Raw genomic sequence first — 60948 nt, 5'->3', positions numbered from 1 at the left:
CCAGAGGTGCTAGAACTTCCTGAATACCCCATATACCCCGAAACTCCTTTAAAAGGTCATCTACTATAGGGGCCTCCACTTCCTCTCCTCTCACTCAACCCCTTATAATATGGCATTCAACCTTATCATTTCACCTAAAAATACACTCTCCAAAATGACCAGTGATCTCAGTGGCCAGATCTAAATGTGCAAGTGCAAGAATGATCCCCAAAAAGGATTACATCCATGAATTGTGAACTACACAGAGAAAGGAGAAAGCTGAGGACATGAGAAAGAAGCAAAGATACCAATCAGGCAGAAAGTCTAAGCGACCCAGCAACTTTGCTTCCTTACTCTTGAAGAGAGGCTTCTTTGGAGGCATGCCTACCTGGCTCTGGATTCTGGGACTTCCGTCTTCACTGTCCAGGTTGGAACGCTGTTTAGGGGCTTGCCAGTTGGCAAATTCTTCCACGTTGAGATCATGGCAAAGTCTGGGAAGGAGTTATGGAGAGACAGATGCATGTCTCTGGGCTCCAGGTCAGTGGAAAAAATGAGCAAAAGGTTTGGGTCACCATTGCTTCCTGCAGAGAAAGGCATCCATTAGATCTAAACATTGTTTTGTTTTTTTTAAGGCACACAAACATCCTCATTCTTTGAAAGAAAAAGACATCTCAGAGAGAAACATGGGCTAGGCAATGAAGATGGACAGCAATGCAGAGGGAGATTTACCAGAGGAGCACAGAGAGAGGAACATATGTAAAGACAAAGTAACAGCCAGACAAACGAGGAGGAAAGCATGGAGAGCGCGATCTAGACAAAGGAAAGGAAAGGAAGGAGGAGGCATGGGGGGGGGGGTGGTAAAAAGAGAGGAAGGAGGAGGGATGGGGTTGTAGCCAGAATGGCCTTTGTTTTCTTTGAATGACTCAGCTTACCTCATTGAGCCTCTGGACACTGTGGCTTGCTCTTCCGGGGCAGGAAGCCCAAAGAGCATTCCAGGAAGCAGACAACTTCCTGTGTGATGAGTCATGGGGCTGGCTGAGGGGAGGTGTTAACGGCTACGCTAGGGGGAGGGGCCAAGTCAAGAACCAATCGGCCCTGGTCGTTCAGGCGGTGCTTGATGATGTCAAAAACTCTATAAGAGGGGAGAGGACAGCTTGAAGATCCTCTTTTCCTTTTCCGGTTGGAGCCAGAGACAGTTACAGCGACAGTTACAGCGACAGTTACAGCTACAGTTACAGCCACAGCCACAGCTGAAGCAGGAGCTGCCAGTAGCAGAGCTGACCTACGGGAGGAAGCTGAACAAAGACTTCAGTCCAGTGGGTAATCTTATTACCATAGAGGGGGAAACATGATTTTGCTTTACGCAATCATGCTTCTCTGTAGCCTCCTGGTTACTCTTTCAAGGCGTACTTATTGGGCCTGGAAGCTTTTGATCAATATATCAAAATGGGGTTGCTGGTTCATGGGTTGGTTACTGTGGAGCCTAAATAAATGTTTTGATTCTTCTGCCTTCTACTTTGAGAGTTTCTTATATCCGGCGGTTCCGAACGTTTCAGACATGTTTATGATCCTCTTTGAGATTATAAACTCTGCCCTCCTAATACATTTGGCGACGAGGATGGGATTGCTAGGTATAAGATCTCTATTTAGAAGCAGAACAATTCCAGAGGAAGAGATGAATATCCCAGGATGGGAGGATCCATTTTATTCCTCCCTAGCAAAAGAATTGGCTAAAAAAGCTGGACCCTGTGAAAACTGGGAACCAAGGCTACGGAGAGGAGATCCTAGGGATTTGGAAAAGTGTTTACGAGAAGTTGGGATTCAGTCAGGGGCATCACTATCTAGGCAAAGCTGGATAGTGTTATCAGCCTACCGGCTAGTATACGAAAGATTGAGATTAAGTGAAAGACATGGGGGCACTCCTACCCCACAGGAAGAAGGGGAATCTCAGATAGCAGGAGACCAAACTGACTCAAATGAGAACTTTTCTATTAATGTGGCTAAGAGCAACAGGAGACCAAAAAAGCCCAGAGTGCATTTCAACCCAGCCCAGAAAGAGCCTGACTGCCTGCTTCGTCCTAGCCATGGTGGCAGAGGAAGTGAGTGGGGAGAGAATGAGACAATGTTAGGGGCTGAGGCACAAAACACTACTGGGGTTCAGGATGTGCCTCACACAGAGAATAGGAGATGGTTAAATGATCAGACAAGGGCTCGACCCATACAAAGGAGGAAGACAGAAACCCAAGGTGAAGATTCAGTTACAAGGGAAATTCAGGAAGATTTCTCACCGCAAGAGGTCACAGATATTTTGAGTAGATTCAGCCAAAGAATAGGAGAACCATTGATATCTTGGACGGTAAGACTCAGTGATCAAGGGGCCAGTGGAATATCAGTGGATAGGACAGACTGCATGAGATTCATAGGTATCAGCCATGATCCTCTAGTTCAACAAGCTTTTAGGGAACATCATCAGCAAGGAGATGGTGATAGCAGGACTACTCTGTTGGCATTAGCCGCTGTGGGATGCAATAAGAGATATGCTACTGATTCTATGTGGCCCACTGAGCACAGACCCTGGTATTCACTTAGAGATTGTATCATGAGACTAAAGGAGGAGGTAATGAAGACTGCCATTATGATAGGAACTGCAGACAAATATTACAATGATCCAATGGGACTGCCTCATAGGAATTTAATAATTAGGACAGCTCCCCCTGCTTATAAACAACTAATTTTGAATTTATTACTTGGAGAAGTAGGGAGCCGTCTTACAACAGTGATAAATAAGATTTTACAGTTACATGACTTAGGTGACTGGGGAAGGGATAGATCTCCTCGAGAGAGAAGGGTGAATAACCAGCAAACTTGGCGCCAAAGGAGAGTAACAAGGAAAGAAATGTTTACTGCTTTATTGAGAGCAGGGGTAGGTTTTGAAATGATAGATGGAATTCCAACCAATGAATTATATAGAATGTATAGAGATAAAGGACTTGATAACAGGAGAAATAGGGAAATAAGAACTGCTCCTGCAAATACTACAGATGTTGAACCTTCAAACCCAAGTGAATCACATGAAAGGGAATACTAGGGAACAGGCCGAGCCCCAGTCCAAATTAAGGAAATACACAGGCTGGATTGCAGACCTCACATTAACTTGACCATATATTGGAAAAATGGGTCAAGTACGGTAACTGAGGCATTAATAGATACTGGGGCCGAGGCCACCCTTATTTATGGAAATCCAGACAAGTTCAGCCATGGAACTCCTATTACCATTACAGGACTAGGAGGGACTGAAATATCAGCCAGGCAAGTTAAATTAATGATGAAAATTGGACAGTTGCCCAAGAAAGAATATAGTGTGGTTATTGTGCCTATTCCCGAATACATCATTGGAATAGACATATTGAAGGGTATGACCTTAAATTTACCCGAAGGGAAATACCAATTTGCTGTGAGGAAAATGGGCATTAATGCAGTCTTAGTGGGGAAAATCAAGATGGATCCAATCACTTTGCCCGAACCTTCTAAAATAATTACTTTGAGGCAATATCGTGTGCCAGGTGGGCAAGATGAAATTGCCAACACTATAAGAGAATGTGTTGAGGCAGGAGTGTTAGTCCCTACAACTACTCAATGGAACAACCCTGTCTGGCCAGTCCGAAAGTCAGATGGAACATGGAGGATGACAGTAGATTATAGACAGCTGAACAAAGTGACTCCTCCCTTGTATGCTGCTGTCCCAGACACGGTTACTTTAATAGAGAGAATACAAAAACGTGAAGGGACTTGGTATGCAGTTATTGATTTGGCCAATGCCTTCTTTACAATCCCAATAGACCCCAAGCAATGGAATCAGTTTGCTTTTACTTGGCAAGGCCGACAGTATACATTTACACGCCTGCCACAAGGATATATTCATAGCCCAACTATTTGCCACAGGATTGTAGCTGAACATTTGGATGAATTAAAGTTACCTGGTGTACAGCTTACACATTACATAGATGACATCATGATACAGGGAAAGAATATAAAGGAGGTGGAGGAGAGTTTAGCATTATTAATTGACCATATGAAAAGCAAAGGATGGGAAATCAACCCCGCAAAGGTTCAAGGTCCAGCTCAAACTGTAAAATTCTTGGGGATACAGTGGAATAGAGGACTGCGAGAAATTCTCCCACAAGCTCGACAAAAAATCCAGGATTTTCCCACCCCTACCAATAACAAAGAGGCCCAAAAGTTCATAGGGCTGTTTGGTTATTGGAGACACCACATCCCACATTTGGGACAGATTTTAAAACCCTTGTATAAAGTCACCAGAAAGAAATATGAATTTGACTGGGGACTTGAACAAAGTAGAGCTTTTGAGGAAGCAAAGGCTGCTATTCAATTAGCTCTAGACTTATGGCCTATGCAAAATGGGCCAGTGGAGTTACAAGTGACTGTACAAGATGACTATGCAAATTGGAGTCTGTGGCAAAAACAACAAAGCCGAAGTGTACCTTTAGGCTTTTGGTCAAGGAAACTGCCCTCATCTGGAGTGCAATATACACCTTTTGAGAAGCAGCTGTTAGCTGCATATTGGGCTTTAGTAGAAACTGAGCAACTAACTCTGGGTCATGAAGTGGTATTAAGGCCTGGAATTCCAATTATGACTTGGGTAATGAGTACCCCAGCTTCTCACAGAATTGGACATGCACAAGAGGCAAGCATAATCAAATGGAAGTGGTATATTCAGAATAGGTCCAGAGCAGGCAAAAATGGAGTTTCTGCTCTACATGAATCTGTGGCGAACATTGATACTGAGAGCAATGAAAAGCCCCTTGAATCTAGGCAACAGATGGTACCATCCTTAGTGAAATGGAATAATGGATATGACGGACTAAATGAAGAACAGAAGAAACATGCTTGGTTTACTGATGGGACAGCAAAATATTTAGGACAGAAGAGACATTGGAAAGCAGTAGCCTATAACCCCTGTACAAGGAGAACTCTGGAAAGTTCTGGGATAGGTGGAAGTAGCCAATATGCTGAACTGATGGCAGTGCATCAGGCCATCAGAGCAGAGAAAGGAGGACAGTGTCATATATTTACTGACTCGTGGGCGGTAGCTAATGGATTAGCTACGTGGATGCCTATATGGAGGAATCAGAATTGGGAGATTCATGGCAAACAAGTTTGGGGTAAAGAGTTATGGGAAAATATATGGGACATGTCTTTGGTTACAGATCTGTCAGTTTTTCATGTTGATGCTCATGCAACCCTGACCACACCAGAACGTGAGTACAATGCACATGCGGATCGACTAGCAAAGATTGCTACTGAATGTATTGTCCCTACTCCGACTCCAACTGATGACCCAGCCTTAGCAAGATGGGTCCACCAGACTGCTGGCCATTTAGGGGTCCAGGAGCCAATTCCACTTTGAAATAGCTCCTGAAGATTTCTCTCATGTTAAGTTTAAGTCCTGCTTTGGCCTCCTTGGCCAGGTTCCTACCTTGGCCTCATGGGGGCCAAACCGACCAAGGTTCTTCAGCCCTCTTTTATACTACCACCCTTTGAAGCAAATAAACACTCATACCTTTCTTGGAGTTCTTCAAGGAAATAAGTAAGGCTTGGAGTCATTCTGGTCACCCTTTGTTAGGCAGAAGCTGAGATTTTTCTGTTACTAGTTGTAAAAAACAAAACTTAGTGCAGGTAGTCAGATTGAAAGTACTTTTAATTGTATTCCTGTGATTGGCTTTGAAAGGAAAAAAACCTAATTATACAAGCATCCTGCTGTTCTACCCTCCTATTCAGTGTTGCTTTTCAGTAACCTACTTGACTGCTGAAGCCCTGGTTTCCAGGGACTTGCTAATACAGTTATTTACTCAAAGGGAGAGAAATAAGCTGCAGACTCATTGCAGACCCAACTCGCTCTGCCATACATATAGACAGAGTGCTGCCCAAGGATTCTCCCAACTTGCATTCTTTGAACAAAAAAACAAAATCCATTTATTGCAAGGACCAGGTAAGCAACTGCCTAAACCAGATTAATTCAAGGCTCAAGACAAAATGTTTCCTAACCCACTGTGGTGGCACCCGCCCTCCCCAAATGCTGGACTGAAAAATCCCAGTTTTAGTTTATCCCTGGAACTAGATCCCTTTGATCTCCTATGAAGCACTTTAATGGGAATGAGGAATAGAAGAACAAGTTTATTTCATTAAAAAAAGCCAAGAGTACAAGAAAATACTTGCCATCAAGCAGAGAAACAAGGGTAAAGTAAGACAGAGCTGTGTATTATGAAGGCAGAATTTATGATTTCAAAGAGAATCATATATATATGTCTGAATGGTTCAGAACCGCAGGATATAAGGAATTCTCTAGGTAGAAGGCAGAAGAATTAAAGCATTTATTCAAGCTCCAAAGTAGCAGACCCACAAACCAGTGTCCCCATTTTGATATCCTGGTCAAAAGCTTCCAGGCCCAATAAGTCTGCCTCACAAGAGTAACCAGGAGGCTACAGAAAAACATGATGGCATTAAACAAAATCATATTCGTGCTTCCCCCTTCCGGTAAGAAGATTACCCACTGGCCTCAAGCCCTTGCTCAGCACTGCCTGGTCCACACTCGGGTCATCCCTGCTACCAGCAGCTCCTGCTTCTTCAGCTCCTTTGGCTTGGGCTTTGTCTTCAGCTTCGGCTGTAGCTGTTGCTGGCTCCAACAAGTCTCAATCTCTAAGCGGTGTTCTCTCCTCTTATAGGGTTTTAGACGTCATCTGAATGATCAGAATTTAGGCTCCATGATTGGCTCTTGAGTTAGTCCCTCCCCTTAGGACCCTGGGAGGTTCACATCCAAGTAGATTAGGTTAACACCTAATAGGGGTTAGAGCCTGGGGTTTAGCACTTAGTAAGACTCAATGAAATACACTGAATGAAATACACTGAATGAAATACAATGAAATACACTCAAAGGAAACAAAAGCCAAACTATTCAAGGGCACTTGGTTGAACTAAGTGCTAAGGAGCCCATTTTGCTTACCGACACAAGCTGTCAGATTTTTTTCATCTATTGAACCATTGCTTTGATTTCTTAAAAGAGACTTACAAAAAAACAAATCTTCCAAAATTCCCCTTTTAAAACAAGACAAACTTGGGTAAGTTACATTTTGCCTTCAGTTTCTCTGTCTGAAAAGTTTGAATGCAGGATTTTTCCTCTCATTCCTATTGTTTCTTCTAGTGAAGAAATTTTGTTTTTGAGTTCAGCATTCTACACCACAACAAGCTACTTAAACTCCTTGGCCTCAGTTTACCTTCTAATAAAAAGGTTTCTTGCAGATTGAGGACTCCTTGTTCTGTAATGTAACCACACCTGTTTTCAGGTCCCTCCCAACTTGAAGTCTATAATCTTGGGATATGAAAATGACACTATAGACACTGCCATTCTCAGTCTAACCTTCACTTAACCCTAATGGCATCGAATGCTATTTCTTCTAACAAGTAGTGACTTCAGTCAGACATCTGTGTTCTTGAGTCATTTCATCACCCTCCAGAAAGCTACTGGGCACACACCACCCAGTCTAGTTCTAGTGTTCCTTGAAAAGGGGACCATCTGATGACTACATTGGGGAGCACTTTTCTTTCCCCCTCTCTCTAATCTAAACCCCTCATTTCACTTCCCTAAAAATGGGAGAGAGAAGAGAAGGGACTTCCCAGTATCCCTCAGGCAGCCAAAACAAGGGAGAACTCCCTCTCCCCCCAGCCCACTGAGCTGCCTAGCTTAGCTCCCCAGAGTTGGGCCCCAGGGGCATATAGTCCACACTGCAGCCACCAGACAGAGCCAAGCTCCCACCCTCTCTTTTTCAATTTTACTAAGAAACTGACCTTCAAGAGCCACTCATTTCTGAGAGAGCTTGAATTAACTTCTTCATTCAGTCATGTCCGACTCTTTGTGACCCCATGGACCACATCACCTTCTTCTGTTGTCATATCTTTTAGCATTTTAATAAGACTTTAATCGGGTTTCCTTGGCAAAGATAGAGTGGTCTGCCATTTCCTTCTCCAGTGGGTCACCTATTGGCAGAGCTCTTCACTATGACCTGTCTGTCTTGGGCAACTCTGGAGGGCAAAGCTCCTTGTTTCATTGACCTACCTGAGCCCCTGTACCACAATAACGTAGTGGTCCAGGAGGAATGAACTGATGACCCAGGCTCTACTTAGAGTGTGGAAGGAATTTTTAAAAACTAAAAACAATTTAGTTCCAGTATATCGTCCTCAGGTGATGCCCATTCCCTCCCCTCCTATCTCCACCCACCCAGCTCAGCCACTTCAGGTGGGGAAGGGAGAGGGGCTGACTGGGTTTAGGCTAAGAAGACTGTTTTTGCTGAGTCAGCAGATCCCAGTGAGCATGCTCCAAATCCCCTTCCTTACCATGTAAAAGGAAGCTGGATGAACTCCTTAGTTGTAGGACAGAAGTTAAGTTTATGCTCTATTTTCTGTGTGAAGAGTTAACCACGGAGAAAATATCTTTTTTTGTTGTTTTTTTCTTCTGTCTTTTCTTTCAGAAATGTTTCCTTAAGATTTTTCTCTTTCAAGATTAGAATCCTGTCAAGTGGTCTCTATTTTTTAAAAGATGTTTTATGGTTTTGCTTTCTCCTACGAAAATTTCCTTTTTTTACCCCAATAAATAATCATTTTATTTCGAGGGGACATAGTAGGGGTATGGGGGGAGTCCTGCTGTGAAATCAGGGCTGAGGTGGCTACTGAAGCATTGTTAGTGTGGAGCCTCACACACAGTAGGTGAGTAGAAAATACTCCTTTGCATTAGGTCATCTTTCTAGGTCTTGTGTTTTCTCTTTTTCAATTTAAAAATGATAAATGAAACCTTGACTTTTTCTTGGAGGTGTAAATCTTGAGAACCCAAGTGTTGCTATTTAAGATTATTTCTCAAATCTCCAATTGCTCATTTGTAAAGAATGTAACATAACTCAACACATTCTGCCCCTTGAGATAGCTGATGGAAGAGGTGCTATAAATCTGAAAACCTAAAGAAACATCTGGGTGGGGAGGAGTTCTCAGAATAACAGATGACTGATGCTTTCTGCACCTTAACTGTAGGTTTTCCCATCTTCCTGATAGTCATTGAGCATTTTTCTGGATCCATTACTTTATCAGTTTGAAACTGATGTGAAGCCTGTGTGGGAAGCCATATTTCTAGGAATCTAGTCACATTGTACAGTGCCCAGAAGCCTTAATCTGGATTGTTTCTGTGCCTGGCACTGACCAACTTTCAATTTGCAAGAGGGAGACATTATGTAGGCAAGCATCTAAACTAGAAGTTGTTGGAATTTTGGTTCAAAGTTCTTTTGCAATATTGTTGTTAAAAAGCTATTTTTGTGTCAATATACATAAAGGATATTAGTCTATAGGTTTCTTTCTCTCCTTCACCTCTCCCCATTTTAGGCCTCAAAACCATATTTTATCATAGTCTAGTAGGGTCCTTGTTAACAGGTTATCTGATTTTGGAATTTTTTTTTTCAATATTGGACAGAATTAACTTGTAAATCCACCTGGTTCTGGAATTCCTCTCTCTCCCTCATCCGTTTCAGATTTCTTTCTGAAATCAGGTTATTTAAATTCTAATGATCTGAGTAGTTTATATTTTGATGAAGTATTCAATTGTTTTCCTTAAATTGTTGGGTTTGTTGGCATATAATTGGTCAAACTAATTTCTGATAGTTTCTTCTATTTCTTCTTCACTTGTAGTAAATTTCCCTTTTTCAGTGTGGATGTGAGTAATTTGGTTTGCCTTGATTTTTCTTCAAACTTGCTAACTTTTTTTAAAAGCTCCTCATTTTAATTATCAAGTTCATTTGATTTAACTGCATTAATTATTTCTATGATTTTTGGAATGACTCCTTGGATAAGTTTTGGACATGCTGCTTTTCTACCTGCCCGGATGATATTCTCTTAACTCACTTTTCAATGGAAGACTTTAGAACAGTGGTGATTAACCTGAGGAATTAATTAATTAACCTGAGGTCCCTTAGGAATCTGTGGAGAGCTTTCAGGGTGAACTGGGGTGATGGAAGAAATTAGCACCTTTATTTTCACTAACCTCTATTGGAAATTTAGCCTTTGTTTCACATAAAAACGTGATTCTGACCTGTCCATAGGCTTCACTTGACCATATTGACCAGCTGTTAAATGTTAATGTGCTTTTTGTCACAGGCTGTTTAGACCTAGAATTTGAGTAATAACACTTAAAGATTAGCTAATATCATAGAAAAAAATCTTGGGAAGTGGGTTTGGTTGTGAGCTTTTTTGTAAAGTAGCTTAGAGATAAGGTTTAATTTAGAATTAATATGCTTATAAGTATCTTCAGCAAGAGGAGAGTACCAGCAACTGGGACAGTTGTTTTTCTTCTGCTTTTCTTCCCATGGTGAGGGAGGGAATCACTTGTGATGAGCTAACAATAACTTAAATTTACCCCCCTTTGAACAAGTCTTATCATCATAAGCATTCATTTCAATGCTTTTTGAAACAAGCCTTTTCTTGGTCCCCAATTTTTACAATCAATCTCATGATTTCCATAATGGAAATAACCTTTCCTTCAGGGAGCTCGGAATGAGAGGCTGCTGCTGACAAATGGAGATGCCAAGCACCGGGGGGCTTGTTCTTTTGAACAAGTTCATTATGATTTTCTTGTTAGTTTTCTGGGTCTTCTAGACTTGACTTTGCATTGTTTCTCTCTGAAGACCTCAGTGAGGTGAGCCAACTTGCAAACCCAAAATTCCTCAGCACTTTGACTCCTGCATTCATGACTCTTGAGTTTTTGTTGGAACTGGGAACCATCCAGTAATGGCTTCAGATGGAGTTGGCAGGTGCTGAGCTGCCTGAGATGGTACGCTGTATCCTACACTGGTTCCCTGAGACACTTGGTAAATGATGCAGGCTTTGCCAGGCTCAGCAGGATTGCCAGCAAGGATAGTGCTGCAAGTTTACCCGTCTCGTATCAGAGCAGAAACAGGAATATGAATCAGCCTTGTTACATTTAATAAGCTGAAGACAAGTTTTGCCCATATTCCTTATATCAACAAAACAAACAATTGTGTTTTAGGTTAGTGCATTTTGCAACAGAATCCAGAGTGGGAAATCTAGGCCAACATTCTTGAAAAGAAAGGAGAGAGAGAACCAGTGCCTTCTTCCCTCTTCACTGGTGTACATAAAAAACAAGATTGGCAAAGCCATTCAGTTCTTAGATTGAAGAAGAAGAAACCAAAACAGAGAGAAAGAAAGGATATGAAGCTAAAACCAGGAGAGAAATGTCCTTCTTGTTCCCTGTTGAGATCTTGGGCATTACTGTGCCTCACTCAAGAGGTTCTCGTACCAACCACATGGTCCTCTTTGAGAAAGAGGGACAAACAGCAGCAACAGAAACCCTTACTCAACTGATGAGAGGGCAGAGTTCTAAGTGTGTTACATTGGGGTCTGTTTTCAAGGATTAGACTACAAGTCCCAGTCTTTAAAATATTAGGATCAGGTTCCCTCAGAGAGCTTTATTTCTGACAAGATGGAAATTAGATGAGGAAATGACAATTAAATCAGTAACAATCTCCACTGCAGAAATCTAATTGATATTGGGCTGCTAGTTTCTGATAATCTAATACCTCAGTTGCTGGAAACTTTAGATGGAGGGTAGTAGCCTAGTAGCCACTGCTCTGTTGAGGGCTAGGTTCAGGCAGGCTAACACCCTAAACACTTCTTTAACAGTGGGCTGAGGTCTTAGGGATTTTCTCATGTAGTTAGTTTTCACAGGGCAGTGCTAATGGTATCTCCATATCAGGCAGTAGTAGGATGATAGTAGTTATCTAGTGGGAAAAAAGTAAAATCTATTCCTTAAAGATCTGGCTGTCAGGCACCAGGAAAACCCCCACACGTATGGCCTAATTATTACCACAAGGAGAATAGTCTTCTTTCTGGGAAATGTCTTCAGATTCCCAAGGGGTTTACTCTGAACAAGGTAGGTATCTGAAGCTATCTTTTAGAAGTTACAGTTGATGGGTATGGTGGTGCCACATAAACTAGGGTACCAAGAACTATACGGAAGTCAGGGAGATAGTTCTGTAAATTGTTTGGAGCTTAGATTTCTTTCATGTGCTCCAAGGTTCTATCCCATTCAGGGCCAGAGAAAAAGCTTTTATTTAGTGTCCATTGTGTTATTTATGTTAGTCGTGTGTGTCAGGCTCTATGGGAATAAGTACAAAAAAAGCAGTAGTCGCTCCCCTCAAGGAACTTCTTTTTTTTTTTTTAATTTAAATTTATTTATTTAACATATTTAGTTTTCAGCATTGATTTTCACAACAGTTTGGATTACAAATTTTCTCCCCATTTCTACCCTCCCCCCCACTTCAAGATGGCATATATTCTGGGTGCCCTGTTCCCCAGTCAGCCCTCCCCTCTATCACCCCCCCTCCCCTCTCATCCCCTTTACCCTTCCTTTCTTGTAGGGCAAGATAAATTTCTACGCCCCATTGCCTGTTTATCTTATTTTTTAGTTGCATGCAAAAACTTTTTTTTTTTGAACATCTGATTTTAAAACTTTGAGTTCCAAATTCTCTCCCCTCTTCCCTTCTCACCCACCCTCCCTAAGAAGTCGAGCAATTCAACCTAGGCCACACATGTATCATTATGTATAACCCTTCCACAATACTCGTGTTGTGAAAGACTAACTTCATTTTGCTCCTTCCCAACCCATCCCCCTTTATTGAATTTTCTCCCTTGACCCTGTCCCCTTTCCAAAGTGTTTGTTTTGATTACCTCCACCCCCATCTGCCCTCCCCTCCATCATCCCCCCCCTTTTATTTTTTTTTTTATCTTCCTCCCTCTTCTTTCCTGTGGGGTAAGATACCCAACTGAGTATGTATGGTATTCCCTCTCAGGCCAATTCTGATGAGAGCAAGGTTCACTCATTCCCCCCTCACCTGCCCTCTCCCCTCCTCCCACAGAACTGCTTCCTCTTGCCACCTTTATGCAAGATAATCCACCCCATTCTATCTCTCCCTATCTCCCTCTCTCAGTATGTTGCTCCTTCATCCCTTAATTTCATTTTATTTCTTTTAGATATCTTCCCTTCATCTTCAACTCACCCTGTGTCTGCTCTCTCTCTTTTACATATATATATACATATATATACATATATATAAACACATACATACATATACACATAGATACATACATACTTACACATTGACACATATATATATATATACACACATAAACATATATATATGCATATTCCCTTCAACTTCCCTAATACTGAGGTCTCATGAATCATACACATCATCTTTCCATGTAGGAATGTAAACAAAACAGTTCAACTTTAGTAAGTCCCTTGCAATTTCCGTTTCTTGATTACCTTTTCATGCTTCTCTTGATTCTTGTGTTTGAAAGTCAAATTTTCTATTCAGTTCTGGTCTTTTCACTGAGAAAGCTTGAAAGTCCTCTATTTTATTGAAACTCCATATTTTGCCTTGGAACATGATACTCAGTTTTGCTGGGTAGGTGATTCTAGGTTTTAATCCTAGCTCCATTGACCTCCGGAATATCGCATTCCAAGCCCTTCGATCTCTTAATGTAGAAGCTGCCAGATCTTGGGTTATTCTGATTGGGTTTCCACAATACTCAAATTGTTTCTTTCTGGCTGCTTGCAGTATTTTCTCCTTGATCTGGGAGCTCTGGAATTTGGCAATAATATTCCTAGGAGATTTCTTTTTGGGATCTATTTGAGGAGACGATCGATGGATTCTTTCAATTTCTATTTTGCCCTGTGGCTCTAGAATATCAGGGCAGTTCTCCTTGATAATTTCTTGAAAGATGATATCTAGGCTCTTTTTTTGATCATGGCTTTCAGGTAGTCCAATAATTTTTAAATTATCTCTCCTGGATCTATTTTCCAGGTCAGTGGTTTTTCCAAGGAGATATTTCACATTGTCTTCCATTTTTTCATTCCTCTGGTTCTGTTTTATAATATCCTGATTTCTCATAAAGTCACTAGCTTCCACTTGCTCCAATCTAATTTTTAAAGTAGTATTTTCTTCAGTGGTCTTTTGGACCTCCTTTTCCATTTGGCTAATTCTGCCTTTCAAGGCATTCTTCTGCTCATTGGCTTTTTGGAGCTCTTTTGCCATTTGAGTTAGTCTATTTTTTAAGGTGTTGTTTTCTTCAGTGTATTTTTCAGTATTTTTTTGGGTCTCCTTTAGCAAGTCATTGACTTGTTTTTCATGGTTTTCTCGCATCCTTCTCATTTCTCTTCCCAATTTTTCCTCTACTTCTCTAACTTGCTTTTCCAACTCCTTTTTGAGTTCTTCCATGGTCTGGGACCAGTTCATGTTTTTCTTGGAGGCTTTGGTTGTAGGCTCTATGACTTTGTTGTCTTCTTTAGGCTGTATGTTTTGGTCTTCTTTGTCAGCAAAGAAAGAATCCAAAGTCTGAGACTGAATCTGGGTGTGCTTTTGCTGCCTGGCCATATTCCCAACCAACTAACTTGACCCTTGAGTTTTTCAGTGGGGTATGACTGCTTGTAGACTAACGAGTTCTATGTTCCACGTTTGGGGGGGAGGTGCCAGCTCTGTCAGACCCACACTGCTCCTTCCCCAACAACCCCCAGTCCAGACTGGGCTTAGATCTTCGGCAGGCTGTGCACCCCTGCTCTGATCCGCCACTTAATTTCTCCCACCAGGTGGGCCTGGAGCCGGAAGTAACAACAGCTGTAGCTGCCCCACCTCCACTGCCCCCACTGGAAGCTGAACCAGGGACTCCTTCCACTCCCTCAGCTTTTCCCACTAACCTTCTCCACAGTCTTTGGTGTTTGTGGGTCGAGGGGTCTGGTAACTGCCGCACCTCACATATTCAGGGCGCTAGGGCCCCCTCTGCCCGGCTTCTGGTCTGGATGGTCCACGCCGCTCAGGCTGGGCTCTGCTCCACTCCGTTCCCAGCTCCCAGCTCCGTGTGGAATAGACCTCACCCAGCGACCATTCAGGCTGTCCTGAGCTGGAGCCCTGCTTCCCTCTGCTGTTCTGTGGGTTCTGCCGTTCTAGAATTGGTTCAGAGCCATTTTTTATAGGTTTTTGGAGGGACTCAGTACGGAGCTCACTCTAGTCCCTGCTTACCAGCCACCATCTTGGCTCCGCCCCCCCCTCAAGGAACTTCTAATGGGAGGTGATAGCATCCATAAAGGAGAGTTGGTGATGGGGGTGGGGCAGCAAACAGTCAGGAGATGGCCAGGATGGGCCAAGTAGGCAAAAGAAGGCCAAACCTGGCTTCTCAAAACATGGAAGTTGCAGGGTCAGAGTTCAATTACCCAGCAGGGATAAGGTGAGGAGAAAAGCCCGTATGGAGACAGATCAGATGCAAAGAGGCAAATCAGGAATCAACTTGGCTCAGTGTCAGTAAGAGGAACCAGGGTCATTTCCCATTACTAGATGATAAAGGTATTGTCCTTCATTGCATAGTGCCTACTAATGTGATTCCATGGGCATTAGAGATATTGAGACAGGCATTTGGGGACGATTTCAGGAAGGCTGTTGACTCCTGAGTCCCTTAAACTGTCCCTGACAAACGACCTGCAACCTTTTTGAGGACGATTTTGTTCCTTCACTTTGCTCTGGAGCCTGGAGAGGTAACTGTTCAATCTCATATCTCTTTTGTCGTATTTCTTTTATTGTCTTTTGTTTGTCACGTGTTGTCACATATCTTTCGTCATACGTCTTTTGTCACATTTCTTTTGTCCTATTTCTTTTAGATGAAATGTCAGTGACCAAGCTCTGTTGCCCTACAAGACCAATCATCTCTCTGTCAATGACCCTTTGGGTCTTGCACAATTTTTGTTCTCTTAGAGGTTATGGTCATGTATGGTTCCAAGCTATACTGTTCCAATTAAAGGAAACTGATGGGAAAAAACAGCTTGATGTATCAGAAAACAAAGTGCTGTCCTTGAAAACGATATACCATTTTTCAGCATAATCCAGCTTCTGCTCTGATTAGGCTTTTCCATTTGGTCCCCAGGACTTGTCTAAGACATAGGTGCCATTATTAGAATCAGCTACCTGATCTGGAGTCCAGAAAACTCAAGTTAAAATCCTATTCCAGCCACTTGCCAGTTCTCTGACCCTGGGCAAGTCTGTCTAAATATCCTGATGAATAAATGAATAAGCATATCTTAAGCACTTACTAAGGGCAGACAGAGCACCCAGCCTGGAGTCAGGAATACTTGAGTTCAAATCCAACCTCATGCACTAGCTGTGTGACCTTGGGCAAGTCATTTCACCCTGTTTGATTCAGTTTCCTCATCTGTAAAATGAACTGGAGAAGGAAATGGCCAACCGCCCCAGTATCTTTGCCAAGAAAACCCCAAATGGGGTCACGAAGAGTCAGACATGACTGAAAAACAGCAGCAAAGCACTCACTATGCGCAACGTTGTGCTAAATGCTGGGGCTGATAGAAAAGTAAGACAGTCCACGCTCTCAAAGAGCTCTTGATCTAGTGGGAGAGACGACATCTAAGAGGGTTTGGTTACGAGGCAGATAAAGAGGTCCTGTGGTCCTCGGGGCTCAGCAGTATCCCAGGGCTGGTGGAATAAGATGGAATTTGTAAGATGTTTTCAAGCCTTAGAGCCCCATGTAAATGCTAACTGCTGCTGTCACCGCTCTAATCACACAATTCGTGGGTTGCCGTGCTGCTCTCGGTACTACTTGTTTATCCCTCCTCAGTCATTTCAATTTCAAATAAGACTTTTTTGTCATCAATGTCACCATCTAATTGTCTCAACTTCATCCACACATCAGACGATCAGTGTTGTCATTGGGTAACTTTTTCTGTTCTGAGCCTAGTCCATTAATTTCTAATTGTTAAGTTGGCCAAGCTGCTGGAACTCTTAGGAGGGAAGATGGCAGAATAAGGCAGGAAAATACCCGACTCTCCTAATGTTGCCCCCAAACAATATAAATTAATACCTCAGAGTGAGCTTTGAGCAGCAGAAATCATTTAAAAGTGGAGTGAAGCGGTTGTCCACCTAAAACAACTTTGGAGGATGTTAGAAAAGACCTCACCTCCCAGGATACCTCATCAACCAATAACAAGCAGCTGTGACAAATGGGTCTGGTTGAAGCCCCAGACAGTTTGGGGGGCAGACAGCTGATCAAAGGAAGATTGCAGAGCCCTCTGCTGATGCCGGATGCCAGTCCCAGGTACGTAGACCTAACATGAGTCCTGGGCTGTGGCTGGGAGTGAGGAGAAATGAGCACACACCTGGTGAGTGTGGTCACAGAGGGTGGGGACCCTGCTGGCTGTGGACACTGGAAAGATCGCTGGTATGGGTTTCAGGGCAGAGGGGGAACTGAAGCTTGCAGCTGTGGGAAGGACTGGCTGTGGCTCAAGGGAAGAGGGGAATATCTGAGCTCTGAAAAGAGCAGCACCAAAAACCTGAAGTCTGAGATAGCTCTCACACCTCAGGACTAGAGCCCAACTATAACATGAAGTCCACAGACAAGAGATAAGCTGTACTACTACTACTACTAATAAACAATAATAAAAATCAAAATTAATGAAGAGAAAGAACCCAACCACAGATAATTACTATGGTGATAGAAGAGATTTGGGTTCAAACTCAGAAGAAGATAGTGAAGTTAAAAAAGCTACTTGTATCTCAAAGAAAGAAGTCAAATCCAAAAAGAATTTTTGGAAGAGCTTAAAAAGGACTTTAAAAATCAAATAGGAGAAGTTGAGGAAAAATTAGGGGGAAAAATAAGAGTAGTGCAACAGAATCAAGTAAATTATGTAAAGAAAGTCAATCACTTGCAAAAAGGAATCCAAAAACTTATGGAAGAAAACAACTCCTTAAAAATTAGAATTGGGCAGGGGGAAGCACCTAAGGACTGGACAGTGATGACTGTCCCAAATCTTTGATGTCTCTTGTTGATAGGAAATAGTGAATGTACATTCACTTCATCTAAATTGAAAAGTGAGAATTCAAGATAAATTCCAAAGGAGTAATGTCAAAGTCTGAAATCTCAAGGACTCCCCCACACCCCCAACAAGTGTCTTGAATCTCTTTTTCCGCTGGCTCTAACAAAGATCTTTTCAGGGAAGATCTCCAAGTGATCCTGTAATGTCTAAGTCACAATACAAAGAGAAATCAGCTCTCCATCCTTGGCTCCCATTTCCTGGCTGCTTACCTGTAACCACCTAGCCACTCACAGGGCAGCCCTGCTCTGATGCTTCCTGGGTCACTTGGTGTCCTCGCCATCTTTCCACAGTTTTGTCATCTTCTCTCAGTGTGGTTACCAGAGCTAAGAGGCATTGTTCTCTCTGTGACTATAGCCTCTCACCAAGGCCCATCTGCAAGCCTGATTCCCAACCTATTGACCTTGAAGGAGGCCAGAATATAGAATAAAACACAAGCAAGAATAATAATAGCTTGCAGTCGTATATCATGCCTTCCATGTGCCAGGCCCTGTGCTATACCCTTTATAAATATTTCCTTTGATTCCCACAACTGCTCTGTAATGCATCATCCCCATTATTATCCCCATTTCACAGTTGAGCAAACTGAGGCAAACAGAGGTTCAGTGTCTTACCCAAGGCCACAACTAGTAAGTATTTGAATCTAGAGCTGAACTTGCCTCCAAGTTCAGGGCTTTATCTACTGTATCATGTAGCTGTCTCTAACAAGAGAGAAAGCCTCAAAGAGGGAGGAAAATGATCGTGAACAGGAGAATGGGGGTGGGGGTCAATGGTGAAGTTCGAAGCCAGAATACCATCAACTTTGGAGTCCATTATATGAACTCCAGCAACCTACATTGAAAAAAGCACCAATGAGCCTCACAGTTCCCTGGGAATATAAGCAGACCTTGAGGAGCCAGTGACAGACTGGCCTGGGACCATCCAAGATGCTGGGCAAAGCTGCCTTGCATGGATTTGCCCTTTGGGGAGGAGGAGGTTCTGTGACTACCCTCATCTACTAGCTGCTTCTTGCTTTCCACATTGTGGAATATTTCACAAAGGTGAAAAGAATGGAAGGGAAGCCCACTGGGCTGTGTTCGATTCTCCTCTCACTTGTAGTATATCATAGCTTTAAAATGCCATTTGGGTGATGTCTATTATTTTAAACGTTTTCTTAGAATGTATGTGTCAGTGTACTGAAAGCAGGCTCTGTCATTCAAATCTGTTCCACTTCTGCCCATTGGAGTGCCAGCAGTGAGATTACAAACCAAGGGAGGACAAATTCTGGGAGGGAAACACATTCAAAGTAATGAGCCTTATCTCTATACAGCCCAGGTTAGCTCTCCTAGAGGAGATCGTTGACTGGGTCTTCAAGGATCCCAGTGCAGCATCTGGCATGGGGCCTACTCATTCTTGCCCTCTTGGCTGGCTTACTCAGTCAAACCTTCCCTCACACTAGTGGGCCTGGGGTTCCCAGAGAAGGACCAACATCATGAAGTCACAATGAAAATTCTCTGTGGGCTCCAAAGGACTCATGATGGAAAGAGCCAGCTACATCCAGAGAAAGAGCTATGGAGTCTGAATGCAGATTGAGGCAAACTATTCGCTCTCTCTTTTTTTTCCTCTATTTTGTTTTGGTTTTGTTTCTTCTCCCTCATGATTCATTCCATTGGTCATAAATCTTCTTTGCAACTTGACTATTGTGTAAACAAGTTTATGTGAAGGTTTATGTAGAATCTCTATTGGACTGCATGCCGTCTTGGGGGAGAAGGGGGAAGGGGAGGGAAGAAAATTCAAAACTCAAGAACATGTAAAACTAAGTGTTGTGTACTAAAAATAAAAAATCTAATTTAAAAAAGGCTCGTGATAGAAAAAGCTATCTACATCCAGAGTCTGAATGCAGATCAAAGCAGGCTATTTGCTCTCTCCCTCTTTTTTGTTTTGTTTTGTTTCTTCTTCCTTGTGGTTCATTCCATTGGTTATAATTCTTCTTTGTAACACAACTAATGTGAAAATATGTTTAATGTGAATGTATATACATAGAGCCTATATTGGATTACATGCCATCTTTGGGAGGGTGGAGGGGAGAGAGGGGGAGAAAATTCAAAACTCCAAAGCTTGTGGAACTGAATGTTATAAACCAAAAATGAATAAATTTAAAGAAAAAAAAAGAAAATTCTCTGAGGGTACTAGACACAACCGGTCAAAAGTCCATTCTTTCAACCCATGATCAACAGACTAGAAAGAGTCAGTTATTCAGTCACTTGATAAATATTTATTAAGTACCTCCTCTGTCCCAGCACTGTTCTAGGCATTGGAGATTCAGAGAAATGCAAAAGTCTCTATTTTCGAGGTGTTCACTGTGTGAGGGAAAGAACATGCAAACAGCTATGGACAGATTCTCCATATACAGGATGAATTGGGATAGTCAATGGAGGGAAGGCAGGAGCATTAAGAAGCATTGGCAAATACCTGTGCGGCTCCGAAGTGGAGATCAAGGCCCTCCATTACAGGGCAGCGAACATTTCAAGAAGCAGATTCCCTAAACCTTCCCCACTCAGTCCTGAGCATTGTCAAGCAGCAGCAGGCAGAGGCTGCCCTGAGGTAGGTGCTCCCAGTGGTCAGTCCCCTATTTTATTCCTCCTCACCTTATGGGATAAATGCAAACACCCTAGGTCTGTGAGTTGATCTGCTCCACAAATGATGTCATTTCTTTTCTCCCCAGCCTTTGACTTCCACTGAATGAACTGCTGGTGTGAAATGCCTATTTAAACTGTGGGATGTGGCAGTGAACATTACATGCCGATGCAGCCTGACGCAGGTCCTATCTCAGAGTTCTTTTCATTTGGGACTGTCACTTTCTTACACAGGTCATCAGATCAGATTGGTTTATCAGAAACCAGTGAAGGAGAAAGTGGAAAGCCGAGGGTGAGTCAGCTCAGGTCACAGGCAAGGAACAGCCCTAATACTAATAGGAAGGATTTCTGGGGTTTGAATGGTTCAAGGTGTGCAAAGCACTTTACACACGTGAACTCACTTCATCCTTGCAACAAGCCTGTGAAGTAGGTTCTGTTGTTATCTGCATTTCACAAATGAGGAAAGATCAGGTAACTTGCTCAGGGCTACTGTTTTAACAATCTGGCTAGCAGCTTCTGCGGGGGTGTAAGACCCACCCACAGCCAGCACCCAGAAAGCTGCCGGCACACCGGGAAAGCACAGGTTCTTTTGATCTGCTTAACCAAGGAAAGCAAGGTGAAGGGATTGACAAGCTTACTTTAATCCAGCATACAGACAGCATTGTTAGTTCAGGGGAGCATACAGACAGCATTCAGTTAGTTCAGGGGAAAAATCCAGCACCCTGAACTTCAGAACAAATACAAACAAATTACAAGCATCAACAGACAGACCAAATATAGATTCATTCACTTACTTCAGGGGAAGAGATCAGCATCCTGAACTTCAGAACATTCATTTAGTTCAGGGGAAAAATCCAGCACCCTGAACTTCAGAACAAAATACAAACAAATTACAAACACCAACAGACAGACCCAATACAATTCATAGTTACCAACATCTAGGTTCAGCCCGGGAGCTCAGAACAAGGGCTGGTCCAGAGTCATGCTCACCACCACTGCTGCTCCAATGGAAAAGGGATCTTCAAGCTGTCTTCTCTTATACAGCTTTTGACATCATCAAGCGTCATCTGACTGACCAGAGCCCAGACTCTGTTGATTGGGTCTTGAGTTGGCCCCTCCCCCCAGGACCCTGGGGGGCTCACATCCACATAGATTAGGTCAACACTCAATAGAGCATGGCTCTGGAGTCAACACCTCCCCCTAGCCAGCCCCATCCTGGCCCCACCCCAGTCACCAATCCGCACCCACATAGGTTCCACACCTAATAGGGCTCTGGGCCTGGGGCCCAGCACCCAGCAAGGCTCAATGAAATACGCTGAGTCACTCAAAGAAAACAAAGGCCATTTTGCTTGCCAACGCACTCCACCCCTTGTGTTCTAGGATACAGCTACATGGCTATTCCACTACTGGCTGTTGATGGAAGGAGGCTTCAGACGCAAGTCTTCCTGACTACAAATCCCATCCTTCATCTACTTCCCCAGACAGTTGCTTCTGGAGGAAATGATCTCAGCAGAGAATTAGAGGGAAGAGAGAATGTGTACAAACTGTGTGCAGGGCTTCAGGATGAGGTACTCTTGGTCACCTGGCTGAGGACTTCCCGGTTACAGATGACACGGCAGATTAGGCATTTTCTCTGATCTGTATGACATCTCAGACCTCACCAAAACGGAAGTTATGTGCCAAAGACAAAGCAACTTCAACCTTCTCCATGATTTTGGACATCTGGCCTCCAAAGGAAGGTTAACGAACAAATACAAGCCCATGAGCTGTGTCCCTCCTGTGCATCCCTCCCCCACCTCCTTCCACCCTATCAAGGCTGCACTTAAGAAATGATTGGGACCTAGGTAGAACCTCCTGTTTCAACAATCCAGCTAGCAGCTTCTGTGGGGGTATAAGATTCACCCACAGCCAGCACCCAGAAAGCTGCCAACAGCACAGGTTCTTCTGATCTGCTTAATTAAGGAAAGCAAGGTGAAGGGGTTGACAAGCTTACTTTTAATTCAGCATTCAAATATCATTCAGTTAGTTCAGGGGAAAAAGCCAGCACCCTGAACTTCAAAACAAAATGCAAACAAATTACAAACATCAACAGACTTTGTCTGATTAAATCCCAACACATAGTTACCAGAGTTCAACAAAGTTTCAACATCCAGGTTTACAAGCTGGAGGGCTCCTTAGCTACAGCTGCCCGGAATCTCCTCATCAACACCATCTCCAGAGCCCCGCACAAATGGCTCTGTCCTCCCTTCTTATAGGGCTTCAGACATCATCAAACATCATCTGAATCACCAGAACTCAGGCTCTGGTGATTGGTTCTTGAGTTGGCCCCTCCCCTTAGGACCCTGGGAGGTTCACATCCACATGGATTACATTAACACCTAATGGGGTTTGGGCCTGGGGCTTAGCACCTAGTAAAGCTCAGTGAGATAAATTAAGTAACTCAAAGAAAACAAAGGCCATTCTGGTTACACCTCCTGAGCTTGTATTGGTCTGATCACCCACAGGTGGACACATGTACCTTGACCCTGACAGAGTGATGTCATGTTGGTCGTCTTCAAGCAAAAAGGACAACAACCAACCATGCACTGGACCTCACCAGTCTTTCCAAGGGGATTTTGCCAAGTTTCTGTAAAGAAATCTATTATTTCTTAATATTTACAATTTTTCTAAAGAGGGTTTAAAATATATTTCTGCACATAGAATGCATACAAATGTAGGGAAAGAGTAAACATCTAGGCTGCTGCTTGGCAGACTCGTTTGACTACAATTGTTTAGCTGCGGATTTTGGCAGGGAGGGAGAAGAAGAGAAATGGGTGAAACTTCTTTGTGAAAAGGCCATCCATTTCTCAAGGGTCTGGTGACATGGGTGGGTTTTCGTGGGTGAGTAACTGTTACGGGCTGAGTTAGAGCCGAGCCCTGTCCTCCTCAGACCTCCAGGCCCAGGGGCCTGCTGAGATAAACTCAGGGCTCTGAGATATGGGTGGAGCCAGGGGGAGGGGTCTCGCCTTTGTTGCCTCCCTAGCAATTCCAGGTCTTTGCCCGGACCTGCTTGAGCACATGGAACTTCCGGCTCTCTGTCTGGGCTTGCCAGAGCACATGGAACTTCTGGTTCTTTGCCTGGACTGCCTGACCGCAGGGAGCTTCGGGTTAGCTAGCGCGGGAAGAGAAGGGGAGGAGAGTAGGCAGAGTCGGGGTGGTCCTAGTACCCAGGTGTCTTGATTTTACCTGTTCTTTCACCCATGTAACCAAAGAATGTACCTACGTCACTAAAGATATAAAAGTTTGCTGCTATCCTGAATAAATCGGAGTCATTCACCACCTTTCGGCTCCTGCCCCATACATTGTCCGTGAGATCAGGCCCTTTGCTAGGCAAAGGCCTGGGTGTGGGGGGCTAACAACAGACCCCCACGATTTGGTTGCGAGGCCGGGGACTCACAACAAGTAACTGTGCTCCCATCTGCCACGCTTGTCTCTGGGAGCAATCTTATGCATTAGCAGGTACAGATCTTAGACGATAAGCTAGGCACTGGAGACTCTGTCTCAGCTCAGTCAGACCTAGTGGTAGAGGGTAACTCAGAAAAGGAAGCTCAAAAAGTGGGAGGTGGGGAGTTAGGAGCGTCAGAATGTTGGAGAAGTCAGAGAAGTAGCCGAGTGGTGAGGCTGGGGGAGAAATGAGTGCATGGTCTGAGCTGAAAGTGCGGAAAGTCATCAGATCAGACAGATGTGACCTAAATAGCATGCCTCATAAATATGAAGTACAGGCGATGAAAAGATTTCAGGGATTAGAGAAGACGCTGAGGAAGGGTCTCCCACTGGCCAATCCTCTTCTTTACATTATGAATTGCAGTGCAAAAAACCCAAGTTTCTCTCAATCTAACTGCTTCTCAAGTCACATTATTTCCAATCTCTTCTGGCTCCTAGTTGGGTTCCATCGCATGGAATGCCTTTTCAAGCTGTGGGACCTGGAAATGCACACAACACTCAGATACAGTCAACATAGGCACTAACTTATCTTCAGATTATTTTAAATTGGGATTGTCACCTTTTTACAGATGCAGTCAGAGGGATTAGGCAGTAATTGATGAAAGAGAGATAAATAGAAAAATGTATGAGTCTTGGACTAATAATAACAGTGATGATTCAATGTTACCTAGGGATTTTTTAGTTTCTTAAAGTTTTCAGAATGCTTTTCATAAGTTAACTCATTTGATCCTGACACAACCCTCTGGGGGAGGTTATTATCCCCACCTCACAGATGAGGAAACTGAGTCACAGAGATGTTCAGTGACTTGCCTAGGGCCACACAGCTAGTAACCTCAGGTCTTCCTGACTCCAAGTCCCACTCTCTGTCCACATCACCACCTAGCTACCTCTAGAAGAAACTTTGTCCCTAGGAGATGGTTGGACAGGAGAGCCATTCATAGACTGTGGCCAGTGCTTCAAGCTGAGGTAATGTTAGAATGATCTGCTTGGGTCACTATGAGAGGAAACATCCACCCTGTGCCCTTCCCACTCATACCAGTAACACAAGCTAGGAAAGCCTGTTCCAGAGGCCTGAGATGGAGTGGCCAGCCCAATTGCACAGCACAGAGCTGGCCCTGGGCCAGTGTCTTTATCCAAGACAAAGTCTAATGGGAGGGGGATGGGAAAGCTGGAGCAAAGGAGACCAGGCTGAGGGTCTCTCAGGCCAGATGACACATCAGACTTTGGCATCTTCTGAAGCTTTGCCCTTTTCTGTCTGTCCTAGCCCTCCTCCAGCCATAGTGTGTACTCTGCAAAGATCTCTTGTGAGTCTCTGATAAGATCATGTTTGTAACCATGAGCTGTTATATTTGTGACTTTCTTCTTCAAGCCATCATGGATCTGCAACTTGAAGGGACCTCAGATGTGAAGTCAAATTCGCTTATTTTACGCATGAGAAAACGGAGGTACAGGGAGGCTAAGTCACCATCTAAATCTCACAAGTATTAAGCATCTGAGACAGGATTGCAACCCAGGCTCCTGGACTCCACAGCCAGTGCTTTAGCCACAGGACCACCCTGCTTTTCTGCTTGTAGCTCTTACACCACCATACTGTAGGGTCTCTTAGCTCTAGAACTATGGTGGGTCTTGAGCCACCCTGGATGGTGCCTCCCAGAATACAGAGTAAAGGTTCGTAAAGAGCCCGCAGTCTTCCCTCGTAAGCAATGTCATTCGTTTCATAGACAAGGGGCACATTTAGTTTTAAGATCGTCAATGCTAGGCTCACCCTTATATACATGGTGAAAAGGGAGAGAGCAACCCTAAACAAGGTACTGGGGAAGGTGCTCCAGCTGTCATACTTTGGCAGGACCTAATCCACTGGTTGGGCAGGAAGACCATTAAAGGTGCTGGGGATGGAAGGCTGCAGAAAGTCTCTTTAGATTAAAGAGCTGGGCCTCCTGCCCCTCCTGTGGGGACCCAATTCTAGTCCTGAGCCAGGGAATACTTGAGGCTGAGGAAAGAGGACCTCAGGGTGACTGTGCAAACACCCCCAAGTCTTAGCAGAAGCTGGAGATCTGACAGATCTCAAGCAACCTCTGCAGTTGGGTACAGGCTGCGCAGGAGGAGGTTTTTGTCTCAGTTCCTCATCTGAGTCTCTCACTGTGCGAGTACCATCATACCACAAGGTACAGTGATAGTCAGCTTCATTCTCTGGCTGGGCCCCCATGATGGTGAGGGCAGCTTTATCCCCAAGGAGAGACCCTGAGAACAGGGAAGGAACACCTGATGGAAGATTGTTGGTGCTATGGATAAGCTGCCTGGGAGACTGGCCAGATTTCTACTGGAACCAGTTTGGATAATGCCCAGTAGTGACTGCCCCTGTGCTGGAGCTGCAGGTCAGGGTGACTGTTCCCCCTGGGATCACAGTCAGAGATGGCTCCTGAGTCACCACAGCCTGAGCATTGGTCCCTGAAACCAACAAGACAGACACATAGATCAGAAACAGAGACAGAAACAACATTGCCAAGGCCTCCAGCTTCATGCCCAGATCACCCCTTCTTCTCCCCCAAGACCCCAAAGAATTTGTCCTCAACCTTTGCAGACAGTGAGTAGGATGAAGAGAGCAGTCAAGGCCATGGTGTCCATGCTCTGCTTCCTGGGGCCCCAGAGCTTGGGCTGGGCTCCTGGCAGCCCCTCTTATCCCCTACCCCACCCCAGTCTGGGAGGCTGGAGCATTTCTTCATGCAAATAACTCTTGAAATTGTACTTATTGGGGCCCTGAGTTGGGGCTCCCACCGGCTGTAGAGGTAATATTGAGAGAGGTGGGCCCTGAAGTTCCCCACTGGGCGCAGCCAGGAAACAGCTGTAGGGGTGGCAAGCATTCATGAACCCTCAATGCCAACTCTGGCTGTGGTTTCATGATTTCCCTTCTGTGATCATGCCCTGCTATCACGCACCCACACTAGTCCCACAGTAACCCCTGCTGGAGCCAAGCCCTCATGTCATCTCTTGTTAATGAGAAATCACTAAGGACAGAAACTTGGAGCAGGTACGTGGGTTTGCCAGTCACCTGGTTCTATGGCCCTATTGCTTTGGGCTGTGGCCTTGGTTTCCCATCCCTCTCCTCTGGCCACAGTCCTAAAAAACAGGCCAGCCAGCCAAGCTGACCAGGGTCACCAACTCCATCCCTCCAGTGTCCACTACAAGGTATCCCTGTGGTAGTAGCAACACTAGAAATAGGTGGCCTTCACATCTCACTTTAAGGTTTGCAAAGCATTCCACAGCTATGATCTCAGGGGATCTTCACAATGACCCTGGAAGGTAGCGGTCATTAAAGTTGGAGGGCCTTGGGTGCTGCCCTGATCAGGGATGAGGGAAAGCTGGTCTGCAGGTCCCAACATCAGCAGCTGCTAATGTAAGTATGGAAAGGGCGCCAGCCCCTCTGCCATCGTGAGGCTGCTGGTACGTTTATGAAAAGAGATACAGACTGATACTGTCCTCTGCATTTTAGGCAATAATTGTCATTCTCCTTGTACTGGCAATCTAACCTTTTCAGGGCAGTTAATAAGAGCTAGGGTATATTTTTGGAACCCAACTCCAAAACAATGCATGACATCGATTCCACGTGATCAAGGGGAGCTTTCCGTTCATTGTTCTAAGAGGGCTTCCCATACATCTTTGTTTTAAAACACATTTTAATTTCTTCAATCTCCAAAATTGACAAGTATTAAAAAATTAAACTGAATAAACAAGGAAACATCATTAGACTAAATTAAAAATGCATTAACATTAATTACACATGATCAACCAGAATTTTCCTCTCATTCTAGTTACATATCTTTGTTTAAAATATGTTTCACTTTTGTTAGTCAGCAGAAATTGACCTTCTCTCCCTCCCATCCCTCTAACATCTCCCCAACTGAGAGAAAGAAGAAACAAAATCCCCCTTACGAACATGTGTTTTTGTGGCTCAGTCATTTCCAACTCTTCATGACTCCGTTGGCCATACTGCTGGTGGGTTTGCTTTGCAGATATGCTGGAGTGGATTACCGTTTCCTTCTCCAATGGATTAACGCAAAAAGAAGTGAAGTGACTTGCCCAGAGTCACAGAACTAGTAAGTATCTGAGGCCAGATTTTAACTCAGGTCTTCCTGACTCTAGGCCCAGCACTCTATCCACTGAACCACCTAGTTGTAACATGTAGAGTCAAAGAAAACAGATATCTCCACTGGCTGTTTCCGAAAGTGCATGTGCATGTGAGTGAGTGTGTGTGTGTGTGTGTGTGTGTGTGTATGTGTGTCTGCGTGTGTGTTTGTGTGCTTATGTATATGCATATGTATACGTATACTCACTCACACTCACACACATATATGTACAAAATCATTCTTTACTCCCAGTTCTTTGCCTCTTGATCAGGAGATGGGCGGCATGTTTCTTCATTTGTCCTCTGGAACTGTGATTGGTCATTACGCTGGTCAGACTTTCTCCATCTTCAAATTCTTTGTCTTTACCATATTGTTCTCACTGTATAAATGATTCTCTTGGTTCTGCCTACTTCATTCTGCATCAGTTCATACAAGTCTTCCTTCCCAGGTTTCTCTGAAATTGACCCCTTCATGATTTCTTACAACACAGGGTGCTGTGGAAGGGATGGCAGTTAGGGTGATGGTAATGCAGAGGGATGGGGTGACTGACCTCCCTCTCCATTTCTCTCCTGCATCTAGTCTCAGTATACCCTACTGAGAACGGAAGGCAGGCATGCCCCCCGTCTAAGGAGAGCAAAGGGTAGGAACAACCCAACTGAACAATACAACTACGTAAGAGGAAAGTTCAAGTCAGCCCAAAAGGTTCACCCTGACATGGCAGTTTCCTTAGTATGAAATAGGCCAGGTTCCACAGAGAACTTAGACTGGACTTTGGTAAATAGGTGTCTTTACTGTCTCCTGAAGGTACTCAACTATATGCCAATAAAAGTGACACTGAATGAAATGGATGAGTATGTGCAAAACTATATACTACCCAAATTAAAATAACATGAATTAGAGTACTTAACTTTATCTGAGAAAAATTTTTTAACACACCATATACTCTCAAAGGAAAAAAAAATGGAGCCATAAAAATTTACATGTAAATTCTACCAAAACATTTAATGAAAAATTAACTCTAGTATTATATGAATTACTTAAAAAATAGGTAAAAAGGAGTCCTACTAATTCCTTCTAGAGCAAAAATATGGTCTGGAAACCTAAACCAATGAGAACCAAAACAGAGGAAAGTAATTGACTAATATCCTTCCTAAATATTAGTGCAAAATTAAATAAAATATTAGCAATGAGACTGCTGCAAAATGTCACAAAAATCATACACCATGATGACACTAAGGATTTATACCAAGAATGTAGAGCTGGCTCAATATTAGACAAAATAGAAATACGATTGACCATATTAATAACAAATTTGCTAAAATCATGTGATGATTTCAGTAGATTAAAGAAAACTTGACAAAATCCAACACCCATTTCTTTAAAACAAAACAAAGCAAAAAACAGCAAACCAAAAACATTTGAATGGCATTGGAATAAACTGAAATTTCCTTAAAATGATAAATAGTATCTACCTCCAACTTGGAGCTAGAATTGTCTCTAACAGGGATAAGATGGAAGCCTTTACCCCTTCACAAGATCAAGGGTAAAGCAAAGTTATCCACGTTTATTGTAATGATTATTCAGCACAATGCTGGAAATGATAGCTTTAGTAATAAGACAAGAACAAGAAATGGAAGAAATAAAGATAGGCAAAGGGGGAAAAAACTGTGACTTTTTGCAGATGAAACAATTGTTTGCTTAGAGTACCCTAGAGAGCCAACTAAAAAACTAAAACAATTGACAATGTCAGCAAAGTTGCAGGATATAAAAGAAACCTGGGCAAATTATTAGCTTTCCTGTATATTGCCAACAAAATCCTTCAGGAAGAGCAAGAAAGAAAAATTCCATTTAAAATCATGTCAGACATTGTAAAACACATGGCAGTACACCTGCCAAGACACACACAAAAGAACTATGTGAATGCCATTAGAAAGCACTCTTTACACAAATAAAGACAGACCTAAATGGAGAAATATTCATTGCTCATGGTTAGGCCAAGCCAATATAATGAAAATGACAGTACTACCTAAATTAATTTATGTATTCAGTATCATACCATTCAGACGAGTCAAAGGTTACTTTAGCGAACTAGACAAAATAAAAACAAAATTCATCTGGAGTACAAAATGTTAAATATAGCAAAGAATTAATGGAAAAAGTGGTAAGGTAATACTGAGGGCCTGAGGGGTTTGATGATGGAGACAGGCTGGGCTCATTAGTCCCATCCAGACAGATAAAGAGGAGTGAACACAGAGGCAGTGGAGGGAAGAAATGGGCTAGAGATGGGAGGCGGGTATGGTGGTGGTGCTGAGCTTCTGCATACTAGCTGGGCTGATCTTTGGGGTGCAGACTCCATCTCTTATTAGACCCCAATCAAACAGTTTCTGGCAAGGTGAAGACCTGTCAGAGTTAACATTCAGAGGGCAGTGGGAAGGAAGTGAATAGAGATAAGGGCTAGAAAGGAGTGGGGAGATGGCAGGGTTTTTCCATAGTGTCTGGGCTGGTCCTCAGGATTCAGGCTCCATTTTTTGTCCATGCACACACTAAAAGTTTCTGGCTGGACAACCTAATGGCACATGTTAATTTTTGTTGTGTCCAGCATCTATTTAAATGCCCTTGTCTCACATGAATGGAAACCCCAGTTCTAGGAGTTCAGCACGCACCATCACCTGTGTAAAGCCAATATGGCTGCAGATGCTACGTCCCACTGACCATCTGACCCTGAGGCTGTGGTGATACCATAGAAGGAGAAGGCTGTCTAGGGTAACCAGGGAGTGAGGTCACAGGGAAATGGACATGCAGCTGAGAGTTTGGGACTTCCTGCAACACCCATGTGTTTGAACTCTGTAGCATCAAAATGATCCTCCTTCCACCAGCTGTCTTTTGGTGCCTGGGCTGGAAAATAGATGCATCATGATGGAGTGAGAAGTGCATACAAGACCAAAAAGGAGGTCCTGACAGGAGCCCAAGTTTCCCTTCCAAGAGGCCACTGTGCTGCCTTGACAATTGGGAAGTAAAAGCGTGGGCAATGGAGTGCTGGACCAGACTGGCACTTTTCCTATACATGGCACCATGATACACTTTGCCCTGTGCATTGTGACATATGGTGCTGGAAACTCTCCATAATTAAAGGGGCAGCATAGAGAAGTGGATAGAGTGGTGGTCCTGGAGTCAGAAAGTCCTCAGTTCAAATCCCATCTGTGGTGCTTTCTAGGATGAGGCTGGACCAATCACTGAACTTTCTGAGCCTCATATTAAAATTCTTTTAATGAGAGGACTGTTCTAGATGGTAAGTGAGGCCCCTTCCTGCCCCAAACCAATGAGTTGTGGTGACTTTGGACATGTAGAAAACTCTTGGATGAGAGAAATAAATCTTACTGATTCCAAATGATCAAACATCTTATTCCTCCAATTTAAAAAAAATTCAGGAGCCCTCAGTGGGCAGTGTAATGGACATCTGGAGACTTTGATAAGCTCCAGATTTGGCCTGCAGGAGAAGGAGTCCATGCATGTGGATAGTCAGGCCTTCACAAGTTCAAGAGGAAATGGGAGGCATGGGAGGCCTATTCCACAAGTGAGCAAACTTCCTTATGTTTCTTCAGGGAAAAAATGGGAAATTCCAGCTCATGTAGCCAGAGGCAGTTGACTGAGAGTTGTTGGGGCTGGGCAGTGCTGACCTCAGGTCCCACACATGTTTCCAAAGAGAAAGCATCTCATCTATACAATGTGCCTGAGGCTCATGTAGGCAGGGCCTGTGCCCCCACTTTGTTCTCCCTCTCACAAGGCTGAGGACAGACCTCTTCCCCCTGGGAGCGTCATCCAGGGCCTGGAGGTAATTTAGAAAGGGAAGCTTGCAGAAGGATTTTGTCTCCCTTGCCCACAGGCCTGGACTACTGTGTGCCTGAGATTGATGTCATAGGATTGGTGGGAACAATGAGCCTAATACTTCGGCTGGAGACCAGAGATGGTCAGGGAGGTAGAGTTGGTTGAGATGTCTTTGGAGCCAGAGAGTGTCTCTGAGATCCCCGAGAAACTGCTTCCATAGACTAGACGATTGGCTTGGGTTCCCTGCCCTAGTGTTGCTGATACCAGTCTGCATAGCTGGTCCCAATGTTGCCAGCCCTTTTAGAGCCAGAGATTGTGGCTAACTAACTCTTAGATACTGAACCTAATGCAGGCTGAGTCAGCATGAACTGGGTCCAAGAATCTAGAAAGACTGAGAAAAGTCGAGTTGCGAGTGTAAAGCCAGGTACCTTCCCTCCCTGTTCTCCCCATGTAGGCTGATGTGAGGGTGAGAGCCCCCCCTAGCTATTGAGAGCCCTCTCTCTATGAGCCCCTTCACTCTGGCAGTGAGAGAATTCCATGTTCTGGTGGAAGATACCCCCTGTGCTCTGCCCCCAGAGGCCCCTCAGCAGGTGTTTCTGCCAGTATCTCTGATCTCTCTCATCCCTCCCCAGAGCCCTGCATTCCATCCACTCCCTTGTGATTCATCCCTGTCAGGACCCAGAGGCTGGGTCTAGAGCCACCCAGATCTCTGAGTGAAGGAGAGGGTGGATAACAGGACAGAGCGCTCTGACTTTGTCCCCATGGGATGGGCTGGGGAGGAAGCAGCTGCCCAACGTCACATAGCCCAGTGAGCACATCTAAAACCTGAGGGCCTAGGAGTCCCTGGGAAGGTATGGAGTCTCAGCAGCCCTCAAAGCCAGTCCTCACTCTACCTCAGTAGACCGCATTCTCCAATTCATCCAAATGCGGACCCGGATGAGGAAGGCCATTGTCCACTGGGCTTCCTGATGGCAGAATCATGTGCTGGAGTCAGTGGGGTTTGGGAGAGTAGCCCCAGAGCTTGTGAGTCACATTGGGCCTGGCCCGACTGCTCAAGAGCCTAAAGGAGGGAATGAGGCATGGAATCAAGGGACTTGGAGATGGAGGGTAGGGAGTCCAGAGAAAGCTCCAGGAGAATGGGTTCTATTTTCTCAGGGACATAATAAGGAAAGTGCTCAGTGCAGGAGACTGAGAAGAGAAATCTTGGAATAATTGTTGTCAGGATTGCAAAATAGAGTTGATTAAAGAAGAGTTCGTGAAGGATGGCTTGGTTGCCTCGAGGGCCCAGTTTGGGTTAGATGCATCATTGTATGGTGGGCCTTTCAGCTCAGCTGGTGACTCCCTGCAGCTGTGGGCAGCAGAAGCCTGTGAGGAGGAATGAAGGGAAATGATGAGGATGGGTGATGGCCTGGGAAACCCCTGAGGGGAGTTCACTGGGAAGAAGAAGAAGCAGGAGGAGAAGAAGGATAAGAAGAAGAAGGAGAAGGAGAATGAGAAGGAGGGTAAGGAGGAGGAGGAAGAGGAGAAGAAGAAGGGGAAGGAGGAGAAGGGGAAGGAGGAGGAAGAGGAGGAGGAGGAGAAGGAGGAGGAGAAGGAGAAGGAGAAGGAGAAGGAGAAGGAGAAGGATATTACATCTAGGAAAAATGACCTAAATGGAGACATGGAAGAATGGAAGGCTCATGGTGCTTGAAGAAGTCATTGGACAATTAATGGAGAGTAGGAAGGGACCTTAGAGGTTCCTCATTGTATAGATAACGAAACTGAGGACTGGGGAGATTAACTGACCTGGCTATAGTCACATAGTTGATAACCATCAGAGGCAGGATTTGAACCAAGATTTTCTGATTCAAGGATGAATGGTTTCCCCACTGTACCACCCTGCACTTGCTTCTCTGGAGGATGTGCCCCACATACACCTTGGTACAGGAAGCTAGACTACTGTCTCCTGTTTCCTCTCCCTCCCTCAGGGTCAGACCAGGACTCTGCCCACAGGACACTGAGCAGCCTCAGACCCTGCTGGTGACTGAGCCAGTGAGGAACCAGACCAGGACAGCTCAGAAGTTTTTGTCCTACTTCCTCATAAGCCTTGGCCACTGTGCACGTGTAGTAGCCACTTTTATAGTAAGCAGATTGGCAGTAGTAGTCAGCCTCATCCTCAGCCTGGAGACCAGAGATGGTCAGGGAGGCAGAGTTGGCTGAGGTGTCTTTGGTGCCAGAGAATCTCTCTGGGATCCCCGAGGGATGGTTACTGTAGCTATAGATGATGAGCTTGGGGGCCTGGCCCTGGTGCTGTTGGTACCATTGCACATAGTCGCTACCAATGTTGCCACTGCTTCGAGTGCAGGAGATTGTGACTGACTGCCCCAGAGACCCGGACACTGATGCTGGCTGAGTGAGCACAAACTGAGCCCAAGCACCTGGAAAGACAGAGAAGGAGAGCTGTGAGTCAGGGCCCAGGACCCTCTCTCTACCCTTCTCACTCAGGAGGGAAAGAGGAGACAGCCCCTCTGGGCCCTGAGTGCCCCCTTTCTCAGAGACCCCCTGAGGCTGGCACCTTGGCAGAGAGTGAGGAGGCTGAGCAGGAGAGGAGTCCAGGCCATGGTGGAGACACCCCCAGTGCTCTGCTCCCTGAGGCCCCTCAGCAGCAGCTGTACTCTGCCAAGCCTCTCTTATCTTCCTAACCCCTCCCCCAGCCCTTCATGCAAATCTTCTACTTCCTTGTTTCTTATACTTTTAGGGCCCTGAAAATGGAACTAGAGCCAGGGGATGACTGAGGGCAGAGGAGGGATGGCTAACAGTACAGAGGCTCTGACTGTGCCCTGTGGGAGGGGAGGAAGCAGTTGCTGGGGTAACTAACAGCCTAATGATCTTAGTGCAGGTGTCTGGGGTGGGGATGTTGGGTGGGGCAGAGCCCCCCAAACAGTTTAGAAAAACAGTCCCCAGTCCCTAAACATAGTCTCACAGTGTCACCTGCTGGCCCACAGGCAGATATCACCCTGAGGCTGGTGTAAGCCCTGACTTCAGTGGTAGAAATTCAGTGATCTGATATAACCTGGGAACTCAGGGTGCTAAGGCTTTGTGGGCTTATCCTGCTAAACTTATGGTTATTTTTTAATCAAGGCTATTATACCAGAATCAGACATTCAAAAGTCTCCACTGTCTCACTGATTTGGATATTGCTTCCCAAGGAGCACCCCACCCTTGCCTGCTCAGCCCCTGGGCCTAAGGTCTCCTCACCCACCCTCGTACTGCTTGCCCAGTCTGATTTCCTGCTTCCTCACAGATGGAACCAATACCTGGACGCCATGTGTTGCATTCTCCTATTGGCATCCTATGTTGGTAATTAAGGAGGGCTTTTAGCACTTATGCAATCAAGTGCCCTTGAAGAGTTTGGCCTTTATTTCCTTGATTAAATTAGGAGTCCTTGATTACTTCCTTGCCTCAAGGGAAAGCCTGGTTTACATGGGTTTGAGTGACATGTTTGTGGCATCAGAGGCTTTTAGACCATGTGGGTTTAAATCCCATTTTTGTGATGCTTTTAGGTCACGTGGGCCAGTCACACATGTGACTCACCTTTGATCCTGAACAAGATATATAAACCCAGAGGTTGGTGTTCTCCCTTGGGGTTCCCACTCTTGGAAGTGTGTTGATGTGGAGACTCTGGCAACTGTAGTTAAGAGCTCTCTAGCTTGTAAACCCGGATGTTGGGACTTTGTTAAATCCTGGTAACTGTGCATTGAGATTTGAGTCAGACAAGGTCTGTCTGTTAATGTTGGTAATTTGTTTGTATTTGCTCTGAAGTTCAGGGTGCAGGCTTTTCCCCCTGAACTAAGTGAATGATATTTGTACATCCGATTAAACTGAGATTATTAATCCCTTAACGTTGCTTTCCTTAGAAAAGCAGATCAAAGAACCTGTGCTGGCAGCGTTCTTGTTATTGGGCTTGTGTTGGTCTTTTACCCCCACAACAGCTGCTAGCTGAATTGTTACAACACAACCTTTTTCTCATTTGGAATTAAGACTCAATAGGAAACAAAGGAGAAAGAAAGTCTGAAAATGGGAATCCAGTGGAGGGAGAGAAGGGCAAGAAGGGGAAGAGATTTGCAATTAAGGGAGGATCAGGACCAAGGGAGATCCAAGGGCACAAAGAACAACATTAGATATGATAGTGGGCCCACCAAAGGGACAGATCCATGCTTTGTAGGGCTGCTCTTCAGGGTCTCTGGGGCCCTATGAAGGAAGCTGATCTGGTGATTTCTCCCTCTAAAGGTCAGATACTTCCCTGAGTCTGGATTAGGGGACCAAGCCTTTCCCTAGATGTGCAGACTGATCAAACAGAGATGGGAGGTACCTTTTCCTGGATAAGAAACCTCTCAGGTGGGAAAAGGACCTGGGGAGGTGTTGGGAGGGTGGATGGGCTCTGCATATATGGGCTAGGTGTGACTGAAGAGTCGTTTATAACATAAGGTTATCAGTGTTACATAGTGTGTGATATCCATGTCACTTGATGTGACTCACACTTGAGTACCTGAAGTCCATGTCTGTGTGCTAGCTGCCTTAAACCTAAGTAAGCAGAAGGCCACTTCAGTCTCCCAGAGTGAGTCAAATATCTGAGCTGTCCATCAGGCGCTGGTATGCCATACCCCAAAGGCACATTGGCCCCTCCATAGCCGCTCTGGTTCTAAAGTGGAATACTGTTCCCCAAAAGCTGCAATGTCTCCACTGGTCCCTAAGGACAGTCTGCCTTTAAATGTCTGGATGTCCTCCCTCCCATCTTGTCGATACAGATTCCTTCTCCACCCATCACTGGCCAGGTTCTAAATGTAGATGAGTGACTGATGAAATATTGATTGAAAAGCATTAAGAATAGATGTGTTCTTTTACAGGCTGGTCCTCATCACAGTACCCAGTCACCTTGAATCAGTTCCACTAGAGTAAGGCTGGGTAGACCTCCCCCTCATTCTTCTAGGGATACCCCTGAAAGGTTGGTGGTTTTTCTCTTTTGCCATTAGCTGTAGAAGAGAGGAGAAGGGGCTTGGATCATATTGCTAAATATGATATTGCTAAAAAGAGTTATAGAAGAGTCAATCTAACCCCAGAGACTAATTGTGGACCCAGCCCAGGGGTTTAGAACAGGCCTAGATGTCCTACTAGATACTGAGGTCTTTTCTTGAACTAAACTGCCAAGTATACAATGTTGTTTGAATGTCAAACATACACTTTCCAAAAAGATTATTTTATGGAGAATTCAATCAGGGCAAGCACTCACATGGTGGTCATAAATACAACAGAAGAACACTCTCAAGGTCTTTCTTAAGAACTTTGGAATTGATTATGTGACATGGGAGATACCGGCACAGGACTGCCCAGCATGGCATGTCCTCATCAGAGAAGATGCTGTGCTCTATGAGCAAAGCAGAATTGAAGGAGCTCAAAAGAAACTGAAGATAATCCAATTTAGAGAATCCACCCCAAATGTTCCCAGGGAATATTAGTGCCCTACCTGTGGTAGAGCATTCTGAGCTCCTACTGGTCCAATTAGCCACAGTAAGACACCCTATAACTTGACTGTAACATAGTGATGTCGTTTTGGTCCTCTTCGAGCAGCACTGTGGTTCTGACCCCAAAACAGAGTGAGCCTCCACCATTAAATGCCAATATCTGCCCCAAAGTTGTATCCCTGAAGTTTTGCTGCATTTAAGAAAGTGAAAAAGAGTGTTGGTGATTGGAAAGTCATGAGACATACAAGTCTTCAGTTGTAATTGACCACTGCTATTGCTAGTTCCAACTCCATTCCTCCCAAGGACTTCCCGCCATGCCTGATAGTCTGTGTCTGCTCTGGTGTTAAAGTCACTCACAATTACAAGCTTGCCCTCTTTCAGCACATTGATGATGAAGGTCAACAGGTCTTCACAATTTTTTTCCTTTGACCTCATCAGCATTCATCATGTGGGAGCTTACACACTGATGCTGGTGCAGTGGCACTTTCCTGTAAGTGGAAATCACATTGTCGAGCCTGTTGTTCACTCCTTTCTGGAGTCATACATGCTTGGTGACTAGATTAGTTTCAATTCCAAATCCTTCACCAGCTTCATGGAGCTCCCTGTCATTCTGATTACTCCAGAAAGAAGTGTACCAGCTCTAACTCTGGCCTTCATTTGCCAGTCTTGTGTCACTCAGGGCTGCTATTGGGATGACATATTTGCTGAATTTTCTTGCAACAAGAGCTGTTTGTCCTTCAGGTCTATTGTCTTTCTTGGTGTCCATAAGGGTGTATACATTCTATGTACCAAAGGTGAGGGGAATCATAAACATTTTTTGGTGTGTTTTGCCTGCAGGATGGGATCCCTGCCTGCTTCAGTAAGAAGGCCAGGGCTGGGTGAAGCAGACAATTTTTAGGGCATTTTTTTCTAGCCCCTTCCTCATGCAAGGGGGTCATTGAGAAAAGCTGTGAAGACAGCCAGGGGGCTGCTGAATACCAGTGATGCTTCGGTCCAGTGAGAAGATGACCCTATGGTCCGGGCCACCTCTGTGCAGGGTTGTGACTACACCTCCTAGTGTATCCACACCCGCTGCTTCATCACTAGGCTGTCTAGAGGACCTTAAGGAAGATAAAATAATAAAATAATAAATAACAAACAGTGAAATGGTTAGATAGTAAGAATAATAAGATTGTAAAATTACTGAATTAAGTTGTCAAGCTATCGAATAGTAAAATAATAACATAATGAAATGCTAAAGCGTTCCATGTAAATTTCCATGTAAATTGAATTTAAGTGAGGCAGAGTTCCATGAAGTTGTCAGCCTTCTCTCTCTTCCAAAATCACTGAAGTCCAGTGGCAAGACAAAATTCAAGATGTCTGGTGATGGCTCTGGGTGACCTTGGTGTCTTCTCTGACCAAGCTCTAAGTGGTCCAGAGTGTCTGTTTCTGCCAGCTTCATGGCTTATAAAACAAAATGTTCACATCCACCTATTCTGCCAGAGATGTCCTTGCGTGCTTGGGGTACCTATTCCCTAGCTCGCCAATGTGTTTGAGGCCCCTTGGTTATCTTCAACCTTGTTTAGCCCATCTGCTGAGTTGGTTTTATTGGAGTGTGACCCCTGTACATGCTACAGCTTTTTGGAGCCACCAGTGAGAGCAGGGTGAAAGATGGATGACAAGCCCTGGAAAGGGCTCAGCAGCCTTTATGCCCCAGGCACTAGTTCTCCCTGAACACCCCATATACCCAAAACACAGTTATTACCAAATAAACCGTGAGATTCAACAAAGTTATTCAACGGTTGGAATATTACAGTAGCACCTGTGTTCATTAACAAACATTCACAAAAAAGATCTTTGAAATTGAGGTGGTGTTGCTATCAGAGAAATAGTGTGGTACTGGAAAAATCAGTTATTGCTAAGGAGACCACTGAGAAACCCCAGTTTGCATAATAAAGAATGGACTCAGACCTTTTGGCATTTGCAAATGTCCCTGGGGCTCCATGACTCCACTGAGGAATGTCAATAAAATTATCCCACTTAACGATAATCTGTCAGAATTTTTTGATCTGTTAGGACCTTTGTTCCTGTTCCCTGGGACCACCCACCCACCCTGTGACGTGGCCTGTAAATTTCAAGAGATAATTAACCACTGCACCCTGTATTTTCTATATAAACTACCTCTTTACCCCAATCCGGGGTCATTTGATGTGGGTGGAACCCCGAATGGACGCCGGCTAATAAATTCTCCACTTAAAACTTATACTCTGTGGCGTGTCTCACTTGCTCTTGGTATAACAATATGAGTAAATCAGCAAGACCATGTCTGTAGTTTCTTCAACTCATAAGGCAAAATTCCAATTCTGTAGATGAGAGTCTTTATGTTTGCAGTTAAAGCTTTCATTCTCAGGTAATGGAGCCCCTGGAAAACCCTGCTGCAAGTTTTAGAGAGAATGAGAGTGAAGAAGGCAAATGACATATAAAGGGTAAAATTTTGTGTGTTAGTATAAGAGAATGCTGAAAGAAGGGAAAAGAATTCATGCAGAACCACAAGGGTGCCAACTAGAAAAAGGAGGCAATAGAGTTGCTGATGAAATTACTGACAGAAATTTATGTCACTGGAAAATAATTAAAGATTAAATTTGTTACTGAACTGTAATTTCTCAACTGTGAATTTCCAAATTGTGGTTTGAATGTTTTTTTTAAATAAATGTTGAACTATCTTGGTGAGTTTTGGGTCCCACTCTGTAGAATTGGTTTTTTTAAATATAATAAGTAAGAGTCAATCATTGTAAAAAATTACATGGAAACAGCACTTAGATGCTCTATCACTCTCTCCTTGAACAGTGACAGAGTTAGTATTTCAGTTCAAAAAAAGAAGTTCATTTCAGTAAGTAAGGAAAGGAAAAAAATAAACATGGAACTGGCTCTGTTGTGTAGAAAATAACAGCGAGATGAGACCTGGGTTCAAGGTAAATTTAAGGGTGGGTTTATCGGCCAGGTGCGTGGATACCTGAAGTACATACCCAAAGTATACTCAAATCAGGCAGGCCCGAATTAGGGACTACAACGCTCATAAAGGCAAAAACCACAATTACACAATTAGGGAGGGTAGCTAGCAGAAGCAATGACATACAGAAGCAAAGATCAGCCATTGGTTGAATTCATCAGCTCAGAGCTAGTTTGGAAATATGGCGAGATTCAGGGTTGCAACCATCCTGTGACACAGGGTGGTCAGTTTCCTAGAATGGATGGCCTTCGTAGGTTGTAATTGGTTTCCTATAACTGGGTGGAGGGTTCAGGGTGGAATTTCCCAGAAAGTAACCTCTACTTGATCGGCTATGGTCTGGGTGGAGGGACCTAGTTTGGTCAGCAGAATAGCTGCACCATAACCCAGGGCATGGGGCCACCTGGCAACCGGGGGGGGGGGAGCTCTTCCCCAAAATAAACCCATACCTTACCCTAGCAACTGATCCTTGCACATAATGTTGATGTAGAGAGAATGTACAGAATTCTTAATCCTGGTGGGGGGGAGATCAGGGTACTAGCCTTGGGCAATCTACCCAGGATTATGTCTTAAGCTGTTTCTAGCCATTTCAGGGTATGGACAGAGACAAAGACAAGAATATGAAGGGGATTAATGGTGGGCTCAAAAGGGATTAATGGTGGGCTTCTAATGGTGGGCTTCATTTGGGTGTAACAAATCTAGTTTAAAAGTATTATCAACAATATCCAAAACACAGAGGGGTGAAAAGGATATGCACGTTGCCATTGAAATTTATCTGGTGCTTAAAAATCACCTATTATTAACTCTTTTCTTGACCACGAAAAGAGAAAGGCTTGTTAAAATTAGGAAGCACCTTGAAAATAAGTAAAATTTAATTTGGGAGAATGTTTTGCATTACTACTGTATTTTTTTCTATGAATGATACAACAGGACTTAATTGTTTAGGTATACCAGGAGCAAAGTCACCTAAAAAATTGGAATAGATCATGCCTCTTAAAACTCTTAAAAATCCAGAATAGTAATTCTAAATGGTAAAAGTATTGCAATTAATTGGTATTGAACAATAAAAACTTGTGCTAATTTGTGAAGGAGAAATTCAGTGGAGTGCAGGGTAATTTTGTATAAAGTATAGAAAATGATTGTAAAATGAAGATGAGACGGAAATGAAAAAGTAGAAGTTTGTAAGTGTTTTGTCAGATTAGAACAGGAAACAAAACAAGAGAGCTGCAGTTTGGAAGGGGTTTAATCAAAGTCCACTTATGGTTGTTCATTTGTTTCACTCTTTCCTGATTCGTTGTGACCCTATTTGGGGTTTCCACAGCAAAGATATTTGAGTGGTTTACCTTTTTGTTCTCCAGCTCATTTTACAGATGAAGATACTGACGCAAACAAGGTTGAGTTGCTTGCCTGGGGTCACACCTAGAAAGTGTCTGAGGCTGGATTTGAAACTGGGTCTTCTTGACTCTAGACCCAGCACTCTATTCACTGCACCACACGGTTGACCAAGTTCATGTTTCAACAATCCGGCTAGCAGCTGTTGTGGAGGTGATTGTCTACTTTGTTCCTGGATGCCTGAGTTTCAAGGATTCCCTATCATGTGTTCTTTTTTGTTTTAGTCTGTTGTAACAGATGGGAGTTTTTCCAATATCTTTCTTCATGTTGGGTTCACATGCAAGTGTGAAAGAGGATTGGGAGAGTAGGCCCAGGTTGTGATCTTCATGTATAGGGCTTAGCCAAGCTCTTCAGGGGAAACTAAAAGAGAGAATGAGATATGGTATGAAGGGGGCTAGAGAGGGATTAGAATATTTTCTCAGAGAAGTGGTGAGTTCTTGGCTGTGAGGGAGGAGGTAAGAGGTGATACAGAAAGATTGGGGAGAAAAGAGAAGCCCTGGAGGAACTCCTGTGGGGATGCCAAATAGAGTTAATTAAAATTGCTATAATATTTATAATATAATAATATAACATAATAAAATAAAATAATATAATAATAATGTTTTGCTGCCTTGCAGGCCCAGTTCAGATGAGATGGCATCAGTTGGTAGAGGACTTCCTCCAGCAGTGCTCAGCAGCAGCAGGTGAGGAGGCCTGAAGACAGATGGTGAAGGTCATTCATGGTTGAAGTTAGGCAGGGCATGACCCTCCCTAGGGAAAAGGGACAAAGATTTTGAGAGGAGAGCAGGGTTTGTAGTTGAACAGTTCAGAGGGTCCACACTGGAAGAGAAGAAAGTGAAGCCAGGACAGGGCTGCATGATCTTCCAGGGGTGGGCTGGGAGACCATTGAGGGGAGAGGGGAGTGGAGGTCACTGGGAAGAAGGAGAGCACATGGAGGAGGAATGAAGCAAAAGGAGAGATCAATAGCTCATGGAGATTTTCTGGGGACATAGCTGGAGAGCTGGAAGGGACCTCAGAAGCCATCTAGTTGAATCATCTCATTTTATAGATGAGGAAACTGAGGTCTTAGCAAGTTAAAAAACTTGGATATGGGTTACACAATTAATAATCATCAGAGAGGCAGAACTTAAACCTAGATCATCTGATTCTAGAACCAATATTTTCTCCATTGTACCACATTGTACTAATTTCCATAGAGGCGGTACCTCATATTAACTTTGGTCCAGGAAGCTGGGCTTGTGTGTTTTGTTTTGTCTTCCTCTATCAGGGATCAGATTGTGGCTGTGTGCACAGGGAGCAGTCCTCAAATCCTGATGGTAACTGAGCCTTTGATGAAGCAGACCAGGGGAGCTCAGAGGTTTTTGTCTCACTTCCTCATTGGTCTGAACCACTGTGTGACTGTAACTGCCACCATTGGATAGATAGTAATAATCAGCCTCATCCTGAGGCTGGAGACCAGAGATAGTCAGAGAGACAGAGTTGGTTGAGGTGTCTTTGGGGCCAGAGAATCTCTCTGGGATCCCTGAGGGACAGCTACTCCACCTTTTCCTCTAGAAAACCATTGTCTGTGCAGAGGGAGCAGAGGCTTTAGGCGTCCTTCCCGTTTTTTCCCAGAATATTGAAAAGACAGATGCTGAAAGGTTGACATATAGTCTGATGAGTCATCCTTGCCATTTCATCCAGGACATTTTGAAGGGAAACGGCCATTTGAAAAACTGCGAGTGTATTGTAGTGAAGCATCCAACGAACGCTAATAAGATTTGGAGTCACTCTCATGGGTGCCAAGGCATCAGATGCTTTACCCACCATTGACTTTGGACCATCACTGCAAATGTTAACACAGTTGTTCCAGAATAAACCATGAGATCCAATAAAGTTATTCAATCCTAGGAATGTTTCAGAGCCAGCTGTGTGTGGTCAAGCATTCACAAAAAATCTGCGAATTGGCTGGTGCTCCTATATGATGAAGAGTACAGCAGCAAGGGCAGCCTCATTGCTATTGTCCTCCATTCATAAGACAAAAGTAATAATTCTGTAGAAGAGAGTCTTCACATTTTCAGCTAAGGCTTTCAGTCCCAGGTCATGGAGCCTCTGGAAACCTGCTGGCCACTTAGCAGAGAATGAGAGTGAAAATAGCAAATGACATCTTCTTATTGTGAAAATTATTGTGGCCTTCCTGATTCTCTGACAGGGTCTCAGGGACCTCTGGGGATCCATAGACCACACGATGGAGAATCAGGGCTCTCCAAAATATGGCCTGCCAGCCACATGTGGCCCGCAGTGAGATTTTATGTGTCCTGCCTGTGGGTTTTAATTTTTACGAGCGAAAAAATGAAATAATAATTTGCCTCGAATGCGTGTTAGATTTTTTAATTCCATCACTCATAAATAATCTTGTTGATGTTAATTTTCCTTGGTGTTTTTAAGTGGTATTACAGACGGAACATATTACGCGGAATTTTCAATTGATCTGTGGGACACATTCCATCTGGACGATGCAAACTAGTCCGTATGCACCTACCTTTATACTGTTGTATTGTCGCTTTGTTGTTTTGTGTTTGCTTTCACACTTCATGCCTTCTCCTGTGCATTCCTTCACTTTCGATTAGTGTACTGTATTTTTTATTCTGGGTGTGGCCCTTGAATAATTATTTTATTTTAATGTGGCCCTAAGATAACCTAAAGTTGGACAGCCCCGGTCTAGGTCATAGAAAGCCATGCAAGGAACCCATCAATGATTGGTGGGAATTAGAAGCCCCCAGAGGCTGTGCTACAGGTGGTGGTGGCCTCCTTGGGAATAAGCATTGGACTACTGGTTTTTGTGAGGATGCCCCTGAGAGACTGTTTACCTGGAACCTCGGTTACCGGGTAATGGAGTTTTGAACATCCACTCACGTTTTTCTCTTTAGCGTATTGTTGGATAGATATCAATTTTTCAGTGCATTTCCTCATGTCAGATTTACCTAGAAGCGTGATTGGGGTTCAGGAGGTTGTGATCCACATGTAAAGGGTCTGGACAACCTCTTTAGGAGATACTAAAGGAGGGAATGAGATATGGTATGAAGGGGTCTACAGAAGATAAGTGAGGACCTCAGAGTAAGTGTTCTCTATTTTCTCAGAGGTGAAGTTAAGTTTTCAGCTGTAAAGGAGGACGGAGGAGGTGATATGGGAAGACTGAACAGAGAAGAATTAGAATACTTTCTATGAGGGTTGCAAATAGAGTTAATTAACTATTTCCCAAAGGATGGTTTAGTGGCTTGGAGGACCCAGTTCACATTAGGTGACATCAATTCGTACTGGACCCCCTCAGCACAGCTGTGTGACTTCCTCCAGCAGTGCTCAGCAGCTGCATGTTAGGAAGACTGACAAGAGAAGATAAAGGTCATCCAGGATTGAGATTAGGTGGGGCATGACCAACCATAGGGAAAGGGGGCCAAATGCAAACACCTGGAGAGGAGAACAGGGTGTGAAGTGGAACAGATTAGAGGGTCCACACTGGAAGAGAAGAAAATGAAGTCAGAGCAGAGGTGAGTGATGGCCATGGACATCACAGAATGGAGGTCATGGGGAAGAAAAGGACATTGAAGGGGGCTGAGGCAAAGGGAGAGGAGCCATGAGGAGGGCTGATGCTGCTTGACTGAAGTTTCATAGGAACATGGTCTGAGAACAGCAAGGGATCTCAGATGCCAGCTAATACAATTCTAACATTTTTTATTAAGGAAAATGAAACATTAAATGGATAAAAATCTGGCAAAGGACATGGTTGATAAACATCAAAGACAGATTTGAACTCAGATTTTCTGATTCTGAAACCCATGCTTCCACCACTGTAGTACATGGGACGTACATAGAGGAGGTGCTTCATATAGACCTTGGCCCAGGAAGTTGGACTTATGTCTCCTGTTTCCTGTCCTTCCCCCAGGGATCAGACCATTGATCTGCCCACAGTGAGCAGCATTGATACCCTGGTGGTAACTGCATCACCAATGGAACAGAAAAGTGGAGCCCAGGGGTTTTTGTCTCACTTCCCCACAGGCCTGGATCACTGTGCTATTGCTACTAGAGTCATAGGATAAACAATAGTAGTCAGCCTCATCCTCAGCCTGGAGACCAGAGACGCTCAGGGAGGCAGAGTTGGCTGAGGTGTCTAGGGAGGCAGAGAATCTCTCTGGGATCCCCGAGGGACGCTTAGTATCCTCATAGATGATGAGTTTGGGGGCCTGGCCCTGGTGCTGTTGGTACCAGCTCACATAGTACCTACCAATGTTGCCACTGCTTCGAGCGCAGGAGATCGTGACTGACTGCCCCAAAGACCTGGACACTGATGCTGGCTGAGTCAGAACAAACTGGGCCCAAGCACCTGGAAAGACAGAGAGAAAGAGAGCTGTGAATCAGGGGCCAGGGACCCTCTCTCTTCACCCTCCTTACCCAGGGGGGAGAGAGGAGACAGCCCCTCTGGGCCCTGAGTGCCCCCTTTCTCACAGACCCCTGAGGCTGGCACCTTGGCAGAGAGTGAACAAGCTGAGCAGGAGAGGAGTCCAGGCCATGGTGGCGAAGCCCCCAGAGCTCTGCTCCCTGAGGCCTCAGCTGCAGGTGGACTCTGCCAAGTCTCTCATCCCTTTTATCCATCTGACAACCCTTCATGCAAATCTGCTCTTTGTCTCCCACCCCAGTCATGGCCCCTAGTCTGAGGCTAGAGACAGGGGAGGACTGTGGGAGGAGGAGGGGATGGCTACCAGCACAGAACCTCTGAGTATGGGAAAGCCTCTCTCGCCATGGGAGGGACACAGCAGTGGGTTGAAGCAGCTGATGGACCGTCATATAGTCTAGTGACCCAATGGCAGGGTCTCGACAGCGCCTTGGATGGTTAGCAAAAAACTTATTATATCCCAAACCCAGTGCCACACTGGCACCTGGTGGCTCACTCTAAGATGTCTCCCTGAGGCTGGTGTAGACATGAAAGATGGGTTAAGTACTAAAGAGTGTGGAATGGCTGATGGGGGCTGGTGAAGCCCAAAGAGCAGTCCCACACTGCCCCCTTGTGGCCATGCCACTAATGTAACCCCGAGACTTGTCCAAGTACTGACATGATTGATGAGGGCACCAGGGAAGAAGTGATTTCCTGCCCTCAGGGTACCAAACTATTGAATTTTTCCTTAAAATTAGTTAACGTTTTTTTTTTCTGCAAATTTCCCAGTGCATCAATTAAAAGAACAAACCTTGTGTCACATTTTAAACAGAAATCAGGCTTGTTGTACTTACCAATTATCGCAGGTGTGGCAGGCGTGGGCAGCAGACACTCTGGCAGCACTAGGGACACAGTGACTCTTCCTCACTTTGGGAAGGGAGCCCAGGCTTCAGGTGAATTACACCTTCACTCTGCTTCAGGAAGCTCAGGGTCCTTGCTAGCCATTTCACAAATCAACCAGCACAGGTTACAGACACACAGGGTTACTGCAGTTTATCGATCCACTCGGGAGCATGACGCACACCATCTCCTTCCCCCCAAGAGGTCAATAAAGCTTCATCTGAAAGATTCCAGCTCTCATCAGGACCTCACATTAGCTACTTCTTTTCCCTAGTTTGAAGAGAAATATAACTCTAGGGGTCTTTAGACTTAGGCCCCCTCAATCCCCACCTTGTTTCAGTCTCTCCTCCCTCCTCCCTACACACACACACACACACACACACACACACACACCATATAGGGCAGGTACAGATAGTCTGCATGAACATTTGAAATGGAGATGTCTCTAAATTTACACATCACACATTTCTTTTAAGCTTTTATTCTGCTTTGCTCATAGAACACAGGACCTTCTCTGATGTGGGCTCAGCATGCTAAGCAGCCTATGCCACTGCATTCCCGTGTGTCACAATCTATTCTAAAGTTCTTCAGAGAGACCTTGAGAGTGTCTTTGTATCACTTCTTCTGACCTCCACGTGAGCATTTGCCTTGTGTGAGTTCTCCATAAAATGGTATTTTAGGCACATGTGTGTTTGGCATTAGAACTCTGTGAATGAGCCCATCCACCCCCAATACATCTCTCAGAAGATCACCATTGCTCCTACTTTACTCTGAAGATTGAGACGGGAGGGGAAGAGAAAGTGAATAATTGTTTATTCAGAGTTGGTACATGATTTTTTGTGCATGGATATTTGTGCACTCAGTGCAGCCTCTGAAGCTGAAATGCAACTAAATATAGACTGATTCTCTGCTACTTGTGCTAATTTTGGCCTAAAAATTAACAGCAACACCACACCATTTGTGGAACCATCAGTTGTAGCAAATGGAAATTTTTGAATACTATGGTAAAGTTAACTTACTTTGGCAGTATACTTTCCAGGGATGTACACATTCATAATGAATTTGATGCACCCCAAGTTAAGGAGAAAAGATTGGAAGCAGCAAAAAAATTTAATATCATGGAGCTACAAAAAGGATTGCATAAGAGATAACAGCTATTACATTGAAGGACCATGGCTCTTGGAATACTATATTCCTTAGAGCAAAAGAGCTGGGGTTACAACCAAAGGTAATTTGCCCAGCAAAGTAAAATCCTGAATGAAAAAAATGGACATTTAATGAACTGAAAGACTTTCAGGTTTTGTGACAAACACACCAAAACGTAACAGAAAATTTGACATAGAACATCCAGGAGAAATATAAGATAAACATTAAAGACCAATTATATGGAACTGAATAAGGTCAAACTGTTTACTTTGTATATGTGAATATATTAGCAATATTCTTTTCATTGTCATCATCATGGGGGTAGTTTGAAAGAAAAGCATGTGCTGAGCTGAGTATGATGAGGTGATGCTAAAAAAATAAAACTTTGTAGGGAGACATAAACAAGGAGCAATTATCTCACATAAATGGGGCATAAAAGGAAAAAGTGATTCAGAAGAAGCTAGTAGCAGGGAGGGCAGTTAGTGCTGGAACCTTACTCTCACTGGGAATGGGTTAAAGAAGGAACAACCTACCAAGTCTTCTAAATTCAGAAAAAAATAAGAAGGTGAGGGGATAGGGTGGGGGAATGGGATAAGGGAGAGACTTGTAGAGAGGGGGGGGTAGGTTAGAGAATAGGAGGGCAAGGTAGTGGGAAAGCAGAGGAGTGTGGAGGAATAGGGTAAATAGGGTGAGAAGGATAGCGAGGAAAAATAGGAAGGAGGAATATACACAAATAATTGTAGCTTAGCATGTGGATTGGATACATTTACCCATAAAACAGAAATGAATAGGAGATTAAAAATCTGAATTCAGTAATCTGTAGATTTAATCAAAAGTGAAGAATAGAGAAATTACACTGTGCGTCAGCATTATTACGCAGTATTGTTCTATACCATTGAAAATACCTAGCAAGTATAAAGTACCTGAGTGCATACTGGCCAAAACAGATAAAGGGACTTTATGAACATAAATATGAAACACTTTTTACACAAATAAACTCAGATCTAAATAATTGAAGTAATATTTATTGTTCATGGGTAGATAAAGTCAATATACTTTTTAAAGGACAATTTAACTTAACCAATCTATTTATTCAGTGCCATCCCAATTAAATTACTAAAAAAATTATTGAGTTAGAAAAAATAATAACAAAACTCATTTGGAAAAATAAAACATCAAGAACTCCAAAGAAACCAGGGGTAAAAATGTAAAGGAAGCGGATTCAGCATTATCAGACCTTAAAGGGTAATATAAGGTGAGAGCGTTATAGAAATGTAAAAAGGATAATTTCGATTGTTTTAAATTAAAATTTTCCTGTTTAAATAAAGTCTATGTAGCCAAGAACAAAAGGAATGCAAAAAATTGGGGGAAACGCTTTCATAGACAAGCTCTTGGATAGGATGTGATTGGGTTGGAATACTTTTTTTTATGGAGGGGGAAGGCAGGGCAATTTGGGTTAAGTGACTTGCCCAAGGTCACACAGCTAGTAAGCGTGTCAAGTGTCTGAGGCTGGATTTGGTTCTCCTGCCTCCAGGGCCAGTGCTCTACTTGCTGTGCCACCTGGCTGCCCCCTTTGAGGCGGAGCATTGCTATGGTGTAGGAAACGATGAGCTGGCTGATTTTAAGAGCCATGGAGAGACTTGGACTTATGACGGAAGATGTCATCCCCCTTCAGGGAAACACGACAGGAGGAATAAGCATAGTACAGTCTCATGTCATTTCCACGTTAGTCGATGTATGTGTAATGAATGTACTAACAATTTAGATGTCTCGGAGCTTCCTCTTCTGGCTTGGGAGGCAGAAGCTTACAATGCATCTGGAAATGATCAGTCAGCCCCTTGACAGTGCTGTCACTATCACTACATTCCCGTGCCTGTATACGCTAAGCAAAGGGAGTCAAAGATCTTAGAACCTGTTTCCATCCCAGAACTCTGGTCCTGTGCACTACCAAGTAATGACCCCAAGGCCTTGAAACAATACTGCTCCCACAGGGCTCCTGAATGCCTGTATTGTCCTGCACTTGTGGGCTTGTGGTGGGGAACCACTCAGGCCCTGGAAATGATTGTTTTCTAATCTACCTTTCCCCCTTTCCTACTTGTGACTCATGTATATAAACTGTGCCTTTACTCCAGCCGGGAGAGCATTCCTCACTCTGAAAATCATTACTTAAACTGCTACTTGCTTCCTGGCACTCTTGTCTTTGGCCTGTCTTGGATGGTTCTGGGTATTCACAGGTTAGAGACTAGTCCTGTCCAGACCACAGTAATATCTTGTTAACAGTATATATGTGTATGTTTAAAGATATCTATGCATATCTATGCGTGTGCATATACATATGCATATTATATATACATATATATGTGTTTGTATATTTATATTTGTGTGTGTATGTATGTATGTATTGTTAATGGGGTTTACTCGCCTCCTCAGGACAGCCCACTAAAAGTCAGAAACAGGTTTCCCATCTATTAGACTCTTTACTGCCTCCCCAAGCTATAGCAGTAATTAAAATTCCAGGACGTAGTCAAGAACACAGCATTCATGCCCACGGAAATGACTTAGCTGGCCAAGCAGCTAATTTCTCAAAATTAATTAATTTCTCAAATCCTTGAGGTCCAACTTCCCTTAAGCCTTATCAGTATATCCATCTGACTCTGAAGCCCTACCAAAGTCTTCTAGCCCAACAGAAGAAGAACAAGCCACTGCCCAGAAAAGAATGCTTATCACAAAGCAAGAGGAGCTTAAAAAAGAGGGAAATGAATCTGATGACTATGGGACTATGGGTCAGTCCAAATGGACTTACAGTACTCCCTAAGAACTTATCCCTCCCTATGATGGAATGCTTCATTCATTCAGCCATTGGAGACCTGACAAGCTAGTGGAGCTAGCTCAGAAATGTTGGTGGCAGAGTTTTCACACAGCTGCTCTCACTGCCTATGAGATGTGTCCCACCTGCCCCAAGCACTATGTCCAAGTCTCTGAAGCCTGCTCGTGCCAGTTTCCTCTCCCAGATGTGCCCTTTGGAACCTGGCAGATTGACTTTATTCAATTGCCATCTGCCCTTGTACACAAACATGCTTTGGTTATGGTCTGTATGTTTTCCCAGTGGGTGGATAAACGCACTCAATGCTGCCATCCATCTACCTGAGGTGGAAGGTGACGATGAGATGTTAGACCGTGACTGTGTAATTTACCTGGATGTCTTGTTTCCTCATGGGAGGACCTGAAAGAAGGTCCCTTAGAGGGAGTGGACTTTGGCTGGTATACTGATGGATCTTGCCTCAGAAATGAGGAAGAAGACCTAGTTGCTGGTCATGGCATCAGCACCAGCACAGAAGTGGTAGACGCTTCATTACTACCTGATGCCCTTTCAGCACAGCAAGCCAAGCTCGAGGCAGTTGTATTGGGGATTCTTGAAGAGTTTGGCCTTTGTTTCTTTTGATTAATTCAGTGTCTTTGATTGCGTCTTACTAGGTGCTAAAACCCAGGCCCAAACCTCTATCTATTAGGTGCTAAGCCTATGTGGGTGTGAATTGGTAACTAAGGTAGGGCTCCAGGTGGAACCAATGAAGGGAGGTGCTAACACCAGAGCCAATTGAGGGAGCCTAAGTTCTGGTCACTCAGATGATATTTGATGACATCTGAAACTGTATAAAAAGGGAAGACACAACTATTTGCTTAGGGCTCTCACTCTTGGTGGCGCACTGATGTGGACACTCCAGGCAGCTGTAGCTAAGAGCCCTCCAGCTTGTAAACCTGGATGTTGGGACTTTGGTAAACTCTGGTAACTATGTATTGGGTTTGAATCAGACAAGGTCTGTCTGTTGATGTTTGTAATTTGTTTGTATCTGCTCTGAAGTTCAGGGTGCTGGCTTTTCCCCCTGAACTAAGTGAATGATATTTGTGGATTAAAGTAAGATTGTTAACCCCTTAAGGTTGCTTTCCTTAGTAAAGCAGATCAAAAGAACCTGGGCTGGCAGCGTTTTGTGAGCTGGTTGTTGCTGCTTTTACACCCCCAAAAGCAGCTGCTAGATGGATTGTTGAAACACCAGTAGCCAGGGCTTGTGAGGTAGGAAAAGGAAAAAGGATTAATATCTACACTGATATCAGGTATGCATTTGGGGTGGCTCATGACTTTTGGATACTATGGAAACCACCTGGAAATGTTTTACATGATTGCCCATGTATAACCTCAATGGGATTGCAACTGAGTCAGCAGTCTCAGGGGAGACAGGGAAGGAGGCAGGTAGCAGCAGAGGGAGGCAGGGGTGGGGCAGTGAGAAATAAACTTTGCAATGGAAAACTGACCCAAAAATGGTTTTTCCATGAAATTGGGAGTGGGGAAATAAACTATTATCTAAAAAATAATACATCATGCATGCACTTGGAAAATCAAGAATGTCATATGCTCCAGTCAAGCAAAATGGGGCCTCATCCCTTGGGAAATCAAAAAATAAAAGACTCTCAACCCAAAGATGGCGGCTGGTAAGCAGGGACTAGAGTGAGCTCCATACCGAGTCCCTCCAAAAACCTATAAAAAATGGCTCTGAACCAATTCTAGAACGGCAGAACCCACAGAACAGCAGAGGGAAGCAGGGCTCCAGCCCAGGACAGCCTGGATGGTCTCTGGGTGAGGTCTATTCCACACGGATCTGGGAGCTGGGAACGGAGTGGAGCAGAGCCCAGCCTGAGTGGCGTGGAACAACCAAACTTGGAGTCGGGCGGATGGGGCCCCTAGCACCCTGAATATGTGAGCTGCGGCAGTTACCAGACACCCTCAACCCACAAACACCAAAGACTGCGGAGAAAGTTAGTGGGAAAAGCTGCGGGAGTGGAAGGAGTTCGCAGTTCAGCTTCCAGCCCCGGGGGCAGCGGAGGTGGGGCAGCTACAGTTGCTGCTGCTTCTGGCCCCAGGCCCACCTGGTGGGAGGAATTAAGTGGCGGATCAGAGCAGGGGTGCACAGCCTGCCGAAGATCTAAGCCCAGTTCAGGTTGGGGGTTCTTGGGGAAGGAGTGCTGGTGTGACAGAGCTGGCACCTCCCCCCCAAAAGTGGAACATAGAACTCGTTAGTCTACAAGCAGTCATACCCCACTGAAAAACTCAAGGGTCAAGTTAGTTGGTTGGGAATATGGCCAGGCAGCAAAAGCACACCCAGATTCAGTCTCAGACTTTGGATTCTTTCTTTGCTGACAAAGAAGACCAAAACATACAGCCTAAAGAAGTCAATAAAGTGCAAGAAAATACAACAAAAGCCTCCAAGAAAAACATGAACTGGTCCCAGGCCACGGAAGAGCTCAAAAAGGATTTGGAAAAGCAAGTTAGAGAAGTAGAGGAAAAATTGGGAAGAGAAATGAGAAGGATGCGAGAAAACCATGAAAAACAAGTCAGTGACTTGCTAAAGGAGACCCAAAAAAATACTGAAAAATACACTGAAGAAAACAACACCTTAAAAAATAGATTAACTCAAATGGCAAAAGAGCTCCAAAAAGCCAATGAGGAGAAGAATGCCTTGAAAGGCAGAATTAGCCAAATGGAAAAGGAGGTCCAAATGACCACTGAAGAAAATACTACTTTAAAAATTAGATTGGAGCAAGTGGAAGCTAGTGACTTTATGAGAAATCAGGATATTATAAAACAGAACCAAAGGAATGAAAAAATGGAAGACAATGTGAAATATCTCCTTGGAAAAACCACTGACCTGGAAAATAGATCCAGGAGAGATAATTTAAAAATTATTGGACTACCTGAAAGCCATGATCAAAAAAAGAGCCTAGATACCATCTTTCTAGAAATTATCAAGGAGAACTGCCCTGATATTCTAGAGCCACAGGGCAAAATAGAAATTGAAAGAATCCATCGATCGCCTCCTCAAATAGATCCCAAAAAGAAATCTCCTAGGAATATTGTTGCCAAATTCCAGAGCTCCCAGATCAAGGAGAAAATACTGCAAGCTGCCAGAAAGAAACAATTTGAGTATTGTGGAAACCCAATCAGAATAACCCAAGATCTGGCAGCTTCTACATTAAGAGATCGAAGGGCTTGGAATGCGATATTCCGGAGGTCAATGGAGCTAGGATTAAAACCTAGAATCACCTACGCAGCAAAACTGAGTATCATGTTCCAAGGCAAAATATGGATTTTCAGTAAAATAGAGAACTTTCAAGCTTTCTCAATGAAAAGACCAGAGCTGAATAGAAAATTTGACTTTCAAACACAAGAATCAAGAGAAGCATGAAAAGGTAATCAAGAAACGGAAATTGCAAGGGACTTACTAAAGTTGAACTGTTTTGTTTACATTCCTACATGGAAAGATGATGTGTATGATTCATGAGACCTCAGTATTAGGGTAGCTGAAGGGAATATGCATATATATATATATATGTTTATGTATATATATAAGTGAATGTGTATGTATGTATATGTCTATGTGTATATGTATGTATGTGTATGTATGTGTATATATATGTGTGTTTTTATATATGTATATATATATATGTAAAAGAGAGAGAACAGACACAGGGTGAGTTGAAGATGAAGGGAAGATATCTAAAAGAAATAAAATGAAATTAAGGAATGAGAGAGCAACATACTGAGAGAGGGAGATAGGGAGAGATAGAATGGGGTGGATTATCTCGCATAAAGGTGGCAAGAGGAAGAAGTTCTGTGGGAGGAGGGGAGAGGGCAGGTGAGGGGGGAATGAGTGAACCTTGCTCTTATCAGATTTGGCCTGAGGGGGAATACCATACATACTCAGTTGGGTATCTTACCCCACAGGAAAGAAGAGGGAGGAAGATAAAAAAAAAATAAAAGGGGGGGGATGATGGAGGGGAGGGCAGATGGGGGTGGAGGTAATCAAAACAAACACTTTGGAAAGGGGACAGGGTCAAGGGAGAAAATTCAATAAAGCGGGATGGGTTGGGAAGGAGCAAAATGTAGTTAGCCTTTCACAACATGAGTATTGTGGAAGGGTTATACATAATGATACATGCGTGGCCTATGTTGAATTGCTCGACTTCTTAGGGAGGGTGGGTGAGAAGGGAAGAGGGGAGAGAATTTGGAACTCAAAGTTTTAAAAACAGATGTTCAAAAACAACAACAAAAAAAGTTTTTGCATGCAACTGAAAAATAAGATGCACAGGCAGTGGGGCATAGAAATTTATCTTGCCCTACAAGAAAGGAAGGGAAAAGGGGATGAGAGGGGAGGGGGGTGATAGAGCGGAGGGCTGACTGGGGAACATGGCAACCAGAATATATGCCATCTTGGAGTGGGGGGGAGGGTGGAAATGGGGAGAAAATTTGTAATTCAAACTGTTGTGAAAATCAATGCTGAAAACCAAATATGTTAAATAAATAAATTTAAATTAAATTTAAAAAAATAATAAAACTAAAAAAAAAAAGACTCTCAACCCTTCAGCACTAAAGGCATCTGTCTACTGGGTACACAGAAAGATGGAGAGAAGGCCCTGCTCCCTGGGGTCCTGGTGGTTGAGCACGCAGATCTGCAGACAAAGGGGCCCTAGAGTGATTGCAAACAATTGCTCTGATTTTCAAAGTCCCACCTTACTCAGTCTGAAGATTTTTCCTCTTGTCTCCCTTGACCCTTGGCCTAGTTCATCCCAAGAGACTGGGGAAAGTATTTAGTGGTGGCACCTTTTATTGATGAGTAAGAGTTGTGCCTTCTTGTGTAACCATGCTCCTCCTCTCAGTCCCTGAGAAAAGATGCTTCTGTGTGTTCTAGTTCAGCCTCCCCCTCTTCATGGCTGGGAGGATCTTAATGGACTGGTAACAGGTAAGGTGGCCTGATCAAAGTGCCAGTAATCAGGTAGCCATAATTAATGAGTTTCATTATGAGGAACTGATTTGGAAATCGTGAACTCTCCAGATCGGAGTTCCACCTTGCTGAAGTGAAGACAGAGATTATATACATAAATCACAAGTGGGAAGGGAGCGGGGTAAGGTAGATTACAATGCTTTCCAGGGCCTCAGTGGTTTCCCATGGCAAACCAACTAATGGAAGACAATACAATTCTGGAGTCCTATGGGAGCAATATTGCTTGAATCCTTGGGGATTGTTACTTGGTGGGTCACAGGCTCAGAGTTCTGTGACGGGAATAGGTTCTATGAAGCTGATTCGCTTCACTTCAGGTACACAGGCAGAAGGAGGCCAGTGATTGTTAGCCTTGTAAAGGTTTGATTGATCATTTGAAGCTGCATTGTGAGCTCTCTCAGAGAAGCAATTCTGAAAAATCTAATCTATTACCATGTTTATTACACATATCATAGCAATTATAAAAATCATAATTCCCTTCACATCCCCTCCTTTCCACTAAAAAAGGTTGGAATGATCCTTGAAGGCTCATGAGGAACAGTCATTTGAAACGTGACTTTGATTTCAAGAAAGATTAAATGAGTTACAAGTTGAATGCCAAGGCAAATAAAGGAAAGAAACATCAGACCAGGGAGGGCAGAACACATGCTGCCAAGGATCTCAGGCAACAAGGAGAGCAGAGCAAAGGAAAGTGAGAGGGAAACGTGCTTTAGAATGTTTTGACCCCTATCCCATAACTCTTTTGCTTGCTTGTTTAGAGCACTAAGATCTTCCTGTATTTGAGAGGATGTGTTGGCAGAGAAACAACTTCCTCCCCAGTGATGGCACAATACCACCCTCTCTGGGCAGTTAGGGTGTCCAGCAGCAGAAGGTTTTGTAATACCATGAGAGCAAGAGAACCAACCTGCATTTGGAGGCTGGTGATGAGCTTCCCTGAGTGCTCCAGGCCCATGGCTAGTTATGCCAAGAGGTTCCAAACAGACACATACAACGTGCCAAAGGTGGCGGTGGTGCCAGTCAGGGATCCCAAGGATGTCACCAGAGCTACAATAGGCAGGAAAGCCAGCCTTTGCTGCCGATGGAGGGACAACTTTAACTGGAGAGGAATTTCAGCAGAGTGGTTCACTGGAAATAGGGACAAACTGGGCGCAGGGTAGACAAAAGCATAGAGGCCTTTGCGTTGGTAAGCAAAATGGGCTCCTTAGCACTTAGTTCAACAAGTGCCCTTGAATAGTTTGGCTTTTGTTCCCTTTGAGTAATTCATTAAGCCTTACTAGGTGCTAAGCCCCAGGCCCAAACACCCATTAGGTGTAAAACCTTAGTGGGTGTGGATTGGCAAATAAGGTGGGGCCCAAGATGGGGCTAACTCCAGGGAGCGCCTAGTTTACATGTCTGGGAGAACAGAAGCTTTTAGACCAAGTGGGTTTAAGTCTGCCTCTTTGTGATGATTCTAGGTCACGTGGGTAAGTCGAATGTGTGATTCACCCCTGAAGCTGAAAAAGATATAAAAACCAGGGGTTGGCTGTCTGTTCTTTGGAGCTCATTCCCGCACAGTGGTGGCACATGTGACTCTGGGCAAGCCCTTGTTCTGAGCTCCCGGGCTGAACCTAGATGTTGGTAACTATGAATCTGTATTGGGTCTGTCTGTTGATGTTTGTAATTTGGTTGTATTTTGTTCTGAAGTTCAGTGTGCTGGTTTTTTCCCCTGAACTAAGTGAATGCTGTCTGTATGCTGGATTAAAGTAAACTGGTCAACCCCTTCACCTTGCTTTCCTTAGTTAAGCAGATCAAAAGAACCTGTGCTGTTGGCAGCTTTCCGGGTGCTGGCTGTGGGTGTATCTTACACCCCCACAGAAGCTGCTAGCTGGATTGTTGAAACAGCCTTCCCAGAAGGGAGGGAGGCTGTGATATTGTATAGAGGCATGTAAGAACAGTCTTGTGGATCAGCGCAATTCAATGGCAAAGCTACTGGTATCAAAGGGTGAATCCCAGGCAGAGTGAGTGAGACTCTCAGGGCTCAGTGCCTCCAGACATTTTTGTGGTACGAGGAAGGATGCATCCACAAAGTTTTGCTGCATTTATGGAAGTGGAAAAGAGCATTGGTGGAAAGAAGGTCATGAGATGTACAAGTCCTCAATTGTAACTGACTGTGGCTATTGCTGTTTCCAACTCCATTCCTCCCAAGGACTTCCTGCCATGTCTGATTCTCTGTGTCTACTTTGGTGTTAAAGTCACCCAGAATTACAAGTTTATCTTCTTTTAGGACACTGATAATGCGGGTCAACAGGTCTTCATAAATTTTTTCTGTCACCTCATCAGCATTCATGATGGTGGGAGCATACACACTGATGCTGGTGGGGTGGCACTTTCCTGCAAGTGGCAATCACATTGTGTCCAGCCTGCTGTTCACTCCTTTTTGGGGTCATACATGCTTGTTGCCTGGGTTAGTGTGGATTTCTAAGCCTACATTAGCTTCATGGAACTCCCTATCATGTCAACCACTCCAGTGGACCTTCAGCTCAGCTGGTGACTTCCTGCAGCAGTGGTCAGCAGAGCCATGTGAGGAGGAACAAAGGGAGATGATGAGGCGAGTGATGGCCTGGGAGACTCCTGGGTGGAGGTCACTGGGAAGAAGGAGGAGGAGGAGGAGATTACAGGTAGGAAAAATGAGCCAAAGGGAGAGATGGAAGAATGGAAGGCTCATGGTGCTGGAAGGAGAAATCATTGGACCGTCAATGGAGAGTAAGAAGGGACCTTAGAGGTTCCTCATTGTACAGAAAATGAAAGTGAGACCTGGGGAGATTAAGTGATTTGGCTATAGTCACACAGGTGATAACCATCAGAGGCAGGATTTGAACGAAGGTCCCCTGACTCTAGAATGAATGGTTTCCCCACTGAATCACCCTGCACTTGCTTCCCTGGAGTACGTGCCCCACATACACGTTGATACAGGAAGCTAGACTACTGTCTCCTGTTTCCTCACCCTCCCTCAGGGTCAGACCATGGCTCTGCCCACAGGACACTGAGCAGCCTCAGACCCTGCTGGTGACTGAGCCAGTGAGGAACCAGACCAGGACAGCTCAGAGGTTTTTGTCCTACTTCCTCATAGGCCTTGGCCACTGTGCACGTGTAGTAGCCACTTTTATAGTAAGCAGATTGGCAGTAGTGGTCAGCCTCATCCTCAGCCTGGAGACCAGAGATGGTCAGGGAGGCAGAGTTGGCTGAGGTGTCTTTGGAGCCAGAGAATCTCTCTGGGATCCCCGAGGGATGGTTACTGTAGCTATAGATGATGAGCTTGGGGGCCTGGCCCTGGTGCTGTTGGTACCATTGCACATAGTCGCTACCAATGTTGCCACTGCTTCGAGTGCAGGAGATTGTGACTGACTGCCCCAGAGACCCGGACACTGATGCTGGCTGAGTCAGCACAAACTGGGCCCAAGCACCTGGAAAGACAAAGAAGGAGAGCTGTGAGCAGGGGCTGGGGACCCTCTCTCTACCCTTCTCACTCAGGAGGGAAAGAGGAGACAGCCCCTCTGGGCCCTGAGTGCCCCCTTTCTCAGAGACCCCTGAGGCTGGCACCTTGGCAGAGAGTGAGGAGGCTGAGCAGGAGAGGAGTCCAGGCCATGGTGGAGACACCCCCAGTGCTCTGCTCCCTGAGGCCCCTCAGCAGCAGCTGTACTCTGCCAAGCCTCTCTTATCTTCCTAACCCCTCCCCCAGCCCTTCATGCAAATCTTCTACTTCCTTGTTTCTTATACTTTTAGGGCCCTGAAAATGGAACTAGAGCCAGGGGATGACTGAGGGCAGAGGAGGGATGGCTAACAGTACACAGGCTCTAACTGTGTCCCCTGGGAGGCCCTGGGGAGGAAGCAGCTGCTGGGCCATCTTACTGCTCTTAATGTAGGTGTTTGAGATGCGGTGGGGGTGGGGTGGAGCCCCTCAGAGTTTAGGAAAGAGTTCCCCAGTCCCTGAACACAGTCTCACAGTGTCACCTGCTGGCCCACAGGCAGATATCACCCCGAGGCTGGTGTGGGTGCTGACTTCAGTGGTGGAAGTTCAATGGTCTGATATAACCTGGTTGCTCAGGGTGCTCATGCATTGTGGGCCTTTCCTTGTAATTTATGGTTACTTTTTTTTGAAACAAGGCTCTTATACCAGAATCAGACATTCAAAAGTCTCCACTGTGTCAGTGATTTGGATATTGCTTCCCAAGGAGCACCCAATAACCCACCCTTGCCTGCTCAGACCCTGGGCCTAAGGTCTCTTCACCCACCCTCATACTGCTTGCCCAGTCTGATTTCCTGCTTCCTCGCAGATGGAGCCAAGACCTGGACGCCATGTTCTGTATGCTCCTACTGGCATCCTTTTTCTCACTTGGTTTTAAGACTCAAGGGGAATAAAAAGGAGAAGGAAAGTCTGAGAATGGGAACCCAGTGGAGGGAGAGAAGGGAAAAAGGGGAAGGGACTGGAGGCAGAGGGAGGCTCAGGGCCAAGGCCAGATCCAGGAGCACAAAGACCAAGAAGAAATGTGGTAGTGGGCCCACCAAAGGGACAGGTGCGTGCTTTTCATGATCTCCCTTCAGACTCTCTGGGGCCAAAGGAAGGAAGTTGATCTGGTAATTTCTCCCTGTAAAGGTCAGATGCTTCCCTGAGTCTGGATTGGGAGGTCCAAGCCTTTCCCCAATATATGCAGACTGACTGAGTAGAGATAGGAGGCACCTTTTCCTGGATACAAAGCCTTTCAGTTGGGAAAAGGACCTG

General features: G+C 44.4%; 2 gene segments (V, D, J or C); both read right to left on the bottom strand.

Moving 5' to 3' along the window:
• Nucleotides 1-217: 217 nt before the first annotated feature.
• LOC118834193 lies at nucleotides 218-34666 on the bottom strand. The segment is given in 5 exon segments: nucleotides 218-237; nucleotides 334-470; nucleotides 30872-30960; nucleotides 34101-34444; nucleotides 34582-34666. Coding segments are annotated over 5 exon segments (636 nt in total).
• Nucleotides 34667-45886: 11220 nt separating this feature from the next.
• LOC118834185 lies at nucleotides 45887-46488 on the bottom strand. The segment is given in 2 exon segments: nucleotides 45887-46266; nucleotides 46408-46488. Coding segments are annotated over 2 exon segments (426 nt in total).
• Nucleotides 46489-60948: the final 14460 nt, after the last annotated feature.

The sequence above is a fragment of the Trichosurus vulpecula genome, chromosome 1 (genome assembly GCF_011100635.1).
Source record: "Trichosurus vulpecula isolate mTriVul1 chromosome 1, mTriVul1.pri, whole genome shotgun sequence".
In the NCBI taxonomy this organism is placed as follows: Eukaryota; Metazoa; Chordata; class Mammalia; order Diprotodontia; family Phalangeridae; genus Trichosurus; species Trichosurus vulpecula.
This window is presented reverse-complemented; position numbering and strand designations above follow the sequence as displayed.